Below are 72,089 nucleotides of genomic sequence, written 5' to 3'. Positions count from 1 at the left end.
AGACACTGAGAGAAACAATCAATCAATGGGACCTCTTGAAACTGAGAAGCTTTTGTAGAGCAAAGGATACAGTCAACAAGGCAAAGCGACAGCCTACAGAATGGAAAAAGGTCTTCACCAACCCCACATCTGACAGAGGACTGATATCCAGAGTACATAAGGAACTCAAGAAATTAGACATCAAAACAACCAATGGTCCAATTAAGAAATGGGCTATAGAACTAAACAGAGGATTCTCAACAGAGGAAACTCAAATGGCTGAAAGACATTTAAGGAATTGCTCAACATCCCTAATCATCAGGGAAATGCATATCAAAACAACTCTAACCTTACACCTGTTAGAATGGCTAAGATCAAAAACACTGAAGACACTTTATGCTGGAGAGGATATGCAACTAGGGGAACTCTCCTCCACTGATGGTGGGAATGCAAACTTGTACAACCACTTTGGGAATAAATATGGTGCTTTCTTAGAAAATTGGGAATCAATCTCCCCCAACACCTAGCTATACCACTCTTGGGCATATACCCAAGGAATGCTCAATCATACCACAAGGGCACTTGCTCAGCTATGTTCATATCAGCATTGTTTGTAGTAGCCAAAACCTGGAAACAACCTAGATGCCCTTCAACTGAAGAATGGATAAATAAATTGTGGCACATATACACAATGGAATACTACTCAGCAGAGAAAAACAATGACATCATGTGGTTTGCAGGCAAATGGATGGATCTAGAAAAAATCATCCTGAGTGAGGTAACCCAGACTCAGAAAGACAAATATGGTATGTACTCACTCAAAGAAGGATGCTAGATGTGGAACTAGGATGACTGGACTGCTACTCACATCACCAGTGAGGCTACCTGGAAAACAGGTCCCCAAGAAAGACACATGGATCACCCAATGATGGAGAAATAGATGGGATTTACATGAACAGCCTGGACATGAGTGGCAGCAATGAAGGGTGAGGGTCGAGGGAAAGAGAGCAGGAGATTCCAGCTGGATCAAGAACAGAGAGGGAGAATATGGAATAGGAGACCATATTAAATGAAGACCACATGAGAAAATGAAGAAACAAAGTGCTAAAGAGGCCCACAGAAATCCACAAAGATACCCCTACAAAAGACTGCTGGCAATGGCTGAGAGACAGCCAGGACTGACCTACTCTGGTGATGGGATGGCCAAACACCCTAATAGTTGTGCCAGAAACCCCATCCAAGGACTGAGGAATCTGGATGCAGATATCCACAGCTAGGCCCTGGGTGGAGTGATGGGAGTCTAATTATCGAGAAAGAGGAGGGTTTATATGAGCGAGAATTGTTGAAACCAAGGTTGGATAAAGCACAGGGACAAATAGCCAAACGAATGGAAACACATGAACTATAACCCAAAGGCTGAGGGGCCCCCAACTGGATCAGGCCCTCTGAATGGTTGAAACAGTTGATTGGCTTGATCTGTTTGGGAGGCATCAAGGCAGTATTACCAGGTCCTGGGCTCATTGCATGAGTTGGCTGTTTGAAACCTGGGACTTATGCAGGGACACTTGGCTCAATCTGGGAGGAGAGGACTGGACCTGTCTAGACTGAGTCTACCAGATCTTTCTCAGTCTTGGGGGAGGCCTGGATCTGGAGGAGGTGGGAATAGGGGGTGGGCTAGGGGGAAGGGGAGGGGGGCAGGAAGGGGGAGAACAAGGGAATCTGTGGCTGTTATGTAGAACTGTATAGTATTGTAAAGTAAAATAAAATAAAAAAATTAAAAAAAAAAAAACATCATTTCCACCGGGTCATGGTGGCATACACCTTTAATCCCAGCACTCAGGAGGCAGAGGCAGGTGGATCTCTGTGAGTTCGAGTCCAGCCTGGTCTAGAGAGTGAGATCCAGGAAAGGAGCAAAGCTACACAGAAAAACCCTGTCTCAAAAAACCAAAATAAATAAATAAATAAATAAATAAATAAATAAATAAATACAGAAGCTTAAATATATATATATCATTTCCATGATCATGTAGGCTTTATTTCAGAGATGCAGGGGTAATCCAACATATAAAAATCTGTAAATGTAATCCACCATATTAAATAAACTGAAAGAGAAAACCCTATATGATCATGTCTAAGTCACTGAAAGAACCTTTGACAAAGCAAGGGCAACAAGACATGAAAAGGAGATCAAGAATATACAAACAGGAAAGGAGAAGTCAAAGTATCAGTATTTGCTGATGAAATAATAGTATACATAACTAACCCTAAGAATTCCACCAAGGAATTTCTGTAGCTGATGAACACATTTAGCAAAGTTACTGGATACAAGATTGACTAAAAAAGAAAAAATACTAGCCCTCCGATATGCAAATGACAAATGACCTGTGAAGGAAACCATGGAAACAACACCCTTCACAATAGCCTCAAAAAATATAAAGTATCTTGGAGTAACTCTAACCAAACTAGTGAAAGACTTGCATGATAAAAACTTCAAGTCTTTGAAAAATGAAACTGAACAAGCAATCAGAAGATGCAGAGGTCTCCCATGCTCATAAATCAATGGATTAACAGTAAAAATGGACATCCTACCAAAAACAATCTACAGATTCAACACAATCACCAAATCACCATCAAAATTCCAAATCAATTCTTTTTTTTTTTTTTTTTTTTTTTTTTTTGAGACAGGGTTTCTCTGTGTAGCTTTGCGCCTTTCCTGGAACTCACTTGGTAGCCCAGGCTGGCCTTGAACTCACAGAGATCCACCTGGCTCTGCCTCCCAAGTGTTGGGATTAAAGGCATGCGCCACCACTGCCCGGCCCAAATCAATTCTTTACAGACCATGAAAGAACAATTCTCAACTTCAAATGGAAAAAAAAAAAAAAAACAAACAGAACAGCTTAAAAAATAATCCTAAACAATAAAAGAACTCCTGGAGATATCACTATCCCTGATTTCAAGTGGTAATACAGAGGCAGAGTAAAAAAACTTTATGATATTGTCAGAAAATGGAAATGTTGATCAGTGGAATAAAACCAAACACCCAGACATAAATGCACACACCTATGGACACCTGCATTTTTGAAAAAGAAGCTAGAAAAACATTGAAAAAAAAAGAATACATCGTCAGCCAATGGTGCTGGTCACACTTTATGTCTGTGTGTTAAGGAATGCAAATAGATCCGTATTTGTCACCCTGTGCAGAACTCAAGTCCAATTGGATCAAAGACTTCACCATAAAATCAGGGAAACTGAACCTGATAGAAGAGAAAGTGGGGGAATTGCCTTGAATCCATTTTCACAGGACTCAGCTTCCTAAATAGTGCAGGAACTTAGACTAACAATTAATAATTAGGACTTCATGAAACTGAAAACCAAAGACAATGGACCTGCCAATAGGACAATGTGGGAGCCTACAGAAAGGGAAAAGATTTTCACTGACTCCACATCTGACAGAGGACTAATATCCAAAATACATAAACAACCCAAGAAACTAGTTATAAAAAAAATAATAATCCATTAAAAATGGACTACAGTTCTATACAGAGAATTATCAATAAGGGAAACTCAAGTAGCTGAGAAATACTTAAGAAAAGTTCAATATTCTTAGCCATCAGGTAAATGCAAATCAAAACTACTTTGAGATTCCTTCTTATACGTATCAGAATAGAGAAGATCAATAACACAAATGACAGCTCATCCTGTCAAGGATGTGATGTGCAGCAAGGAGAACACTCCTCCATTGCTGGTGGGAGAACAAACTTGTACAGCATTATGGAAATCAATATGGCAGTTCCTCAGAAAATCATAAATATATCTACCTCAAGATCTAGCCATAATGCTCTTGCACATGTACATAAAGAAAGAACATTCTATGCTACCACAAAGACACTTGCTCACCTATGTTCATTTTGACTTCATTCATAAGAGGCAGGCACTTACCTTTTCAGAGGAGAGAATGGGAGGTGGGAGGGGGAGGCTGGAGAGTGGGCAGGAAAAGGGAAGAGAGGGGAATTTGTGTTTGGTATGTTAAATGAATAAAAAATTTCTTAATAATAGAGGTAGGCACTAGAAGCATCTTAAATGTCCCCATACTGAAAAATGGACAAAGCAAATATGGTACATTCACACAATTGTATATTACTATTCTGTTTTTTAAAAATGACATCATGAAATTTGAAGGTAAATGGATGCAACTAGAGAGAAATCATCTTGAGTGAAGTAACCCAGATACAGAAAGACCAATATAGTATGTACTCAGTTATAAGTGGATATTAGCCACTAAGCAAATGATTATCAAGCTATAATCCACACACAGAGAGAGTTTAGACAAACAGGAGGGCTCTAGGATGAAGTGTGGACTCCCTGGGAAGGGGGAATAGATTTTGTGGATGAACTGGAGGCAAATAGGGATGGCAGTGGAAGCGATCTGCTAGTGGTGGGAGGGATGGAGGGAGAAAGTATGGGGAGGAAGGCTGAAATTGTGGAGCATTTGTGGGGACAGTGTGGAAACCTAGTGCAGTGGAAACTTTCTGGAATCCATGAGGGTGACTCTAGTGAGGACTCTCAATAATGGAAGATATGGAGTCTAAACTCACCATTATTTTAGCCAGACAAGACTTCCAATGGTGGGTCAGGGTGGCATTCGATTGAGTTGTTGGCTGAGAGGGTACTATGGAAATCTCCAAACAGGCTGATGCTTGAACAGAGGGGCACTATCTGAAAACTGACAGCAGGGCCCCATTGCCTAGGAAAATATCCATGCTGATCACAGATCATAAGAGTTCAAGTGGTGCCTTCATGTAGCTTTCTACCTATGTTCTGGTTTCTTTGGTGCATGAAGGTACTCTGTATGCTTCTTAAAGGGAAATATGTACACCATTCTAACCATAGAACCTTTGACATACAATCTGTCCTTCCCACAATACGTACTGGAGCAATGCTGGCACAAGCTGGTGAGAGTCGTCAGGAATGTTTGGTTTAAGAATTAACTTGAGGTCCACGTCACTGGTGGGAGCCCATGCCATATACTGCCTGGATGTCTCAGAACCTAGGGTAGAAATGAACAAAACTGGCAAACAAAATGAAACAAGATGAAAAAAATAACAACAAAAAAAAGGATTCCTAATAATATCCTGTTATATATACTCACATAGATAAGATCTTCCTCCATCATTGATCAGAGCCTGTGCAGACATCATCACCAAGACATTATAGAGAATCTCAATTAGAGGTCAGCATCAGGGTCCTCCCTTTGGAGCTCAGCAACCCTGAAGATAAAGAAGACAAAAGATTGTAGGAATCATAGGCGATAGAGAACAGCATGGCTCACTGAATCATCTAACTGGGACTCATATGGGATCCGAGAGATTGAAGTGGCAAGTTTGTGGCCTAGTCTGCACCAGGCCCTCCACATATAGGATGTGGCCATTAGCTGGGTGTTTCTGCAGGACCCCTAACAATGGGAGCAGGTATATCTCTGACTCTTTTCCTCCTGTTGGGCTGCCTTTTCCAGCTTTGACATGAGGGCATTTGCTTTGCCTTGTACCTTGTTTTATTTTGTTTGGTTGTTGTCTCTTGGGACCTTCTCCTTTCTGAGAGGGACAGAGATGTAGCAAATATGGTAGAGGGATGGATGTGAGATGAGTGGGGCAAAGGAGGGATGGGGAGAGGGAAGGAAGATTGTGGTTTGTATTGTGTGAGAGAAGAATGCATTTTCAACCTGGTGAAATTTTCCAGGTTGAAATTTTCTTGAGAGTCAACACACAGAAGAATCTGTGTTCCAGGGGTGACCAAGGTTGTAATCTGAGCTGGCAGCTGAATTTAGTAGTGCAAGAGTCAGCAGGTAGTAATGGCTTTGAAGAAATGAAGGGTTCGTGGAGAACAGTTGAATCTTTCTTTCTTTCTTTCTTTCTTTCTTTCTTTCTTTCTTTCTTTCTTTCTTTCTTTCTTTCTTTCTTTCTTTCTTTCAATCTTTCTCTCTCTCTCTCTCTCTCTCTCTCTCTCTCTCTCTCTCTCTCTCTCCCTCCCTCCCTCCCTCCCTCCCTCCCTTCCTTCCTTCCTTCCTTTCTTCCTTCCTTCCTTTCTTTCATTATTAAGAAAATTTCTATTCATTTTACATACCAACCACAGATCTTCCTCTCCTCCCTCTTCCAGCCCCTACCTTCCCCCCACCCCACCCCACATTGCCATCTCCTCCAGGGCAAGGCATCCCATGGGGAATCAACAGAGCCTGGTACATTCAGTAGAGGCAGGTCCAAGCCCTCCCCACCTTGCACCAAAGCTGTATAAGGTGTCCCACCATAGGCACTAGGCTCCAAAAAGCCTGCTCATAAACCAGGAGTGGATCCTGATCCCACTGCTTGGGTCCCCTTAAGCAGGTCAAGCTACACAACTTTCTTACCTAGACAGAGGGCCTGGTCCAGTCCCATGGAGGCTCTAAAGCTGTTGGCCCAGGGTTCATGAGTTTCCTCTAGTTTGGTATTGGTTAAAATGTTTAGGCAACTCCATGTAGTTAAAAGGGAGGTTTATTTTGTGGGGTAACTTACAAGTGAAAGGATAGGTTACAGAGTTTGGGAAAAGTGTAGCACAGTCAGGCAGTGTTCTCTGGAGAACTCTGCTTGGTCTACCTCCAGTGTCCAGTGTCCAGGAACCAAGAGAGCACCCCCATCTGGATCCTGGATCTCCAGGGATCCTCTCTTGGCTCCACCTTGCAGGCATGACAGTTACCAAAGCCTCAAAGGGGGTGGTATTTCCAGGTCAAAGCTGGAACAGCTACCCACTACAGTTTGGTTTGGTTATCTCTGTACATTTTCCCATCATGATCTTGATGCCCCTTGCTCATAGAATCCCTCTTTCTCTCTTTGAATGGACTCTGGGAACAGTTGAGTGTAGCTGGAGTTATCTCCAATTCCACCCAGGCCAGCAGCCACTTAGGCTCAAATAAACACAGAGACGCTTATATTACTTATAAACTGTATGGCTGTGGCAGGCTTCTTGCTATCTAATCTTACATCTTAAATTAACCCATTTCTATTAATCTATAAGTTGCTTACAGGTATCTTAACATGTGCTTCTCATGGTGGCAGTGGCTGGCAGCGTCTCCTCCTCAGCTTTCCTGTTCCCAGAATTCTCCTCTCTCTTTGTCCCACCTACACTTCCTGCCTGGCTACTGGCCAATCACCATTTTATTTATCAATCAGTCAGAGCAACACATTCACAGCATTGCCAGCAGTTGAGTCTTGACATTGTGTAGCATAGTTGGAATCACTGACGAGAGCCCTGGAGAGGTTACAAGTGAAGGTGCTGTATACTTGGGGAAAGAGACAGCAGCAGTTTTGGAGATACCAACAATGTGGGATGACGGCCAGGAAAAGCAGAATAGGTGGAGTGGATACTGCCAGAGCCTAGAAGACAAAATATGTGTGCTATACAGGGCAGAGCCAGAGAAGCTATCCAAGCTACTTGGAGGAGCCCAGAAAACCAGCAATGAATCACAGATTGTTGGAAATTGAGTCATTTACACTGCTACGGTATGGCTTTACATTGTTCAGATTATAATTGTGCCCTAGTTCTTCCCTTTTGGAAAAAATATTTAATTCAATTTTGATTTTTTTTTTCAGGAGCTCATAGCAGAAAAGCTTTGAAACTTTAAAAGAGATTTTGGGCTCTTAAAGAGATTGGATACTTCAAAGAGCCTGAACTTTTAATTTGTCTGAATTTGTAAAGAATGTGGAAATTTTAAGATTATTAATATTTGAAATATGAGATCTTGGGGATGAATAAGAAAAGAAAGAGCATGATTTAACAGTGATGTGTTTGTGTATCAAGTTGACAAGGGACAATTGTGCTGGATAGTTATGTTGATTTGACACAAATTAAAATCATCTGAGAGGAGGGAACCTCAGTTAAGGAAATGTTGCCTTGGTTTCATCTGGCAGCACATGGGTATTGGAGAAATTATTTTGGCCACTCCACGTAGTTAAAAGGATATTTATTTAATGGCGTAACTCACAAATTAAGTAATGGGTAGGTCGCAGGGTCTGGGGAAGGTGTAATGCAGTCCAGCGGTGTTCTCCGGAGCTCTACACAGTCAATCTGCACTGGTCAGCGTCCCGGCACCGAGAGAGCGCCCAGAGCGAGCGCTGGCCCATCCAGCTCTCGGGTCCCCTGGCGCCTCCCCTCGCCCCGCCTCGTAGGCGTGACAGTTGCCAGAGTCTCAATGGGGGTTGGAACTTACAGATCCAAGCTGGAATGGCTACCCACTACATCTCCCCCTTTTTGTCTAAATAAGAAGGTTCTAAACTAATACAAGACTATATACAAAGGAATGGTTATCAAATATTGTCCAGAAATAATGAGAGATAATGACCTAGATAAGATGGAACTACAACCAATGCAAACAATATCGAGCAAGAAACACATACTAAAATCCAGAGAAGTATAGAGCATAGGTAAACAGCATGTTATAAAGATCATTCAAAGGTGTCCTATCCTAAAGAACCTGAATCTAATACTTAATATGTTCTATCTAAGATATTATATATACCAAGTTGTAACTATAACTGCTAGTCTTCAATCCCATCAAAGCCCTGAGAAGGAACATAATGGTACCTGAGAAATGGTAGATGGATGCAAGCAACTTTCGGGAATCTTGCAAGAGTAGACCAAGACAGCTGGCAGCCTGGACAGTCACCTAATGTTTCTCAGCATTGTTGGTGCATTCAAATTGGCTACAGGCCTAGAGTATCTGACAGACCATTTTCAGAAGCAGGATTTCTGAAAGACCATCTTACCCTGTCTTGGCAGAGTACAGTGGTCGCTTTCCTTGTGTCCCACTTGTCCAGAAAGGAGAGCATTGCATTTGTACTGTCAGCCATCAAGGCAAGGGCAGTTCTTTGCCCAGTAGGCCATTTTGTGCCAAAAGACAAACTTCCAAATGGAAATGTCTTAGAAGCCCAACATTCTCTCGGGATCAATTGGTGCAGCCAGGAGCAATTGTGTCTCACGTCAACAGAATTCTAAGTTATTTAAATGCAATATTCTCCAGGTCTATGAAGTGTTTGAAGATTACCTGCCCATCTAACCTATGTATCTGTAAATCTAGATAACCTAACTAACGTAACTATAGAGATGACAAGCATAGGCGACTATAAATCTATAAATCTTATCTATCGAAATAACCTAAGGACTAAGGCTTCACGTAAATAAGGTAAACAGTCTATAAGCAAATGTATGGTGAAGAACGATGACTTCAAAATTGTGACAATACACAAGATATTTATAACAGAGGTAGGAATATATAGTGCGATATGCAATATGACAATAATATTAAATATATATCAATATACCGAATATCCTAAACAGAAGTAGAACATATATAAAGTATGACAGATATAAATTTACATTTGTATCAATATAAAAATGTTTCAAATAAGAGTAGAAATATATGTACATTATAACAAATATAGTTCTGTATTTGTATCAATATACAAATTATCTTAAACAGGAGTATAAAAATAGTCTACATTTGTATCAACATATAAGATTCTATAACAGTACAAATTACAGTGCAAATTATCTAAGGTTGCTATTTTACTGTTTGTTTACTAGTATATACAATGATTTACCATCATATCTTATACCTATCCGTTCCATTTCTTCTTCCCCCCCCCCCCCCTTTTTTTTTTTTTTTTTACAATCCTGAGTTAATATTTTCTTCCACCCCCAACCCTATAACCATCATCCATAACCCTGAGAATTATGAAACCTAAGGGAGAAGGGGCGTCATTTTCTTAGAATTGCTTCCTGCCGTTTAGGGGGTGGTGTTATCTCTGTTGGGTACTGTGAGAAAGCTCAGATAGTTAAATCTCAGTTAGACTAACTGTAGGTTCTGCAGCAAGTTTTAGAGTAATGGGTAAGATTGTCTGAAATTCTGGCAAGAAGTGTAGTATGATGATGATTACCATGGCATCATTCTGGATTGGGTAGAGTTGTTGTTGTTGGGGCCCCATCTTCCTTCTGGTGACTTCTGAGATTGCTATTGGAAAAACTTATTTGTTATCAAAAATGGGAGGTTTGGATTTAAAGAGGACATAGCATGTAAGAAAGGATTCTGAGAAATCAAGAGTAAGCATGGAGAGAATTAGAATTTAGAAGACAATGGTCCCGTCCCTTTTTATTGGTTTCCTTCTGTCTCACACCAGAGGGCTCTTCTGATATGGGACTGAAGAATCTCTTAAACTTTTCTTTTAGCAATATGCTTGGGTTTAGAGAAGGAGTGAGCCAATTCCATCTCCAAAGCCAGCTTGGCTATAATTGAATTGGAACCACAACTTTTCTAGATTGATAGAGAGAAAGATGTTAGACAGTGAGATTTTACCATGTGTAGATTGGTACCAATAGATTCTTCCTTTCTGCTGTAAACATCTGGATATCCAAGGCCTTATGAGTTTTGAAAGATGGGTATTTCCATTATCCTGGAAAGACAAAAACAGAACCCTACCCCACCCTTTGATTGTTAAATTTTTCTTACAACTTGTAGAGATGTCACATTGGTGGATGATCTTTTACTTCTCTTCATCAAGGGGTTTTTCCTGTTCGAAACGAATTTTTATTAATTTTGTTGGTATCCATAGCTTTTCTTCTCCTGCAGAAACAAAGGCAAAACCCCTTCCCCAACGTAGAACATATCCAGGTTTCCATTCTGAGGTCAGCACATCCTTAAAATAAACTGGTTGGTTTAGCTCAGGAGTTTTGTCTGTTGTCCAATGTCTCTCCGCAGCTGTTGTTCCTTTCTCATTAGCATTGAGAAAATTCAAGGTTAATAAGGCACTATGCAGTCTATTTCTAGGGGTCATTGTTACCTGTTGCTGTTTATTTAGCATATCCTTTAAAGTTCGATTGGATCTCTCTATGACTGCTTGGCCTGTGGGATTGTGTGGTATACCTGTAACATGCTTTATATTATAATAAGCAAAGAACTGTCTCATTTTATTGGAGACATATGCTGGGGCATTGTCTGTCTTAATTTGTACAGGTATTCCCATGATGGCCATAACTTCTAATAGGTGTGTAATCACAGAATCAGCCTTTTCAGAACTCATAGGAGTTGCCCATTGAAATCCTGAATAGGTGTCAATGGTATGATGTACATACTTTAATCTTCCAAATTCTGCAAAATGAAACACATCCATCTGCCAAATTTCATTTCTTTGTATACCTTTTGGATTACTCCCTGTAGGTAATGGAGTTTGGTTATAGATGGAACAAGTAGGACATTTTTTCACAATATCCCTAGCCTGTTGCCAAGTGATGGAGAAATCCTTCTTCAAACCTTTGCTATTTATATGGTGTTTCTTATGATATTCTGAAGCTTCTAGCACATTACCTATTAGTAACTGATCAATCTCATCATTACCTTGTGCTAAAGGTCCTGGCAGACCTGTATGGGATCTGATATGTGTTATATATATAGGATGTTCCCTTTTTCTGATGATTTCCTGCAATTGTATGAATAATGAAGTTAATTCTGTATTATCAGGAATAAATTCAGCAGTTTCAATATGTAAAACAACTCTCTCTGCATATTGAGAGTCAGTGACTATATTGAGGGGTTCTGTGAAGTCCATCAGTACCATAAGAATGGCATACAGTTCTGCCTTTTGTACAGAGCTATATGGACTTTGCACCACTTTACTTAAGTCTCCTGATTTATATCCTGCTTTCCCTGATTTATTTGCATCAGTATAGAATGTGAGGACTCCAGAAATTGGCTTTTGTCGTACAATGTGAGGAAGGACCCATTCAGTCTTCTTTATGAATTCTATTCTCTTGCTTTTGGGATAGTGGTTGTTAATCTCTCCCAAAAAGTTACTGCAGGCTCTCTGCCAGTATTCATTATCTTTCCATAGTGATGAAATTTCCTCATTAGTTAATGGTACTACAATTTCTGCTGGGTCCATTCCTGTCAACTGGCGAAGTCTTAATTTACCCTTTTGAATCAAATCAGAGATCTTTTCTATATAAGTCTTTAATTTCTTATTTGGTTTACGTGGTAGGAATATCCATTCCAATATAATATCTTCCCTCTGCATCAAAATACCTGTTGGGGAATGTCTGGAGGGGAATATGACAAGAATGCATTTAAGTTCTGGATCCACACGATCCACATGTGCTTCTCGAATTGTCTTTTCTACTAGAGCCAATTCCTTCTCAGCTTCGGCTGATAATTCTCTTGGACTATTTAATTCTTTGTCCCCTTCTAGAGTATTAGCCAAATTTTGTAGTCCATCTTTGGGTATTCCCATGATACCCAGTAAGTTGGAAATGCTTCCTAATAACTTTTGAAAATCATTAAGAGTCTTCAATCTATCTCTTCTTAATTGTACCTTTTGGGGTCTAATTTTTTGTAGCTCTATCTTATATCCTAAGTAATTAATAGAATCTCCTCTTTGTATTTTTTCAGGAGCAATTTGCAGTCCCCAGCGAGGCAAAACCTTTTTTACTTCTTCAAACATGCTTTCCAATGTATCTAACTTTTTATCAGCTAATAGGATATCATCCATATAGTGATAAATTATGGATTGTGGAAACTTTACACGAATTATCTCTAATGGTTTCTGCACAAAGTATTGACACAAAGTAGGACTGTTTAACATTCCCTGTGGGAGGACCTTCCATTGATATCTCTTGACTGGCTGAGAATTATTATAATTAGGTACTGTGAAGGCAAATTTTTCTCTATCATTTTCCTGTAAGGGTATGGTAAAGAAACAGTCTTTTAAGTCAATAACTATTATAGGCCATTCTTTTGGTAGCATAGAGGGCAAGGGCATCCCAGTCTGTAGGGAGCCCATTGGCTGAATTACTTTATTAATAGCTCTCAGATCTGTCAGCATTCTCCAATTACCAGATTTTTTTTTTTATAACAAATACAGGAGAATTCCAAGGACTGGTAGATTCTTCAATGTGTTGAGCATTTAACTGCTCTTGAACCAGCTGTTCTAAAGCTTGTAGCTTCTCTTTTGTCAAAGGCCATTGTCCAACTCAGACAGGTTTATTAGTTAGCCATTTTAAAGGTAAGGCAGTTGGTACTTCTGAGAGTTCAACAACAGTCGTGCTCTGTTTGTGAACAGCCTGAATGGTTGGTGACTGATTTTTATAGCATGTTATGATATTATTCCTAGAAACATGCATTGGTCTGTATTCCTTTTCTGAAAGTGTAGGAATTTTAATCTGGGTATTCCACTGTTGTAACAGATCTCGGCCCCAAAGATTTACTGCTACATTTGCTACATAAGGCTTCAGCCTTCCTCTCTGTCCTTCTGGCCCTATGCATTCAACCCATCTTGAACTCTGTTTTATCTGAGATAGGGTGCCAATCCCTAACAGTTGGACATCTACCTCTTGAAGAGGCCAATTTGGATGCCATGATTTTGGTGTAATTATAGTCACATCTGCACCTGTGTCCACCAGGCCCTCCAGAACCAGGCCATTAATTCGAATTCTCAGCTTTGGTCTTTGTTCATTTATGGAAGTCTGCCAAAATATTTGTTTTATAGTGTTCTTTGTAAACTGTGATCCAGCTATCAAAGCTGTTTTATCATCCATTGCAGTATCAGTTTTTACATTAGGCATTGGTTTATTCAGTTGTCCTGGAGAGGAATTTCTTCCACAGTGGCAGGGAATGTTCGTACTACGTTTGGTTTGGGGGCCTGCAAGAGGCCCCCTGAGGCGTTTCCCGCCAGTAAAGGGTTGCCTTGTATATCTATTTTTGATCTGCACTCACTGGTCCAATGTCGGCCTTTGCCACATCTTCTACATAATCCAGGAGGTGGTTGGGGTCTCCTGTTTAGGCTATTCCTAGAAGGAGTATTGCTTCTAGGAGTACCCCATGTACAGTTTTTACTTATATGACCTGGTGTACCACACTTAAAACATTTGGTAACACGGGGCCTTCTTTCACCTCTGGGATTTGTCTCTCCTATCCAAGCCTCATTACTGTAGTTAAGAGACTGAACACCATTAGTATATTGAATCCATTCTTCCAAAGGAGCTGATCTGATCTTTAATGGTGTAAGTATTCTTCTGCATTCTGCATTAGCATTGTCGAATGCCAAGGACTCAGTTAATACTTTTCTTAATTCTTTGTCTGACACAGCTCTTGTTATAGCTCTGTTCAGTCTTTGTAAAAAATCAGTGAAGGGTTCCTGCGGTCCCTGAAATATCTTTGTGTATACCTCAGTTGGTTTTCCAGGTTCTGGAATTTTTTCCCAAACATTTAGAGCTGCTGTACGGCATAGGGATATTGTATGCTCATCATAAGTGGCTTGTACATTCCTGTCAGCGAAACATCCCTCACCAAGTATTTGATCTTGGGAGATCACAAAACCTCTGATTTTACCTTGTTGTTCTAAATTTTTTGCCTCTTCTCTCAACCAGCTTTTCCACTGTAACTGCTGACTATATTCTAGAACAGCTGAAATTAACTGATGCCAGTCATCTGGAATGATTCTATGTGAGGTAGACCACGAATTTAACATCTGTTTTACATATGTGGATTGTATCCCATTCGTAACTACTGCTTCCTTTATATTTTTAAAGTCCCTTGTTGAAATTGGTTGTAATGTATATGTCATATATGGCTCGGGGTGTGTGTCATCTGCTGGCTTCTCATGGACAATAACAGGATAAGCCATTGTATGAGAGCCATTTGGAGATGTTACAACCTCTATGGTCTTGACCTTCTGCTTATTAGTTCCCTTGTCATGTTTACTGAGAGTTTCTTCTAGGGCTTGCAAACGAGCACCTAGGGTCTGTTCTAGGGAGTGAACCTCCTCTCTTGCAAGGGACTCCATATTTCTCATGGAATCATAGAAGTTTTTATGTTCCTCAGAAACACATGATTCCATGGACCTTATCCTATCAATTAACGATAATCTTTCTTCCTTATATACTGTCTGAGTAGCCACAACTTCACTCTGGAGAGTTAGTGTTCTATCCATTAAATATTCATATTTATTATCAATAAAATCAATTTTGGGTACAAGCCTGTTTTGTAAATCCTGATTAGCAGATTCTAGAGAAAGAATCCTTTTCTCTAAGCCTTCATTGCTATCTTTGAAAGCAGATTCCAGAGAGAGAATCTTTTTCTCTAAGCCTTCATTGCTATCTTTGAAAGCAGATTCCAGAGAGAGAATCTTTTTCTGTAAGCCTTCATTGCTATCTTTTAAAGCCTGTATCAGTCCCAATAATGACTCATCTTTGTTCTTAAACCAGTGTTTGAACACTGTGTGAATTATTATGATGAATGCCAAAATGGTATAGCCCAGATATGCCTTAGGAATGTCGTATATTTCCAGGAAGATGTCATTCATCATACAGGCAAAAAGGTTTTTAAATTCTTGTGAGGTAATGTTGTCGGCCATATTACACGAATTACTCAAAATTTGTTAGTCAATTTTAAGGTGTAAAATTATCAAGTACCTTTACTTGAAACAATATGCTTACCTTTCGTGTAGTAGCCCTTTTCAGCCAGCAGGCGGTGTTGGTACAGCTCCGAAACAGGGCCTGCTGGCAATCTTGGCTGGAGTCAGAGGGAGATGGCGGAATGGCGGAGATGGCGGAAATCGGAGCTAGCACTCTCCTGCCTCTTTCGCTGGTCTGGGGCTAAGCTAGGGAATTGAGATAGGACTAGCTGCTCCCTTTTTCGGGAATGGAACCGTGTAGGTGTTCCCTGGTTATATGGAACTTTGCAGGCGGGTTTAGGTACCCGCCAGCTAGGGAGGAGACGGTGGGAGCCGCCCAGGCCTTTGGAGTTTGCCCCACGTGAGCGCCAGATATTGGAGAAATTATTTTGGCCACTCCACGTAGTTAAAAGGATATTTATTTAATGGCGTAACTCACAAATTAAGTAATGGGTAGGTCGCAGGGTCTGGGGAAGGTGTAATGCAGTCCAGCGGTGTTCTCCGGAGCTCTACACAGTCAATCTGCACTGGTCAGCGTCCCGGCACCGAGAGAGCGCCCAGAGCGAGCGCTGGCCCATCCAGCTCTCGGGTCCCCCGGCGCCTCCCCTCGCCCCGCCTCGTAGGCGTGACAGTTGCCAGAGTCTCAATGGGGGTTGGAACTTACAGATCCAAGCTGGAATGGCTACCCACTACACATGGGATCAGATGCAGAGAGCAACAGCAAGATATTCCACAGAGAGAGTGTCTAAATGGGAGTTCTCCATCAAATCCCTCCCCTCAGAGCTCAGGGAATCCAAGCAAAAGAGGAAACAGAAAGATTGTAAGAGACAGAGGAAATGGACAACAAGAACCTCTGAACTGACTAAGCAAGGCACATATGACCTCACAGAGGCTGAAGCAGCAAGCACAGGGTCTGCTTGGGTCTGCCCAGGTCCCCTGTGTGTATATGATAGCTATTAGCTCAGTATTTTTAATGGGAGTCCTGACTGTGTGAATGAGATGGTCTCTGGCCCTTGTGCCAGCTCTTGGGACTCTTTTCATCCTGTTGGGTTCCCGTGTCTGACTTCAATATGATAGTTTTTGCTTCATCTTATTATATTTTATTTTGTCATGTTTGGTTTCTATTTCTTAGAAGTCTGTTCTTTTCTAATGAAACAGAAAGATGTAGTAGGTCTGAAAGGGAGGGAAAGTAGAGAGGAACTAGAAGGAGTAGAGGGAAAGGAAATTACAATCAGAATATGTTGCAATTTTTAAAAAAGAAAAATAAATAATTTAGAAAAAAGGAAATAAATGCATCCATAAGATTGGGTTGTAAACAAGCCTGTATGGGATTTTTTTTTAAATTAATGATTAAAGGGGGATGTTTCAGTCAATTGTGGGTGGTACCATCATTGGGCTTGTGGTCCTGGGTTCTATAAGAAAGCAAGCCAAGCAAGTCATGAGGAACAAGATAGTAAGCAGCACACCTCCAAACAGGTTCCTGTCCTCATTTCCTTTGATGGCAAACAGTGCTATGGAAGTGTAAGCCATGTAAACATTTTCCTTCCCAAATAGCCCTTGGTCATGGTGTTGCATCAAAGCAATATTAACACTACGTAAAACAAATCTGAACAAAGTAAAAACAATGATAAAAAACCATTATGATAAATGTGGCAATGAGGAAAGCAGAGAGATCAGTTGACCAAAAAGAAAGCCAAGTATACCTAGAATTGGGCTCTTAGTAGGACAGAAATGAAATTTTCAGATCCATGCTTTCTTGCTTTCCTGGTGGTGCATGTATAGAAGCACTTTTCAATAGAGAATCCAGCCACAGGAGGCACTGAAGTTTTATGCATCACCTCAGGTATGGGCACCGGTCTTCCTCTCAAAAACAAACACAAAATAGAGCCAAGACAATTGGCAAGAGCTTCCACTGAGAACAGGATTATGAGAAACACAAGGCAGAAGTGCAATGCAAAGTCAGTATGTGCTTTAGACTGAGCCTTCAAAATACTTCCATGAAAGCATTTATGTATTGGTGGTAAAATGTATCTAGAGTCTTGAAAGAACTAGTTTGCTTAATAGAATTGAGGAGAAAGGTGAGGTTATTTGATAATGTAGCATCATTTATATCAACAGATTTTTAAGACCTGGGAAGTATTCCAAATGCAGCAGGAGTAAGTAAAATACTTCTTTAATGATGTGAGTAAACTGTATTTGGATTGAGGTGTTTTAAGGAAGTTTTACATAATCTAAAATGAAGGTTAATTAGCAATTGAGATTTTCCAGGGCAAAACATATCTATAGCTACTTTATAAATATTTATTTTAGTAAGTATCCAACACAAAGGTTAATTTGAATGTTTGCAAGTACTCAAAGGCAATCTACCTCCTAATGGACAATGAATAATAAACAGGCACTGTGCAGAGTTAGAAAGTTAAGAGAGAAATGAACATATAAAGATGCTAGTTCATATCATAGTTTTCAATGGTATACAACTGTGCTTTATATTTTGATGATTTGATACATTTAAAATCATGTTTTATGCTATAGTTTAAAGGAAAATGTACAATAAGAAATAAACAAAATTTTTAAATGTAGTCTGAAGTTTTCAAAAGTGTAAAAAATAAAACATCAGCTTAAATAAAGAAGTAAAAGCTTTTAACACATCTTATTATACTTACTTACTTATTTTTCACCTGTGAGAGTGAGTGTGTGACTATGGGTTGAATTTATGTTGTTAGGATTGGTAAATACCGTCACCTATGTTTTACCCCAAGAAATAAAATATTTCAAAAGTAGTTCATTTAACAAATCAATTTGCCAGTCATTATGTTACTTGATCAAATGAGAAAATGAGAAACGAAGCATGAATTTAGAACAACAATGATCATTTCTACATTGAAAGTTACAAGAAAAAAATACTGACTGGACTTAGACAACTATTCTTGTCTCTATAAGCATTTTTGATTGATTGTCTGATATGCATTCTAGATTTTTTATCACTGTTTTCTCGAATGCAAACTCTATGAACAAGGGATCTTTTTAGATTCACTGAGGTCAACCAAGTATAAAGGACAACATCCATTTCATAGCAAGCACTCAGCAAACACTTGCTGAATAAATGATTTTTAAAAATAAACACATTAAAGTGTGATACTATATCCAAATAAATATTAATGAACTAGCAAAAGAATTCATGTTGTGTGGATAGGGCAATCACATTTTGTGGGTCCCCTTAATTACAGAAAAGTACAAATGAGATGAAATCTATTCTAATAAAAAAAAGTATGTTTCAAAGTATGTTAAAAAGTATGTTTTAAAATCTGCCAGCTATGAACATAGATTACAATTAGTTAGTATTAATGAGTGATGACAGGCAATTCACCCAAACAGTTCCCTCTACCACTGTTCCTCAGGCAGCAGAACTTCAGGAAATGATTAACTAGTGTTATGTTCCATAATTCAATCAAAACACACACACACACACACACACACACACACACACAAACAAAAACACAAAGCTGACCCTTTTAAACTGTACAATTTAGTGTCACCTCATAACTCCTCTCTCCTCTTTTTCCTCCATTTCTCTCCTTCCTTCCTTCCTTCCTTCCTTCCTTCCTTCCTTCCTTCCTTCCTTTCTTCCTTCCTTCCTATTTTGTTTATCTCTGCTCTGGTCTTCATTATATTTTTCTTCACAAGGCTTTGAGCTCAGGTTCCATTTCTTTAATTTCTTGACACACCTAGATTATTTGATTTTTTTGTTGGTTTTAAGGAAAACATTGGCAGCTATGGATTTCTGTTTTAGCACTGCTGTTACTATGCCATTAGTTAGCATGTGCTATATTTTCAGTTTTTGTGTTATATAATAGGCTCCTTTTTGTTATTCTTCTTTGACTTATGGTGCATTTATCAGGTACATTAAGATTCCTGTTCTTAATTTCTAATTTCATGTTTTGGCTTACATGGATGCTTCACATATTTTCAATCATTTTACTCATTGCTGTTCTTCTTATACAGCTTTTTATTTACTTTGTAAGATAAGTTAAGGAAATAGTTTTTCCTGTTTCTAGATGAAGTGCAATTTTCTGATAAGGCTTAATGTGTTGAGCAAGTCTCCCATGTCTTTGTTTTTCTCTGGCTGAGATTTTCAATTTAGTGTTAAACTTAGATCTGAAACTTTTTACATATGGTTGCAGGGCCCTTGCCTTTTCTCTTAGCTTCTGTGTATCTTGTGTACCTTTTGATGGAATTCCTTGCATTGTATAACTTCTACAATACTTATATTTTATTGGTGATTTGAACCTGCTGGAGAGGTATTAATATATTTTGAATTTTCAAGTTTATGGCTATGCACATAAGCTCTGAGTTGTTTGTCTCACCTTGTGAGTTGTATGTCTGCTTATCCTGCAGGCTATTAAGCATGTACTAATTTGACCTAATCCCTTTCATTTTCTCTTCGTTTGCGATACGTTCCTACTTTTCTATACTTTATAGTTTTTCTTAATTTTGTTTTCAGTTTTTTCTTTTATCTCTTGAGATAATAATGTAATCACATAATTTCTCCCTTGCCTTTCTTCCCTCTAAACTCTCCCACACATCCCTCCATGATGTCTTTCAAATCCATGTCTTCCTTTACCCTGCTTTGTCTGTATAATGTTACTTGTATGCACGTCTTCAGAGTTACCATTAAGATTGGATAATCAATTGGTGTGCTCCTCCCTGGAGTACACTATTTATCCTTATCTTAGCATCCCTTACTTGCCTTTAGTTTGTGTGTGTGTGTGTGTGTGTGTATTTGTATGTGCCCTGTTTTGACTTCTATTCTGCAATTATCACCTCTGTTTCAGTTCTGAATGTCATGTGACCAAAAAAGCAAAATATTTGAACTCTAAATTTGAACATTTTTGAAACATAACTTTTTCTATTAAGTGTGTGTGTGTGTGTGTGTGTGTGTGTGTGTGTTATAGTGTAGTATATACAAAGAGATATATTTGAAAAATTCAGACACCTGGGGACATGCAGTTATGTACATATGCATTAACATATAGAATCATTTATGCACATATGTAAATAATCATGAATATATTCACAGAGCGTTCCTAACTAGAAAGGTATAGATATAAAGAAGGATAGACACATTGCCATTATATAAAGTTAAGTATCTTCCTTCTCACAATTTTACAACTTCCACCACTACATTTTATTTCTCTAAAATAATACAACTACTCTTAAAATTAATTTTATGTCTGCAACATGGAAAAGAGTATGTAAAGTCTTAGATTCTGTTCTGGTTATTCTGTGAGAAAATTTAGACTGTGACTCATCCTTAAGTATAGACAACAATGGATAGCCAGAACAGAAATATCGGAACGTTTATCTCAAGTGGTAAGTGCCTTTACCTCTGAAATAACATACATTTCAAATGATAAAGCTTATTCAGAATATTAAGGGTTGAATTTGAGTCCAGTTTATCTTACTTGGTCTTAAGCTTATACGCAGAAACTGAACCAACAGTCTTGTCAGGAAGTTGAGAACTGAGTAAGATATTTTTGGAATGTATAAAAATTATGTATTTCTTGGCAGATGCCAGTGTGTGGTGATAGCTGCATGTAGATGAAAAATTAATTATTATGCAACCTAACAGCAAGGCTGTGCTGACGGAACAACTTAAGTGACATGTCCACATACAGCTTTCATATGCACGAGTTCAACAGTAGACCTAAAATCAGACTTCATGACACTTTAAGTTGCAGTGTTCTACTTGTTTTGTGGTTCTGAAGGTGCCAGAAATAAAGATTTCCTTTGTTGCACTCTTCTTAATATTCAGTCTTCCTAATACAGTGAACTACCATCAGGCTCAGCTAGTCGAAATCTTGTTACACGAATCTTCAGGAGTCACACAATTTTTTTTTTTTAAGGATATGTTATGAAAGTTAAGGTTTTTTTATTGCATTTATTTATTTATTTATTTATCTACTTGTTTATTTATTTGTTTGTTCATTTATTTTGTGACAGGGTTTCTCTCTGTAGCTTTGCACTTTTCCTTTTACTCTGTAGACCATGCTGGCCTCGAACTCACAGAGATCTGCCTGCTTCTCCCTCCCGAGTGCTGGGATTAAAGGCGTGCACCAACATCACCCAGCAAAAGTTAAGATTCTTATGTGTTCATGATGTTAATGTCATCACAAAAGCCATATATAACAATCAGTATGTTGATTATCCAGTCACTGATTTCACAAAAAAAATAATCTCATGTTAATTAGAAAGGTCTCTTTTGCTCATTAGAAGCAAAGGAGTTTAAAGAATATTTGATAGCAAACATTAACGTTGGTTTCTGAAATGCTAAGTATTCTCCATACACGATGTCTTTTCATTTGAAGACTGCATCTTTCATGGGACGCTAGAAACAAAAAGAGATTCATTTTCACACTGACTAAGCTGAGGCATTTCATAGTCAACTAAAATTAACCTTTAAATGTGGGCAATATTTTAGACATTCTTGTCTAAATACTTAGTAACCTTCACCAGAGCTAATTCAACATTATTTACCTGATTGTGTTTTCCCAATTTTAGGAATTTAACATCAAAGATAGTTTGTACTGCTATAATATGTTTGTTAACACACTATATTACTTATATAATGCCACCACATTCACAGATGTGGAAAGCCTGTTCCCATAGCACTTACCAAGTGATTTTTGCTTATCATAGGCTATAACATTTTTATAATTTTCTTTGCATTCATTAGGACTTTTCATGCCTTTATGCCAGTCCTCTCTGTATCCAGAAGAGATGGACAGAAAGATGAGAATGTCATGAATGAAGAATATAATCCCAAACCTTTATAAAAAATAGTTTTCTGTTAGCTGTGCTTTTTGATCATTAAATTTCCCGAATGTAGTTCTCTCACTCATGTACTAAAACATAACTATTCTCTTTATCATTATGGAAATACTGGTTTGTGTGCTTTTGGAAGTGAAAGTGTTTATCATTTAAGATAGAATTACCATATTACCCATGGTGGCAATAAGTGTTCAATAATTCTTCCAGTACTGAGTGAAAATTTAAATAAACTTTACCTTTCTTTCCAGTTCTGTAGTTGAAAATAGTTGCTTTGCTTTTCCAAAATAATTATGTCAAAATATTTTTGAAAAGAGACTGATTCATAAGTATTGAATATGGATTAACTATCAATCATATTACACTGTGCACTACTACCACAAGATTCTAGACAGTAATAACTATTCAGATTAGCTACCCATGTTAGGGATAACTTGTACTATGATGCCATAGTGTTAGATGGATATAAGCTGTTACTGAAAAGTCAGAATATGGAAATACTTCTGTTACACCTAAAAAGATAGAAGAACCAAAATGTAGATGACACGTTCCCTATAAGCAAAGTCTAGCACTATGCTCTTACAACATCATGTGGTCTCAATGAACATTTCTCAGTGTCAGTTCTTGAAGCTGGCATTAAAAAAAAATAATCACACTGTTATCAGTTAATTACAGTTAAAACAACACAGCACTTGGTTTAATGACCCATTTTAATTAATTACAAGACTTGTGTTGAGAAAACTATTGATTTATCAGAACAAAGCCCAATTACCGATATTGGCACACACAATTTTAGTTGGCAAATCTCTTTTCTGTCTTCCTTATAATCTCAGAGGGTTTTGGCTAAGTTTCAAATTTCCTCAAAATATTTGCTCCAAATAGAATTTTGAAAATTAACTTATTTGTGTAATTCAGAGAATGATTAAACAGCTAATTAAAACTTGCAGACTTTAGCAGTCCTTGCTAAATCACTGCAGTGTAAATGAGTTCATGGAATAGTCTGAGTACATAAATTGGCACAAACGAAATGGACTTCTTAAGACAGAGTAGTCAGTGCTTCTGATATCTTTAAAACTGGGTCTTTTTATTACTATGGAAAAAAGTGAAGCACTTGTGCAAGTTATGAAATCAGTATGAGATTTAAGAATTGTTCTGCCTCAGATTTCTCTGCAAATTCTACTGTACTTTTCAGAATGGACTTTATAACTGAAAATGTCCTATACACATACAATTTACTTTGCGATTCCATTGACATTATATAAGATATTCAATAAGTTTTTAAAAACATTACATTGTCATTAAATAAAAATTGGACTCATGGTCATTCTGTATATGAGCAAATCCCTAATACAAATGTATTCAATATGCATATCTATCTCAATTTAATACCTTTTCTTTTAGGATTCACATCTTACTTTTTTGTTTTTTTTGTTTTTTGAGACAGGGTTTCTCTGTGTAGCTTTGCACCTTTCCTGGTACTCACTTGGTAGCCCAGGCTGGCCTCGAACTCACAGAGATCTGTCTGCCTCTGCCTCGCGAGTGCTGGGATTAAAGGCGTGTGCCACCACCGCCCGGCTCACATCTTACTTTTAATGGAATTATTTTCCAAAAGAGGAATTTCAAGTAAGTCATATGAAGATCTTTTTTAATAAAATTATTTTTATTAGATATACTATAAAATTTATAGTATAATAAAATTAAAATTAAAATTTTATTATAACTTTGGTTAGAGTTTTTCACTTTATTGATTTATTTTGCTATTTGATAATTCATGCATGTATGCCTAAAATACATTGTGATTACTCTTTTCCTTTGCCCCTGTCTCCCATCCTTGATAATATCTCCCTGTTATTACCAGTCTTTCTCTCACACTGATGACATTTGGTTGGATTTATTTTAAACAAAACAGTCTGTGTGACCACTGGATTGCAAGTATTCATTGGAACTTGGTAGCCTCAACAGGGTGTACACAACTAAAATCAAGGATCTCCGCCTCCCACTGAGTCTATCACTAGTACAGAGGTGAAGAATAAGGCACACCCAAGCTAATCCTGCATGATTGATTGGTGAATGGTTCATTCTTATGTAGATCTGGTTCAGGCATCCTCAGCACCTCTGAGTTGGTGACTGAGATATCTGTGTCTCCTAATCTTCTGATTGTTATTCTCTTCTCACACACCCTTCTTCCACACTGTCCACTGAACCATAAAGACAATGTTACAAATGTCTTGTTTGTGGCAAAATTGTTACCTTTCACTTATTATTAACTCCACATAGAGCAAGGAATATTATCATTCTCCACCTTTCACTGGGAAAGGAAACTTCTCTGATTTAATCTGAGAGCAGCATATGTCTATATGCACAAATATTTACAAGGTAGTTTGATGATTTACTAATCTGCTAAATAATAGTATTAAGTATTTTCTGTGGACTGTGATCTTGGTAACCATATGATTTTGAACAGGTTTATATGGATTCCCTCCCATGGAGAAGTTCTCAAAGCCAGTCAGAGGGCAGTGGTTGCAACGATAACATGAGTTCTATGCCTCATTGCATAAATAAGTCATCTCTATTTTGAAGATTCTAGGCCCAGGCAGTGGAGTCACACTTCTTTACTCCCAGCACTTGGGAGGCAGAGCCAGGTGGATCTCTATAAGTTCAAGGCCAGCCTGGTCTACAGAGCAAGGTCCAGGACAGGCACCAAAACTACACAGAGAAACCTTGTCTCAAAACAACAACAATAACAAAAATCAGAAAAACAATTGAAGATTCTAGGATTCACAGTTGGGTTCAACCATTGACAGCTTTTCTCCTTTAGAAACTTTCTTAGTATCTTCATGAACCTGGAAAGCTACCTTGCAGGGATGATGCTTCCAATCTGGAGACAGGGTGATGTCTCTGTATTATGGTTCCATGACATATGACATCTTCTGCAATAGTCAAATCATTCAATATTACTTAGTTCTAAAGAGTACTCAAAAACAGTCCTAAGAATTCATATACTTTTGGGGCTTCTGGTACATCCCTTAACAACAAATCATAAAGAGGTGTTCCGCATTCCTACAAAAGTTTTTGTTTTTAACCCATGGTTTTGCTCAGTCATGCAAAGTACAAACCTTTGTATTCTCTCTCTCTCTCTCTCTCTCTCTCTCTCTCTCTCTCTCTCTCACACACACACACACACACACACACACACACATACACACACACACACACATACACACACACACACACACACACAAACACAAACACACAAACACACATCAGTTTGCATTCCTTTTCATAGGAAGTTGAACTCAGTGGCTTATTTTAGGTTTATATTTCTCACTTGTTAAGAAACTCGGAAGGAAGCAATCTATTCCTCAATCTCTCCAATCTCCATTTTTTCTGCCATGTTTAACTTGCTTATGACTTGCCTCTCCATCTGACTTGGTGACTGCATTATTTAACTGTCTCACTGAGATAGAAGTAAGAAAACAGACACCCAATAGTTTTTTTAGATGTATATTTTGTTTTCAGTCAACAATGATGCAAAAATGGATATTATGTCAAAACACGACCAAAATTAAAGGAAATATTTGAACTTTATTTACATGTTAAGAAAACCAAGCAATTGCTACAAATTAATATTTTGAAAATATTGATTAACATTCACTTTTGGAGATCTTTATGGAATGGTGTCCATTGAAGAGAAAGACAAAAATCTGAATGTGAAGCAAGTTGATTTATGTTTAATCAGATGCCAGTCTAGAAAAAAAATTTAATATGATTTTCAGTTACATTTGCAGCCATTGAGTAAGCAATGAAATAATACTTTTGACAAAGTCTGAGAAATTAACACAACTATATCAATCACCTTGTGAAATACGTGCTTCATATTGTGTCCCCACTGTTGCACAAGTTACATGAAGGTTTGGGCTTGTGAAGAAATTAGAAGCTAGGTTTAACAAATGCCAACTGTAGTGATTTGGAAATATATTAGGCTGTAGCTAATAAAAATAAAGAAGTATTCTAAAATAACTCTGTTTGTTTCAAAACATGTGACTAGTAATTAAGGGGTTTGAGGGAAAAAAGAAATTATAATATATAATTATATCATAATACAAAAATTGAAATAAATAATTTTAAATTTGTATCACTTGTCCAGCAAATATAATGAAGAGATAATACTAAATACCTAGAATTCTGACTATGCTTACTAGAATCACAATGATATGATCATGTAGAAAATTTCACATTGGTATATATAGTTGAGCATTTATTGGGAACATAAATACAATTATATATTATAATTTAATCTGTCTCCATTAACATTATTATCAAGTAAATGAAACTACATTACTATTTTTCATGCTATGTATGCAATTGTCTTTGTAAATAAAATACACAAATTCATTTGTTTTGAATTAAAGTCTCAATTATAACTAGGAGTCTGAGTTTTAAAAACATTTTTAACTAGCTGAGGATAGAACACTTTTTTATTTATATGAAGAACTTTGAAAATATAAATCAATGGTATCATATATTTGAAGCTAAATATAATTTAATGAATATAGAAAAAGGTCACATGACAAGCCAAAAGTTCAAGTAAAAGGAACCAAAAAATCAGAGAAAAACTATGAATTTCAATTCTTCAGCCACACTGTATTTTAGTCAGCCTTATTTGATGAGATTTAGTTATGTGTCACCTGTGTATCAAGAATAATTTCACCATTCATCATCATATATTTTCGTTCCAGCCTCTGGGTTACTATGCTCCATACATCCACAGAATTTGCATTCTGTGTAAGACATATATAGTGGAATAAGCTTTCAATGCTAGCACTCAGGAAGAAGGGGGAGGTAGATTTCTCTGAATTCAAAACCACCTTAGTCTGAATGGGTAGTTTCCAGTTAGAAAGGCCTACATATTTAGGTCCTGCTAAAAATAAAAAATAAAAAAAAATCTAAAACATAGCTTATTTTTAAATATTCATTTAGAAAGCTAGGAATGGATAAGGCAGAAAAATTCAATGCAACAAATTAATCAAGACTCTCCCTACTCGTGGACTGACATATTTTCCTGATTTTATGTCTGTAGCTAGAGTTTTCCTGCTTTGCCCACAGTCAGGAAAATCTTTGTCACCCGCCAGTCCCACAGCCGCTCAGATCCAACCAAGTAAACACAGAGACTTATATTGCTTACAAACTGTATGGCCGTGGCAGGCTTCTTGCTAACTGTTCTTATAGCTTAAATTAATCCATTTCTATAAATCTATACCTTGCCACGTGGCTGGTGGCTTACCGGCATCTTCACATGCTGCTGGTCATGGCGGCGGCTGGCAGTGTCTCTCTGCCTCAGCCTTCCACTTCCCAGAATTCTCCTCTCTCCCTGTCCCACCTACTTCCTGCCTGGCCACTGGCCAATAAGTATTTTATTTATTGACCAATCAGAGCAATTTGACATACAGACCATCCCACAGTACTTCCCCTTTTCTTTTTTTTTTTTTTAAAGGAAGGTTTTAACTTTTAATTTAATTATAAGCCAAGCTGGCTTTGGAGATGGAATTGGCTCACTCCTCTAAACCCAAGCATATTGCTAAAAGAAAAGTTTGAGAGATTCTTCAGTCCCATATCAGAAGAGCCCTCTGTTGTGAGACAGAAGGAAACCAATAAAAAGGGACCATTGTCTTCTAAGTTCTAATTCTCTCCATGCTTACTCTTGATTTCTCAGAATCCTTTCTTACATGCTATGTCCTCTTTAAATCCAAACCTCCCATTTTTGATAACAAATAAGTTTTTCCAATAGCAATCTCAGAAGTCTCCAGAAGGAAGATGGGGCCCCAACAACAACAACTCTACCCAATCCAGAATGATGCTATGGTAATCATCATCATACTACACTTCTTGCCAGAATTTCAGACAATCTTACCCATTACTCTAAAACTTGCTGCAGAACCTACAGTTAGTTAGTCTAACTGAGATTTAACTATCTGAGCTTTCTCACAGTACCCAACAGAGATAACATCACCCCCTAAATGGCAGGAAGCAATTCTAAGAAAACGACACCCCTTCTCCCTTAGGTTTCATAATTCTCAGGGTTATGGATGATGGTTATAGGGTTGGGGGTGGAAGAAAATATTAGACTCAGTATTGTAAAAAAAAGGGGGGGGGAGAAGAAATGGAACGGATAGGTATAAGATATGATGGTAAATCATTGTATATACTAGTAAGCAAATTTAGTAAAATAGCAACCTTAGATAATTTGCACTGTACTTTGTACTTTTATAGATTCTTATATGTTGATACAAATGTAAACTATTTTTATACTCCTGTTTAAGATAATTTGTATATTGATACAAATACAGAACTATATTTGTTATAATGTACATATGTTTCTACTCTTATTTTAAACATTTTTATATTGATACAAATGTAAATTTATATCTGTCATACTTTATGTATGTTCTACTTCTGTTTAGGATATTCAGTATATTGATATATATTTAAGATTACTGTCATATTGCATATCACACTATATATTCCTACCTCTGTTATAAATATCTTGTGTATTGTCACAATTTTGAAGTCATTGTTCTTCACCATACATTTGCTTATAGACTGTTTACCTTGTTTACATGAAGCCTTAGTCCTTAGGTTATTTCAGTAGATAAGACTTATAGATTTATAGTCGCCTATGCCTGTCATCTCTATAGTTAACGTTAGTTAGGTTATCCAGATTTACAGATACATAGGTCAGATGGACAGGTAATCTTCAAACACTTCATAGACCTAGAGAATATGGCATTTAAATAACTTAGAATTCTGTTGACATGAGACACAATTGCTCCTGGCTGCACCAATTGATCCCGAGAGAATGTTGGGCTTCTAAGACATTTCCATTTGGAAGTTTGTCTTTTTGGCACAAAATGGCCTACTGGGCAAAGAATTGCCCTTGCCTTGATGGCTGACAGTACAAATGCAATGCTGTCCTTTCTGGACAAGCGGGACACAAAGAAAGTGACCACTGTACTCTGCCAAGACAGGGTAAGATTGTCTTTCAGAAATCCTGCTTCTGAAAATGGTCTGTCAGATACTCTAGGCCTGTAGCCAATTTGAATGCACCAACAATGCTGAGAAACATTAGATGACTGTCCAGGCTGCCAGTTGTCTTGGTCTACTCTTGCAAGATTCCCGAAAGTTGCTTGCTTCCATCTACCATTTCTCAGGTACCATTATGTTCCTTCTCAGGTCTTTGATGGGATTGAAGACTAGCAGTTATAGTTACAACTTAGTATATATAATATCTTAGATAGAACATATTAAGTATTAGATTCAGGTTCTTTAGGGTAGGACACCTTTGAATGATCTTTATAACATGCCATTTACCTATGCTCTATACTTCTCTGTATTTTAGTATGTGTTTCTTGCTTGATATTGTTTGCATTGGTTGTAGTTATATCTTATCTAGGTCATTATCCCTCATTATTTCTGGACAATATTTGATAACCATTCCTTTGTATATAGTCTTGTATTAGTTTAGAACCTTCTTATTTAGACAAAAAGGGGGAGATGTAGTGGGTAGCCATTCCAGCTTGGATCTGGAAGTTCCAACCCCCATTGAGACTCTGGCAACTGTCACGCCTACGAGGCGGAGCTAGGGGAGGCGCCTGGAGACCTGAGACCTGGATGGGCCAGCACTCTCTCTGTGCGCTCTCTCTGTGCTGGGACGCTGAACGGTGAAGGTGGACTATGCAGAGCTCCGGAGAACACTGCTGGATTGTGATACACCTTCCCCAGACCCTATGACCTACCTATTACTTAATTTGTGAGTTACGCCATTAAATAAATATCCTTTTAACTACGTAGAGTGGCCAAAATAATTTCTCCAATATATGTCTTGTATTTCTTTCCTCTACTAAAAGATGCACCTGAGAGAAACAAAAATCTTTGTGGACACAATTTCCTCATTTCCCATGTCATCTCGTCTAACTGGTGTCTGTTTCTTCTTGATCCAAATAACTCTGTTGAGTATAAAATCTAATTTAATATTTCTTAGATCTTTCCATATATTTCTATTTTAATTCAGTTTTTCTTTCTGAAGCACTCCCACAATACTTAATATTTACATTGCTGAATTTTTGTAAACTCGGGTATTTTCTAGCTATCTATGTGTTCTGTCCACAATTAGGTGAAAACTTCATCTCTTTCCATTCAGCATTGTTTGTTGATTCTTCTCTCACACAGTAAGTATATCCCATAGTTTTCCCTCCCTCCATGCATCTAAGTTCCCCCCACCTCCATAGAACCTACATCCAGTAGCTAATGGAAGTAGATGCAGTAATTTGCAATCAAGCACTGGTTGGGCTTCTAGACATCAGTTTAAGAGAGGGAGGAGGGATCACAGGAGCAAGTAAGGTCAGGATCATGATCAAGAAAACCACAGAGACAGCTGACCCAAGCTGGTGGAAGCTCATGGACTCTGGCCTGTGAGCTAGGAAACATGGATGGGACTGAACTAGTCCCTCTAAATATGGGCAACAGTTATGTGGCTAAATCTGTTGGGGATCCCCTGGCAGTGAGACCACAACTTATCCCAGGTACATGAAAAAGCTTTTTGGAACACTTTCCCTAGGATGGGATACCTTGCTCAGATTTGACATGGGGGCAGGGCAGGCATTGGTCCTGCCTCAATTTAGTATGCCAGACTTTGATAACTCCCCAAAGAAGGCCTCTCTGAGAAGTGAATGGGGATTGGGATTGAGAAAGTTGGGGTTGGGAGAAGGGGAGGGAGGAGGAACTGGGATTGGTATATAAAATGAAAAAAAATTAATAAATTAATTAAAAAAACAAGAACAGCCTCCCAGGATTTTCCACAGAACATGGCATAGCATGGAGCATTAAGACTAGGCACACACCCTCATATCAAGGCTGGGGAAAGCAACCCAGTAGGAGAGAAGGAGTACCAAAGAGCAGGCAAAAGAGTCAGAGACACCCCAACTCCCACTGCTAGAAATCCCACAAAAAAACCCCAGCTAATGACTATAAAATGCTCGCAGAGGACCTAGTGCAGACCCATACAGACGCCATGGTTGCCACTTCAATCTCAGTGAGCTGCTATGAGTCCTGCTTAGTTGATTCTGTGGGCTGTGTTCTCATGGGGTCCTCAACAATAGTGGCTCCTATAATTCTTCCTCCTCTCTTCCTAGGGGTTCCTCGAGGTCAAAGTGGAGGGAACTAGTAGAGATTGTGCTACTAATTGTGCTCTCTTTCCTGCTTAATATTTGCTTCTCATCTGCTCCCATCAGTTACCAGAGAAAACAGACCTCTCTGATGATGATTGGGTTAGTCGCTTAACTATGAGTGTAGCAGAATATCATTAGGTATCTTTTTAAAATTTTTTTTCTATAACAGGTCTCTGGGCTATCTGGCCTCAGCTTCCTGGTCATCCATGCAATGTTAGGCATAGGCTACCTCTTGTGGTGTGGGCCTCAAATTAGACCAGTAATTGGTTGGGCACTCCCACAGGTTCTGTGCCTCTATTGCCCCAGCGCATCTTAGGTGTAAGATTTTATGGCTGGGTTAGTTTCTAGTTCCACCCCTGGAAACCTTGCCTGGTTACAGAGGGTGGCTGATTCAGCCTGTTTTCTCCATTACTAGAAGTCCTTGCTAGAGTTACCCTTCTGTAATTGTGGGAGTTTCTATATTGCCCCCAAAATGTCCTCCAACCTCGGCAATCTCTCCCCATATTCTCTCAGCACCCCACCAATCTTATCCCTCCTCTTCCCATTCGTACCTGCCCTGAGTCCACCTACAAAATGTATTCTATTTCCCCTTCCCAGGGAGAACCATAGAGCCCTCTTTGTTATTTACTCTTTCTGGGTCTGTGGATCATAGCATGGTTATAATTTACTTAACAGCTGATATGCACATATAAGTGAGTACATACAATTTGTTTGTCTTTATGGGTCTAGGTTACCATACTCAGAATGTTTTTTTTCTAGTTCCATCCATTTGCCTGCAAATTTTATGATGTCATTTTTAACTTCTGGGTAATAATCCATTATATAACTGTACCATATTTTCTTTACCCATTCTTCAGTTGAGGGAACTCTAGGTTGTTTCTACTTTCTGGTTATTATGAATAAAGCCAAAAGGAATGTATCTGGGCAACTGTCATTGTGGTAGGATAGCATGCTCTTTAGGCATATGCCCACGAGCTTGATCCTGAGGTACATCAACTCCTAATTTTCTGAGGAAGCATCATATTGATTTTCATAGTGGCTGTACAAGTTTGCACTCCTACCAGCAATGAATGAGTGTTCCCCTTATTCCACTCCCTCTCCACCATGAACGGTCACTTGTATTATTTAATTTAACCATTCTGACAGGTGTAAGATAAAAATCTCAAAGTGGGTTCTATTTGCATTCCCATGTAGGCTAAGGACATTTCTTTAAGTGTTTCTCAGCCATTTGAATTTCTTCTAATGAGAATTTTCTCTTTATATCTGTACCCCATTTTAAAATTGGATTATTTGGTTTTTGTTGGTGTTACTTTCTTGAGTTCTTTATATATTTTGGATATTATCCCTCTGTTAGATAAGAATTGTAAAACCTTTTTCTCATTCTACGGGGGGCGGAAAATTTCCACTCTTTTCCTACTATGTCACTCAACACTTAGTTTGAGGATATATAAAGAACTCCAAAAATGATTGGATTAAAATACCATCTATAAACCCATGCCATCCAGACACTTAGCAACTTAAAGATTTCTTTTAATACATGCTGTTCTACAAAGCCTACATTTGCATTTGTGGCATATTGGAATGAACACACTGATTACATAATTCCCTCTAAGTTTACCTTGCTAAATATTCTAAACTATCACATGAAGCCTTCTATTTGCATTATCTATGTTTTGATGATATCAATTACAGAATCCAGTATTATATGTAGAACATTTCACAGGATTTTTGATATTTTCCTTGTGTGCCTACTAAAAACTAGTAGGCCCTTTTAGCCTTAATTACTTTCTGTGCATGTGTTGAGGCATTTCTTTATTGACCTCCTGTTACTTTGTCTTTTTGTCTCTTACATCCACCCAGAGTAGAGGTGAAGTTGCTCATTTTATCACTCATTCTTTGTAAATGACTTTTTCATATGTGAATATTTCACAGAGAATAAAAGAATCCATAGTTAAAATTAGGCATTATTGATTCTCACAATTTTCATTATGGTTGCATTTTTCTTGGGAGAAGCCAATTATATTCAGAAGCTCATGTGATTAGCCTGAGGACTTAATATTACTAATGAGGAAACTTGAGAAGATATTTCAATGATTTGCACTTTATTTTGTCTATATATAAAGTATGACAAATGTGTTAGATAAGGTCTAAGGCCCTTTATAAAATCCCTTATTTACATATATATATAAATGATATGTATACATATATATAAATAGATATACATATATATTACATATATATCAATTTGATAAAAGACATTTTATATCCCTGAACATGAATTATATCATTATATAATATTATTGATGATTATATAATTAATATATATTTCCATTTATACTGTTTTCAGGTTTTTTAATACTAAAAGCCATAAGCATATATGTTTAATAAATTGTAATGCAAATCCTTCTTAAAGTTATCAAAATGTGGTCCTCATCCTTTGAAGACAGACCACTTAGTACATGCTTCATCTTGATGGTAGATACTTTAAAATAATGTACATTTTAGAAGGTCATTTTCTATTAATTACATTAATTTATGATCATCATTTTATAACAAAAATCAGACTGTGCTATTAGGCGGATAGATTTTCAAAAATGTTGCCTTTTGAATTTTAATGTCTGATACAACTATAGTTTAAAATGTCTGAAGACTCAGACAAATATGCCCCTAGAATTATGAAATAAAGGACATGGTCATCATTTTGATTAAATTAGATTTCAATGGATAGCATCTTTCAATTGGCAATGATGGTATTTAGTGGGTAGAGAAATAAAAATCATGCAAGCTGAGTAGGTTCGCACACCTTAGTTTTCAGTGTTGGTAATACAGGTTATATTACACTGCAAGTGCAGTGGGGCAGGCCTAGAAACCAATGCCCTGCAAACTACACAGAACTCTGACCCAGCAAGCACAATGATTGCTTCCCTGACATACCCTATGTAAAGAACTAGGCATCTCATGACAGACTGCTGATGAAAAGAAAGAAAAGAAAAGAAAAACATGCCCTCAAATGCTATTTAGGCTGCTAAATATGGGACAATTTCTTTGTAACAAGACAATAACACATCATGTAAATACTTGACACAGAGTTTACTTGTAAATAAGTTGTTAGTAGGAATAAATTGTTATTATAATCTCTTTTTTTTTTTCTGTTAATACTCCCTAGAAAATAGTCAATGGGACAACACACACACACACACACACACACACACACACACACACACACACCATCAGAATTTATGAAGGAGCTATAAAATAGTAAGATGCGCTAGATCCCAAATGAGAAGCTGAGAACCTGATTGTTCCTAGTTCCTTAAGGCTGAATGCCTCAAGAGTAGAACTGATTCTACAATAATTCTCTGTCATGAGGTGAGGCAACTGAAGGACTCAGTGTACAAGGTGATGTGCCTTAGTAGTCCCAATCTGGAGCTAGAGTGAAAAGTTTCCTGGAAGCCACTGGTCCCTAAACCATAACAAGAGTTTGGAAACACCGAAACTTCTGTCAAAGGAGGAACCATCAATAGTAAACAAAAGGGGAAATAAATTGAGAGACAAGAGAAAGGCCACAAGAGTAAAAGCTTAGATGTTATTCCACCTTACATACATTTTTTTTTCTTTATGGGCTACTACTAGAAGATGCTGCCTACAATTAACTTTAGACTTCCCAATAAATCAAGGCAACCAAGAAGACTCTTCAAGGGAGCTTTCCTATTCATTAGATTTTAAATAGTGGCAATTTGACTTTCAAACTATGATAATACTCATAAGACCTCCACACATATTTCCTCAAAAGAAAGTGTTTTCAGTTAAGTTGCAATCATTGAAGTGATGTTATGTTTTCCATAAAGACTGATAATTAATGTGGAAAAATCAACAGAATTATACAAATAAATGCATTTACTCTAATAGCATATGTTTTATTTAATTCTCAGAAACTTTCTGGCCAAAAATCATTACACAAAGTATTCTGTTTATGAAAGAAATGTGTTGTACATAAAATGAATTGCATCCATAGACAATTTATCCAGAAAAAAGTATTGCTAACATCATTTACCTATTTCAAAGAAATATTGTAATCTACTTACATGTTATTACACAAACATAGTGTAAGGGTGTCGCTATTATATTATTGTTATTTTACAAATAATTAAAATATTTTGTTAAAGATACAGACTTAGTGATTACTAATCTGGCAGATAAGCTAGCTCTAAATTGTGTACTCCCTCACTATTCAAGTATACATGCAGGCTTATGATTTTAAGTAGTACCTATCCATACTTTTCCAAGAAACTGAAACATAGAGGTGACTATCATTTAAATTATGCTAAATTATAAATTTTAATAAACAAAGCTGTAATTTTTATTAGTATTCTGCTTCTTAACATAATGATATCCTTATTTACCTCATGTATGACTTGACTTTTCCTGTGTCCATTCCTATGGCCAGCAAACCACAGTAGAATTTCTTTCCTTAAACATTTTATAAAAAAACACAATCTAGATACAGAAAATAAAGATCTTTCTCTCTCTCTCTCTCTCTCTCTCTCTCTCTCTCTCTCTCTCACACACACACACACACACACACACACACACACACTACTAGTAGTCAGAAAACACTGAGAAACTCTGTAAACTCTGTATTTCTTTTTTTTAAATGCTCCAACATGAAATTGAGATTTCTTATTTGATCTAAAAATTAATTACAACTGTACCACTTAATATCCAAACCTAAGCTTTGTATTTAACATTTTCATTATCTTATAGCCTAATTGATTGTCAGTCAAAGGTTATAAGCATAATTCAATCATTCCTATTTGTTTAAGATTTTTTATAAGGTATAATATATAGTGCATTAATAAATCAATGTTCTGCAGATGCACTGAAAGGATTCCCATTCTGAAGTTCAGAATGTGCAACTACTTCATCTTTCAGGCAAGTGCCCTGACAAAGATTGCAGAATCTTCTTATGTTATTAAAGTTGTGTGTTTGTTCTGTTGATGCTTAGAGGGGTGAGATAAACTATCTCACTCCAAATATGGGATAGTTTATTCATTCATGTTTTTTATGTTGGCTTTGTTGTATAATAATAAAACTTTAAAATTTCTTGATTAAGTAAATGTTTTTCTATAGTAAACATTTATCCAGCTTTCTTAATACTTTTTGTGTTGCAATAAAATTTAATGAAATATTTTCATAATAGTATTGGTGCTTGGATGGTTTATATTTACACATAATTAATCTTTTTTCTCTTCTTCTAATCCTACTTATTTCCACTGTAAATAAAATTTAATTGATTCACTTCTTACAGTATTGTAATATTTGTCTTTAATTTAACAATGTAGCATTTTTTACTATTTGTACACAGTAAACATATTGTTTGTACAACCTGTCTTATTCTTTTTAACCTACTTTGGCATAGATTTGTATTTAATATTCCAATAGACTTGAGTAGTTTTATTCTCCTCTCTATTCCATTAAAAGAAGTCTTCATTTGGAGAAATGTCTTAATGTATCAAGCTACTTGATGCCCAAGTAGCTTGTGCTGAGAAACCTGAGTTCAAATTTTATATCCTAACACAGAAGAAGGGAACCAATACTGAGGCCTTCTCTTTGAAATCTTCAAAAATACAAAAATAAAAAAAGTGAAAAGGAATATTTATTAAGATACATTGATTAATGTTGTAATTTATCTCAATTTTAGAAATAACTGGAATTGTTCTTTTATTTAAAAACATATATATGATAACAACATTGCCATGCATTGATATACATGCCATAATTATTTTTACTTCGTCTGAAAGACTTAACATGGTTTACTTTTTGCCTCCTTTTGAAATTTCTTTGTGAACTTTGAGCATTGATTTTGAGTTATGGTTTTTCACCAAAATGTCTTATTCATCTGTAGTGTGAATTTTAATTGGTCTTAATAACAAAAACCCAGAGTTAAAAATCAGGGTGAAAGCTGAAAGATCAGAGAAGTAGAGCAGCCAGCCATTAGACAGACTTCTTATCTCTACTGAATCATCAGACTGAAGGGACCCAGCTCCTGTCTCCAACCCACCTTATTATTTCTTCTCTCAGCCCAGCCATGTCACTTCCTGTTCCTTTCTCCAAAGTACTGGGATTAAAAGTGTATACCACCACTGCCTGGCCTCTAGTGACTACCTATGGTGATATTTTATTTGTGCTGAAATGTGATTTTATTTGTATGTTAATAAAGTTGCCTGGGGATCAGAGCTAAGAGCAAGAAATTAAGCAGAAGTCTGGTAGTGGTAGCACACACCCTTAATCTGATCACATGGCAGGCAAAGTCTCTGTGTGTTCAAGGACACAGCCAGCATGGTGACACACGCCTTTCAATCCCAGTACCAACCGTAAAGATCTGGAGGTCTGTATAGACAAGCAGTGATGAGGAAGTCATGTGGTTGGGTTTAGAACCAATGAGAAGGCAGAACAGAAAGGCAATAAAAAGACAGGACACAGGGAGAAGGTCTCTCTCTCAGAGGAAGGATGGTAGGGAGTGGTAAGATGAGGTGGTCTTAGCTCTTGGCTCCTGCTTGATCTCTGGGCTTTTAACTCTTTATTTAGCTCTGTGTTTCTTATTTAGTAAGACTGTTTAGAATTACACCTAAAGCTACTTCTACATTCTGAGCTCCAGACAAGCTTTATTTGTTAGAGCACACACACACACACACACACACACACACCACCATCATTATCATCATCACATTTCTCTTTTTTTGCCTAAAATAAAAAAAACCAAAACATTATGACTAATATTAGAAAAACTATATAAAATAAGTACAATAAGTACATACAATATATACAGGTAATAAATATATCAACAATATCTAGTACATTAGTAATTGTAAATTCAGAGAAAATACTCTATATCTATCCTATCTTGATGAGTCCAAAAGATTGTATCTAATCCACTTTCTATTATTACTTATATTATGAAAATTATCTTAATGTCTCTCAACTTTATACACACTACAATTCTTTAATGAATTTTTTTTCTGAATCTGGTAACAAAGAAAAATATAACAACATAGTTATAAAGTTATAGCAATAGGCCAAACAGTTTGCAATTAATATTAAGCCTCTTAGTGATTATTTGGAAATGGCTTTGAGACAGAGGTCAGAATAGACTCTGTTTACATCTAGTGTCCAACCTTTGGTGTGCAAACTCATGAAAGAGTGACTTGCTTCTGGCTGTGCAGTCACTGGCACACACTAGAGCTGCATGCAGGAGCTCCTGCCAGAGTCAGTGCATCACCCCCTATGTTCTCCCTTGTTTTTCCTCTAAGCTTCTGAGCACGTCTGGCATTTTTCTTTTGCAACCTCTCTGCAGTGACCTCCCCATATATTTGGGTTCCAAATGCCATAAGAGTTACCCAGTTTCACACATTCTCCCATGCAGATGGCTGGTTCGGTGGTTTCTTTTCTATTGGAGGATTGTGGGCTTTTCCTGGACCTCCTCCTCAGGCTGCTGCAAAACTAAGCAGCTGCCTTGAAAACCCGAGTCAGGCTTCTAATATTCCATGCAGAAGCAATTAGCTTCACGTTTCCATTATCATCATTGGCAGATTTGGTGACAACTGGGAATTTATAAAGGAAGAACTAGTTTTAAAAAGAGAGTTTTTTCCACACATTGAAAAATGGGAAACACTATTACAATAGAGGGAGTTAGGTCTCTGTAACATAATACGCTGGATGGTTTGAAATTGGAGCAATTAAAAGATAGGATAATTAATTTTGATGGGATTTGGGTAATGTCAGTTATATAAGTATTATCTATTAGATCATTTGTTTGTCATTAAAAATTTAGTTAATATGGGTGCCAAGATATAAGTTTTAGAAAAAACTAATTAAAACAGATCATAGAGATATTCAAACCCACACAGAGGAATTTAAAGGAGCATTAATCTCAGCATTGCATTATAAGGTTAGAAAAAAAAGCCAAATGTTTTCAAATAGTCAAACAATTTATTCAGCAACTTTACAGGAACTGCCAAATGACAGATATCACCAAGACTGTGTAAGAGCTGACTAGTCTCCTGGGCAAATGTTAGACTTGAGGAGATTCAAAGAAACTATAGTCACCTTTTGTTAAGCAGATGTTAAACTCATGGTCAACTGCTAATATAATTATCCCTCAAGACTGGAGAGATTTACTTGAAGCACTCTTGGAGCCTGGTCCTCAGTGAAAATGGAGGACCTGGTGGAAAAATGAGGCTAAGACCATTGAACAACAAAGCAGGGTTAGAGGTATGGAAATCTGCCAAGACTAACCTTTTGGAGAGGATGATTATGCCAATTTAGAAAGGCAATCTCTATTTCATGACCACACCCTGGCTTTTTACCACCCAGGAGCTTTGAATGCTTGGGACAAAATTGAAGAAGTAGGAAAGTGTAGATGTAACCAATCGTCTTATTAAAATAAGAAACACAGAGCCAATGTAAAAGAGAAAGCCGAGAGGTCAGAGCTATTAGAGCCATAGCAAAAGCGTGGTGGTTAGAAGAGCTAGGTAGATTTCTGTGTGTTCAGGGATACAGCCAGTATTGGAGACATATGCCTTTAAGACCTGGAGGGCGGTACTTACAGGCAGTGACAAGGCAGTCATGTCTTTGGGTTTACCACCAATGAGAAGGCAGAACAGAAAGACTATTTAAAGACAGACAAACAGGAAGAAGCTCTCTCTCGGGGAAGCTAGGAGTACTGCAGGAGGTAAGATTTTATCTCTGAGCTCTGACCTCTCGGCTTTCTCTTTTACATTGGCTCTGTGTTTCTTATTTTAATAAGACGATTGGTTACATCTACATCTGGCGCCCAACGTGACAAGAATCCATTAAAAACTGCTTGGAGCCAGCTCCTTAGCCTGAGCAGCCGGCTCCCTAGGCCCGGCCCAGCTCTGCTTGGCCTCAGGCCAGACTAACTGTGAGCTGCTTGTTTAAAGCCAGTGCTACAAACAACTCAGGCCTGCCCTGCCAAACAGGGCCCCTGCCTGTAAAGCCAAGTCTTGACTCGGCTCAAGAGGGAACAAGTGGCTGGATTTAAGCTTTAGCCAGCTACGCCTTGGCTTTCACTTTCACTTTCGCTTTTGCTTTCTCTCTGTCTCTCTGTCTCTCTCTCTCTCCCTGGATTCACACCTAGGACACTAAGTGGCTGTTTTGAAATTCACTCGGATTTCTACTGTTCTATGCAGATTTGGTAAGTCATAAAGGAAACTATTTAAAAGACAAATTTTTTCCACATTTAAAAAAAATGGGTTTTCTGTGTACATTGGAAGAAAACTGGGTTTTGTTTGAAATTTTAGGCAGTCTGACAATGGAACAACTATATGAGAAGATTAGTATTATTGGAATTATGCATTTTATCACTATGCTTATCCTCATTTTACTATTTAAAAAGATAGTCAATTTAAGTGCCAGGATGACAGCTTTAGAAAAACTTGTTAAACCTGTAAAAATTCAGACAGAAGAAATTGACAGTGAAGTTGGTTCAAGTTTGGATCATAAGGTTATAGAAAGAAAGCCTGTTTTCACACAGTCACCCTTAATTTATCCTGTAACCTTACAGCAGATGCCTGATCAAATGGCTACACAAAATATTTGGGCTCCAATTGAACTGTTGGATTTTAAAAGTTTTAAGGAGGCAATAGTATCTTATGGCATGCATTCCCCATATGTAAAGCAAATGTTAAACTCTTGGTCAACATATAATAGGATTGTACCACAGGACTGGCGGGACCTTGCACAAGCTGTTCTGGAACCCAGCCAGAGACTTCAGTTTCTAACGTGGTTTAAGGAGGAAGCTAGAAATGTAGAAAAACAATGGAGGGATAAAGGAATACAAGTTTGCCAGGATCAGCTTATTGGAGAAGGCCAATATGCTTCAGTACAAACACAATGTTTATATGATGTTCAAACCCTAATTTTATGTCCAATGGCAGCCTTGAATGCATGGGACAGAGTTGAGGAACCAGGAAAAAAACCTGAGTCATTTACAAAGGTTATGCAAGGCCCAAAAGAATCTTTCACAGATTTTTTACAAAGACTGGCTTCAGCAGTAAACAGAATGGTCTCAGAATCAGAAGCTAGTAAGGCAATAATTGAAGCTTTGGCATTTGAGAATTCGAATGCAGCATGCAAAAGAATAATCAGGCCGTTAAAGGCAAGATCTGCACATTTGGAAGATTGGAATAGAGAAACAATTAATGTTGAGGCTGATGAGCATGATGATACATGGGTAGGAGAAGTAATTTCAAAAGGTTTGAGGAGTGTTAGATGTTTTGGGTGTGGAAAGCAAGGACATTTGAAAAGGGACTGTAAAAAGGTCATTCCTAGAAGCAATATTTCTTCAAGGAACAATGGCAACAGAATGGCCCTTCCTTCTGGAGTATGCAGAAGGTGTGGTAAGGGAAAACACTGGACCAATGAATGTAGATCAACAAAGGACAGACAGGGAAATCCTTTGCCCCAGTTTTCGGGAAACTCCCAGATGGGCCTCATGCAGGCCCCCATAGCAAAACCAGTTCAAACCTTTCCTGCAGCTGTAGAGGAAATCCCTGCTCTGAGCGATTAAATAACCAAATGACTATTGGAATAAATCATGCTGGTAAGGAGGATGAAACAGAGAGAATAGAAAATTCAGGAGAAAACATAAGGAAAATTTTTTGGCAAACTTTTATTAATGAACAAAGACCAAAATTAATGATAAAAATAAATGGTGTTTTGTTGTCTGGTCTGGTAGACACAGGTGCGGACGTTACCATTATTGCACCAGAATTTTGGCATCCAACTTGGCCTCTTCAGGAGGTAAACATTCAACTGTTAGGAATTGGGACATTATCTCAGGTGAAACAGAGTGCAAAATGGCTCGAATGTATAGGTCCAGAAGGACAGAGAGGAAAATTAAAACCATATGTGGCTAACATAGCTATGAACCTGTGGGGTCGAGACTTGTTGCAACAATGGAATACTCAGATTAACATCCCTCCAATCTCAGAAACAAATCATAAACTAGCACATGTTACTGAGAGAAATAGTAGAAGGCATTATTTTGAGTGGTCACCAGCCATCCATATTATACAAGAACAGGGCACAATAACTGATGATCTTCCAAAGACACCAACAGCTCTACCTTTAAAATGGTTAACAGATAAGCCTGTATGGGTTCAGCAATGGCCTTTAACAACAGAGAAACTCCAGGCTTTAGAAGAGCTGGTAGAAGAACAGTTAAATGCTCAGCATATTGAACAGTCAACCAGCCCTTGGAATTCTCCTGTATTTGTTATTAAAAAGAAATCTGGTAAATGGAAAATGGTAGCAGAGCAAAGAGCAATTAACAAAGTAGTTCAGCCAATGGGCTCTCTACAATCTGGAATGCCTTTGCCTACTCTGTTACCAAAAGGATGGCCTCTCATAGTTATTGATTTAAAAGACTGTTTCTTTTCAATACCCTTACAAGAAAAAGACATAGAAAGATTTGCTATCACAGTGCCTACTTATAATAATTCTCAACTAGTTAAAAGATTTCAATGGAGGGTCCTCCCACAGGGAATGTTAAATAGCCCAACTCTGTGCCAATATTTTGTACAACAGCCATTGGAAGTGATACGAAAAGAATTTCCTAAATCTATAATTTATCATTATATGGATGATATTTTACTAGCTGACTCAAATGCAGATACTTTAGAAAGAATGTTTGAAGAAATAAAGAAAATTTTGCCTTGCTGGGGATTACGAATTGCTCCTGAAAAGATACAAAGAGGAGATTCTATTAATTATTTAGGATATAAAATAGAGCTACAAAAAATTAGACCCCAAAAGGTGCAAATTAGGAGAGATAGACTACAGACTCTTAATGACTTTCAAAGATTATTTGGAGATATTTCTCATCTATGAACTATTGTTGGGGTAAAAAATGATGAACTGACTAATTTGTTCAAAACCTTAGAAGGTGACAAGGACTTAAATAGTCCAAGAGAATTATCACCTGAAGCTGAGAAAGAATTGGCCTTGGTAGAAAAGAAAGTGCATGAAGGGCACGTGGATCGTATTAATCCAAAGCTGGATTGCATTTTGGTTATTTTACCTTCTAGGCATTCTCCTACTGGAATATTAATGCAGAGGGAAGATATTATATTGGAATGGATATTTTTACCAAATAAACCAAATAAAAAATTAAAAACTTATGTGGAAAAAATCTCTGACTTGATTTGTAAAGGAAAATTGAGACTTCGTCAATTAGCAGAAATAGACCCAGCAGAAATTGTTTTACCTTTAACTAAGGAAGACATTGAAAAATTATGGACAGAAAGTGAACCTTGGCAAAGAGCTTGCAGTAATTTTGGGAGAAATTAACAGCAAATATCCCAAAAGCAACAGAATTGATTTTATAAAGAGAGCTGATTCGATATTGCCTCGAATTGTATGGCAAAAACCCATATCTGGAGTTCATACATTTTATACAGATGTAAACAAACAAGGAAAGGCAGGTTACAAATCAGAAAATTTAAGTAAAGTGGTTCAAAGTCCTTATAATTCAGTGCAAAAATCAGAATTGTATGCTATTCTGTTGGTATCAATGGATTTTTCAGAGCCTCTCAACATAGTAACTGACTCCCAGTATGCTGAAAGAGTGGTATTACATATTGAGACTGCAGAATTTATCCCTGATGCTTCAGAATTAACTTCACTATTGATTCAATTACAAGATACAATCAGAAAAAGGAGTCATCCTTTATATATAACTCACATCCGATCTCATACTGGTCTGCCAGGCCCTTTAGCACAAGGCAATGATGAGATTGATAAATTATAGATAGGAAATGTGCTGGAGGCCTCAGAATTTCATAAAAAAACATCATGTCAATAATAAAGGTTTAAAAAAGGATTTTTCCATAACCTGGCAACAAGCCAAAGAAATAGTAAAGAAATGTCCTACTTGTTCCTTCTACAATCAAACGCCATTACCAGCAGGATGTAACCCAAAGGGTACTCAGAGGAATGAAATCTGGCAGATGGACATGTTTCACTTTGCAGAATTTGGAAAATTGAAATATGTACACCACACCATTGATACTTATTCAGGATTTCAATGGGCAACTGCTTTGAGTTCTGAAAAAGCTGATTCTGTAATCACTCATTTGCTAGAAGTTATGGCCATCATGGGTATACCTGCACAAATCAAAACTGACAATGCTCCATCATATGTCTCTGTTAAAATGAAACAGTTTTTTGCTTATTACAAAATAAAGCATAATACAGGTATACCACATAATCCTACAGGTCAAGCAGTTATAGAAAGATCAAACAGAACTATAAAGGATATGCTAAATAAACAGAAAGGAGTAACAAAAACCCCCAGAAATAGACTGCATAATGCTCTATTAACTTTGAATTTTCTGAATGCCAATGAGAAAGGAACAACAGCTGCAGAGAGACATTGGGTAATAGAAAAAACTACAGAATTAAATCAGCCTATATACTTTAAGGATGTGCTGACCTCAGAATGGAAACCAGGGTATATATTACGTTGGGGACAAGGTTTTGCTTTTGTTTCTACAGAAAGCCAGAGGCTATGGATTTGTTCCAGATTAAGATACGTCAGGCTTGACCAGCCAAGACCCCCTGAAAGGTCTCCGATGACACCATGGCCCAGATGATCCAACATCCAGAATCGTTTCAAGGCAACTGGCTCAGACGATACAGACTCACGGACTACTCCATGATCCTTAAATTTTCTTTGTGTCCCCATAAGATACAGCGCCCCCCCCTCCATCAGGAAGTAGTAAGAGAAGCTACGCCCAAATTCCCAAATATACCAAGCTGGCTTTGGAGATGTGTAAAAGTTAAAACCTTCCTTTTTAAAAAAAGAAAAGGGGAAGTGCTGTGGGATGGTCTGTATGTCAGATTGCTATGATTGGTCAATAAATAAAACACTGATTGGCCAGTGGCCAGGCAGGAAATAGGTGGGACAAGGAGAGAGGAGGATTCTGGGAAGCAGAATGCTGAGGCAGAGAGACACTGCCAGCCGCCGCCGCCATGACCAGCAGCATGTGAAGACACTGGTAAGCCACCAGCCACGTGGCAAGGTATAGATTTATGGAAATGGATTAATTTAAGCTATAAGAACAGTTAGCAAGAAGCCTGCCACGGCCATACAGTTTATAAGCAATATAAGTCTCTGTGTTTACTTGGTTGGGTCTGAGCGGCTGTGGGACTGGCAGGTGACAAAGATTTGTCCTGACTGTGGGCAAGGCAGGAAAACTCTAGTTACAGGAAAGAAAACTGAGTCATTTACTAAAGATATACAGGACCCAAAATAGATTTCATTGTGCTGTGGGATGTTCTGTATGGCAAATGTGTTGCTCTGATTGGTCAATAAATAAAACACTGATTGGCCAGTGGCTAGGCAGGAAGTATAGGTGAGACTAACAGAGAGGAGAAAAGAGAGAACAGGAAGGCAGAAGGAGTCACTGCCAGCCATTGCCAGGACAAGCAGCATGTGAAGATGCTGGTAGGCCACGAGCCACCTGGCAAGGTATAGATTTATGGAAATGGATTAATTTAAGCTATAAGAACAGTTAGCAAGAGCCTGCCATGGCCATACAGTTTGTAAGCAATATAAGTCTCTGTGTTTACTTGACTGGGTCTGAGTGGCTAGGGGACTGGGTGACTGGCGGGTGACAAAGATTTGTCCTGACTGTGGGCAAGGCAGGAAAACTCTAGCTACATCACTGATTTCTTACAAAGATTGACTTCAGAAGTAAGCAGAATGATAACAATTTCAGAAGCTAGACAAATAATAATTGAAGCTCTGGCTTTTCAAAATGCTAAAGCACAACACAAAAGGGTAATTAGGCCATTAAAAGCAAGATCAGCACCGATAAGAGGAATGGATCTGAGATACAGTGAATATTGAATGTCATAATCATGGTGATGCTTGAATAGGAGAGGTGATTTCCAGAGGTTTGAAGAAAAATTGAAATATTAGGTGTTTCGGTAGCAGTAAATAGGGTCACCTAAAAAGGGAATGTAAACAGGGCATTCCTAGAAACAAAGTTTTTTTCTAACAATAAAACCATCAGAATGCCCCTCTCTTCTGGAGTTTACAGAAAGTGTGACAATGGCAGACATTGGACTAATAAATGTAGATCAATAAGCGACAGTCAAGGTAATCCTTTGACATTGGGGAACACCTTGAGGATCCTCTAATAGGCCCCCATGTCAAAAGCAGTTCAATCATTACCTCTTACCATAGAGAAAACTCCATCACAGCGCAATTAAAGAACCTAATGCCTATTCTAAAAAATCATACTGCTCTGGATGATAGAACAGCTATGGAAGAGAAAACAAAAAATTCAGGAGAAATTGTAAAACAAATATTTTTGGCAAACTTCTATAAATGAACAAAAACAAAATTAAAAATATGAATATATGATGTTGTCACTGAACATCTTGCAGAAACAGGTGTGTGTGTAACAATAATTGCACCAGAATCTTGGCATCCAAATTTGCCTCTTCAGGAGGTAAATGTTCAGCTTTGAGGGATTAGAACTTTATTTCAAGTAAAACAGAGAATGAGATGGTTCAAGTATATAGGGGCAGAATGACAGAGAAGAAAATTAAAGCTGTATGTGGCTAACATAGCAATGAATTTATGGGGACATGATTAGTTACAGCATTGAAATACTCAGATTAACATTGCTCTGATTGCAGAAACAAACCATAATCTGATGTCTGTTTCTGGGAAATATATTAGAAGTATTATAAAGAACAGTCACTGACCATTCAGTTGTATAAGAATAAGGCACAACAGCTGCTGATCTTTCAAATGGACCAACTGCCCTATATTAAAATAGCAATGGGCAAATCTGTATGGCATGAGCAATGGTCTTCAACATCAAAGACACTGCAGACTTTAGAACAGCTGGTATGGGAGCAGCTAAATGCCTAGTATATTGAAGAATCAATGAGTACTTGGGATTCACCTGTATTTGTTTTTGAAGAAAATCTAGAAAATGGAGAATGATAACTGATATAAGAACTATTAATAGGGTGCTTCAGCAAATAACCTTTCTATGGTCTGGAATTCATTTACCTTCTCTATTACCTAAAGGATGTACTCTTACAATTATTGACATAAAAGATTTTTTCTTCATTATACCTTCACAAGAAGAACATAGAGAAAAATTTGCCTTCACGGTGCCTACTTATAATATTTTTCAGTCTGTTTGGAGATATCAATGGAAACTTCTCCAACAGGAAATGTTGAGTAGCCCTACCCCATACCAATATTTTGTAAGCCAGCCTTTATAAATGACATGTAAGCATTTTCCACAATTGATAGTTTGTAGGTGTAACCAACAGTCTTATTAAATAAGAAACACAGAACCAATGTAAAAGAGAAAGCCGAGAGGTCAGAGCTCAGAGCTAAAATCTCACCCTTCCTCCTGCGGTGTCCCAGCTTCCCGAAAGAGAGCTATATCCTGTCTGTCCGTCTTTTTATAGTATTTTTTCTGCCTTCTCATTGGTTGTAAACCCAAACACGTGACTGCCTCGTCACTGTCTGTATGTACAGCCCCCCAGGTCTTAAAGGCATATGTCTGCAATGCTGGCTGTATCCCTGAACACACAGATCTATGGGATTAAAGGCATGTGCCACCACCGCCACACTCTTGCTATGGCTCTAATAGCTCTGACCCCCTGGTAACTTTATTTATTAACATACAATCAAAATCACATTTCAGTACAATTAGAATACCACCACATTTCCCCTTTTCTATTTTAATAAAAAGAAAAAGGCAAAAGGTTATAACTAACAAAAGAAAAACTATATACAAAAGTACAATAACTATATACAATATATACAAGTAATAAATACCTAAACAGGTATTTGACAAATCAGAGAAAATAATTCCATTATCTATCCTATTTTGGTAAATCCAAGATGTAGCTAATGCACTTTCTATCCTAATTAATTTTCAACTATAACTAATCTTCAACTCCCTCAGAGACTCAAGAAGGAAATAATAATAGCTAACAAAAATAAAAACAGGAAGTGCATGCAAGCAACTTCCAAAAATTTTGTGAGTTGACAGAAACAGTCAGCTGCCTGGACAGTCACCTGAGTTTTCTCCACAGTGTTGGGGCATGATCTTCAGCCTATAGGCTTAGCGTATCTGACAGACTCATTTGTGAAGTAGGATGTACACAATGTCAACACTTCAACCTCACATTGGGTGAGAGCAGTCCATATATCAGAAAATTGCATTACATTGTTAAATGAATGGTATAAATACAATTAGAAATATACATATAGCATTTTCTAACAATATCAGTTTCAAATTTGTATATAATATAAAACAATCCAATCCAATGTAAAGTATTTAAAACTAGTAATTGTCTTTTTCTTTTCTTTTTTTTTTAAACAAGAACCTTAAATCTAATCTCCTTTGCTTAGCCTTTTTCCTAACCCTTGACAATAACTTGTAACCAACCCCCCTAAATACTGAAAATTATCCCAGACCCAAAACCCATTAAAAAGTCCATAAAACCACCCACCCCACACCACCTCTTTGGGAATGTGGGTGTCGTATTCTTAAAATTGCTTCCTGCTGGGTATGGGCGAAGTTATCTTTATCCTGAAAGAAAAATTTTAGGTTAATTGTCAAATTCTAGGAGAGGTAACTATATCCTTCATTATCCAGTCTGTGTATAATGCCAAAGTTCAGGGTTTATCTTAAGTCCTTATTCAAGTAGTCTTTGAGACTTGATCATCTCAGCTAGTCATCTCAAAATTGCTCTGAGCACCTTGTAGTTCAAAGCTGATCTGTGGATGATGTTTGTCAGCTTAATGATATTATTATTGTCCATGTGGAATTGACTTTGACCATGTGAATGAAACTGGGACAATAATGCCCACTATTGGCTGCAGCTGGGTTTTCTTCCAGACCCAGATAGGCAATCTGGAAAATGTAGTTTGAAAAGTAGCTTGGGAAATGTAGTGATGATAAAAAGAAGGGTAGCATGGGGACTGTAGTACATAACATAACAGTGTGATGCTATAAAAAAAAAAGGCAGGTTGGGAAATGTAGTCCATAATAGAGTAACCAGTACTGCACTGCCCCCAAATCTGTTTCTTCAGTTTTTTTTTTTTTTTTCTTCAGCTCAAAATACTATTTTTTTCCACAAGCTTTGTTAGCTTCTCTCCTGGGGAATTAGAAAGAGGTGAACAGCTTGCTTGTCAGCTAGGAATTATTTTCCATGAAAAAGCAAGATGGTAATTTGAACACATAACACAGGCATTATTTATAATCCTCAAGGATAAGGCATAGTGGAAAGAACTCATGGCAGTCTTAAGAAACAGCTTTAAAAATTAAGAATGGGTAAATTGTACTCTCAGAAGCTTGATAGCTGGCTGAGTTTAGTGAGGAGTATGGAACAGAACAATGCCAGCTCTGGTGACACCACTCCAGAGGCCTAATAGCTGCATGGGAAGCTTTTTCTATGAAATTTACAGGCGCTCAGTATGGTAATTACTCATGATTCTCACACTCTGTATCTTGTTGAAAGAAAAGTTCTGTTAGGAGATTCTTTTTAGATGTTTGTTAATATAGTCTCTTCTTGAATATAAGTTTAGTAAATCACTTTTAGATATGTCTGAAGTTTGTAAAATAGTGCTATAAAGTTTCCTTTTGAAAATAAGTTTGAAAAAAGTGTAAATGTTGAATGTAAGTTTGTAAAAAGTATAAATGTTGAATGAAAGTGTAAATGTTAAATTCAAGTTCATATTGGAATTGTTTTTATTACTCCATCAATATTTGTCTAGTCCAGACAAATTAGACATTAATTTTTATAGAATAAACCAAATCAATCACATTAAAAGCATTTTGAAGTATTACTCTTTTATCTTCAGATGTATTTTAATATTTTTATGATAGCTTAAAATAAAATTTAATGATCTCAGTGCCCTCTGGAAAACTAAAGTGAAGGTGTAATAATTAGGGGAGCTTTTCTGTCTTCTTCCTAGATGTTTCCACTCTTCCTGTCTCTGTTTAAAAAGGGGCAGGCCTCCCACAATTGAGTGAGTTTGTAACACATATATAGATGAGCTACTTACACAGCTAAAATATTTTTTATAATTAGCATGAGTTTTTGTTTACTTTGAAGTGTTTTGAAATGACTGTTTTCTCCTTGGAATCAAAATAGCCTCTTGAAAATTTTATTGAACATCTGTTATGAGAGAGTTTTTAAAAGGCCTTAGTGCAGCTAAGACTGCTGTAGTCACCTTAGATCCATTCCAAAAAGGATAGTCTATGGTTGTTATCCTCTACTCCTTTACTGGGAGGTGAGGCAGCTATGAAAACCACTGTGCATGTTTGCAAGTTCTTATTAGGGACCTAGGTCAGAGCTCTGTCAGTGGCACTTTCTTCTAGATAACTCCCTGTATGTATGAATAAAAAATCAATCAAGAAGGATGATCTAAGATAGGCACAGTCTATCTGAGGAGCCTAGGGCACTCTATTATATCAAGAATGGCGACCTCTGGAGGCCCACAGAGTTTTTCTAGTGAGATCTGAGCTTGCTTCACCCAGAAAAGCTGCATTAGAGGATTGCTTGACCAAGTGCATGGTTACTATGTGATTGGAAGGGTATACACTTGGCTGAGCTAGGCGGAGGTCCTTGCTCCACTCCTTGGCCTTTCTATAAATAGCCTTTTAGTAGAGACAGAAGGGGCCAATGGATAAGAATCAAGGCCTTCCCAACGCTATCCTGTGTTTCTATCTGTTTCTCTCTCTTCTAAATCTCTTATGCCTCACTCCTCAAGAGAACTCTGTGGTAAAATGTGGGAGCCAGTCTTCCAGCTGGCCTCCCAGAGTAACTCAAAGCCCTTCTGCTACTGTCTAAAAATCATAATTATATTCTATTCTCATGGTATTAATGGATTTTACAGAACCTCTCAACATAGTTACTGACTCTTAGTAAGGAGAAAGAATTATTTTACATATTGCAACTGCTGAATTTATTTCTGAGTCAGAATTAACCTCCTTATTTATACAATTACAAGAAATAATCAGGAATAGGAATTATCCTTTATATATAACACACATCAGATCCCATATGGGTCTGCCAGACCCAGTAGTATAAGGAAATAAAGAAATTGGTCAACTACTGACAGGAAATGTGCTGGATGCCTCAGAGTTTCATAAAAAACATCATGTCAGTAGCCAGGATTTGAACAATGATTTTTCCAACAGTTGGCAACAAAGTCAGGTAAATTATAAGGAAATATCCTTCTTGTTTTTCATACAGCCAAACTCCACTATATGCAGGAAGCAGACAAAAAGTAATCAAAGGAATGAAATCTGGCAGAGGGATGTGTTTCATATTATAGAATTTGAAAAATTAAAATAGGTACACCACACCATTGATACCTATTCAGAATCTCAATGGGCTACTGCTTTGAGTTCTGAAAAGGCTGATTCTATAACCACACATTTTCTACAGGTCATGGCCATCATGGCTATGTCTGTACAACTTAAGACTGACAATGTTACAGCATATGTCTATGGTAATTTTGCTTATTACAGTATCAAGCATATCACAGGTATATACACAAATCCCACAGGAGAGCAGTTATAGAGAGATCAAATTGAACTTTCAAGGATATGGTAAATAAATTGAAAGGGGTAATAAAGACCCCTAGAAAGAAATTGCATAATGCTTTATTAACTTCGAATTTTCTAAATTTTCTATGAGAAAGGAATGACAGCTGTGGAGAGACATTGAATAATAGAAAAGGTACAGAATTAAATCAGCCTGTATACTTTAAAGATATGCAGACCTCAGAATGGAAACCGGGATATGTGTCATGTTGGGGAAGAGGTTTTGTTTTTGTTTCCTTGGGAGAATAAAAGCTATGGATACCATCAAAATTGATAAAGGTTTGATTTGAACAAGAGAGACCTCTTAGTTAAAAGAGGTGATAGTTCATTAACCAATATGACCACTCAATTTAAACTAACTCATAGGACAAACAAATGCTTTTCTTTTGATGAGCTATAACTTGACAAAAGGGAACTTCCCCAAAGATAGGATTGGGGAAGGCTTTTGTTTTTGTCTTCCAGGAAAATAAAAACAACCATCTTAAGGAATTTAATGACCTTTGGAAAAATAAGCACCCAAAGAGGAAGGGAGAACTACCCCCCAAAAAATGCCAAGAAAAGAAATAATCTGACTTTATACAATCCCCGAAGGCTCCAATACTATGATTGGATCCCACAACTATGATTCCACCTGGACTATGATAATACCACTAAGCTTACAGATACTACATACAAATTGGCTATGTAATACAAATTGCTCAGGACAATTCCAAAGTAGCTGGTTAAGAAGATCCTGCCTAACAGATCACTTTTGCCAAGACTTAAGACAAGCCCTGCACTCTCCTATTACATAGAGACTGGACAACAAATGACAACAAAAGTGAGTTCTCCCAGAACTTGACAATTATTCTAATTTCTTTTCAGGGCCCCCTAAAGATGCCATCATCCCCAGACAGCAGGAAGTAATTTTAAGAATGATGATGGCCACATTCCCAAGAGGTGGGGTGGACGGTTTTTGGTCATTCAATACTTTACTTATATTTGTCATTGTTTGGGGTGAGTGGGTAGTTAGTTTGTTATTAATAGTTGTTAGGAGAAAAAGCTTAACAAAGGAGTTTATATTTAGGATTCTCATTTTGAAAAGAAAAAAAGGATATATAAAAATGATAGGATAAAATTGTAGATTATTTAATCTACTTTAATCCAAAAAACAGCTCTTAATCTTACATGTTTTACATTTATATGGATTTTGGTTTATTAATACAAATATAAAGTTGATTTTGTTGTACTGTATGTACATTTCTACTCTTGTTTAAGATATTATGTTTATGCATATTAATCTATAATTAAGAAATACAGATTAATAGGTAGTCATCTATAATAGTCAAACATAGTCAGGTTAGTCAGGTTTTGTATGTATACAGAGATATATTTCAGATAGACAGGTAATCTTCAATCACTTCAAAGACCTATAGAATATGGCATTTAAAATATATTAATAATTTGGACTTTTCATACAAATGAGACAAGTCTGCTGCTGGCAGCAACAATCTACTTTGGAAAAGATGGGCATCAAAGAAACTCCATTTTTTTTTATTGCAAAATTTAGTTACTGGGAAAGAAACTGCCCTTACCTCACCAACTGACAATATGCCTTTCAAACTGGACATGCAGAACCCACAGGAAAGTGACTGCTGAGCTTGGCAAAACAAGGCAAGATATCATTCAGGCTTCTGCTTCACAGAAGAAACTGCCAGACATAGCAGAAAGTGACTGATGAACTTTGCTAATATATAAAACATTCCTTCAAATGTCCTGCTTCACTAAAAAGTCTGCTAGATACTCTAGGCCTACATGTTGAAGATGGATACCCCAATGCTGCAGAAGAACTTTAGGTGACTGTTGAGTCAGACAGATGACTCTGTCATTTGTAAAAATTTCAGTGTTTGTTACAACACACTTCCTGTTCACTTAGATAATAGTATATCCTTCTGAGGTCTTTAATGGAGTTGAAGAATAGATAGTTATAGTTGTTCTTAGTTATGATAAAAGATAAAATAGATATGAAACTTTAGAATTACAAAGGTAGGATAGATGATAGAGTATTTTTTTAAATTTTGCCAAATACAAATAGACTAAATATTGTAACTATAATTCTTTTTTGGTAACTGTTTTTTTTATATGTAATTTTACTATGTAAAAGTTACAACATTCCTTTTTGATTAGACAGAAGAGGGGAAATGACGTGGGATATCTTTCTGTATGTTGTGAATATGTGTTACTACCATTGGTTAATAAATAAAGTTGCTTCAGCCTGTGGCAAGACAGGATAGAGCTAGGCAGGAAACATAAGCAGAGACCTGGGGAGGAGGGCAGAGTCAGGGCAGACACCATCCAGCCACCCAAGGAGCAAGATGCTAGGAGACCAGCAATGCCATGGCCACGTGGCAATACATAGATTAACAGAAAAGGTTTGATTTAAATTGTAAGAGTTGATAGTAATAAGCTGAGCAATTGGACAAATAGTTTGTAATTAATATTAAGCCTGAGTAATTATTTGGAAATGACTGCAGAACTTTCAGGACAAAAAAGCCTTTGTTTATACATCCTTCTATTTTTCACTCATTTATATACACTGACATAAATATAATATTCTTATTTTTCCTGCAGTCTTAATTTGATCTACATTTTCACATTTTAAAAAACCAAATTAAACCATTGCTATAGCATATGATAATTTTTTTTTTTTTTTTTTTTTTTGGTTTTTCGAGACAGGGTTTCTCTGCGTAGTTTTGCGCCTTTCCTGGAACTCAGATAATTTTTTATTAAATCTGATTTTGCAAATGTTATTGTATTTGTTTTCCTTACACGCTTGTGTGAGCGTGTGTGTGTGTGTGTGTGTGTGTGTGTGTGTGTGTGTGTGTATGTATATGTATACATGCATGTATCGACCAGTCATTTTCATATTTTGGTGCATTTCAAAGTAAATTGATTTCAGAGAAATGACTCAAATTTCTTCCAAAATACCTTGGACTACACATCTTTCTCCAACATACCTAACCTCTTTGGAACAATATTTCAGGATAACACCTAACTTAATAGAATTTATCAGAGCATTTGTCTCTGTCTGACCTCTGTATCTCTAGCCTTCCTAAGCTGTCATACCTCAGTGCACAACCTTTGGCCATGATCATCATTTAATACACACCCCCGCTCTGTGTGTGTGTGTGTGTGTGTGTGTCTTACACATTTCTCCTGTATTTTTTTCTGACATTTAAAATATGTCTTATGCTATATATTGCTTCTCTATCTCCTTTCCGCTCATAGATTAATTCAAATATTGGTCTAACCAGTCTCAAATACCTCCTTGTCACCTTTAAATTTGAATGTGTGTCATATGTCACTTGGTCCTTACTTAGTACTAAAATTTTATTTTCCTTGGTACAATTTGTCAGTTTGAAGACATCATGAAAAGCTACCTTTTAGTAAGGCAAGCTTTACTTTGTTTCTTTAAAAATTTATACCGCTCCTTTGGAATCGCCTCGCGATTGATTTTCTGATAAATAAGGGGACAGTAGAGTTTCGGTTTTCCTCTTGCCTGAGCTAATGATACTGTGGTTAGCAACTATGTCACAGTTGCTCCTTCATTAAAAACTGCTTTGTATCATCAAAACTTTTTTATTTTTTGAGACCTTTAAGTTCTTATAACTCTGAATTTGTAACCCCTTTTCACCTTCTCTAAGCTTTCACTTTCTTCCACTATAAAGAAAATTATGTACAGATAGAAATATTTACTCAGAATATGTGTTATGTGTGTTGTGCAAAGATGTAAAAGTAAAAAAAAGATTAAATACCTGGGTAATTGATTGACATATAGTATATAACTACTGGGATGAAAAGGGCCTTGAACACACAAGCAGTATACAGTCAGCAGAATTTTTATAGGAATACCTATTGATACACATATATGTACACATATGTGACAACAATGAATGAAAATGGAGACCAGCCAAGAGTTTGAAAGGGAGAAAGGAAACATATTGGAGGGAGTGGATATAGAAAAGAAAGAAAATAATTATATAATTATACCATAAACTCACAAATTAAAAACTAAGAACATTTTTTGGCATTTTTCAAGTAAGGGTTTTTCTGTGTTGTTTTTGTGCCTGTCCTGGATCTCACACTGTAGACCAGGCTGGCCTCGAACCCACAGAGATCTGCCTTAAAGACTATGTCATTTGTTTCATAGTCTCAAAAGCATACAACAATACAAGGATCAAATTTAACACCAGTGATAATATCCATTATTTTGTGTCACTAGTGGGATATCCAAGGACTTTTCTATGCAAGTCTGGTGTGCTTTGACACAGGATATTTAATGCAACATCTTGTTAAGCAATAAAACCACTATTGGGAGATCCTGCTGGTCAGAGGTTGCTGTCAATCATAGCCTGGCAGCTTCCTCTTGCATGGCAACATGAAGGACTCCCTCTCCAGGCAACCTTCCTGCTCTCCACGTGCCCTGATTTTGAGGATGTCTCTAGGCCTAGATGGCTTGCTTATCTCAAGGGTGGTTCTGGGCATCATTCCCTGCAGATGCTTTTCCCTGAGGCCCCATGGTGATTAGGTTAATGCTCTGTTTTGATCGGGCGCTGCCTCCACAAATCTTAGCTATAGAATAGGATCCCGCCGCTTAATGCAAATTAGGTTTTGTCCCCAGATTTCCCAATCCTACATATGCCCTATACTCTGGGAAAAAATTGAGTTGTCCACTGAAGTCATCTCAAGGGGGCTATCTCAGTCATATCAGCAGCCATCCAAACCCTGTTCCTGGCTTATGCTACCTATACCATTTGGAATGGTGACCAATGATCTCAAGGAAGAAGGAGAAACACAAATCACTCACTTGCAAAAATGAGTCATCTTTTTTTGTGTGTGTGAACTATCTTTTTACATGGTTGATAATATATTCTCCAGTGAGTAAAACTCTGTAAGACAGAGATTAAGAAATCACACTGTAAATTGTCTTAACAACCCAGGCATGCTTTATCAACAATGACATTGTACCTAACAGAATCCGGTATGTTTGTTAGGAAGTTATGCCATGTATATTATTTTTTGTTTGTTCGTTTGTTTTGTTTTGTTTATTTGAATGTGTTTAAGTAAGGGCTTAGAGTTGACCACAAGCATGCTATTCAAATCCTACAGAGAAATTGGGTCATATGAAAGGTTAACAATATGAAATTTTCACTAGGGACATAATTTAAGTATAACTTGGACTTTCTTACATTTTGGGTACCTACACATATACTCATGTCCAACACACATATACACTCATTGTATCCCACACATATAGTTATGTCCAAACACACACACACACACACACACACACACACACACACACACACACACGTGGTGGTATTCTAATTGTACTGAAATGTGATCTTGATTGTATGTTAATAAATAAAGTTGCCCGGGGGTCAGAGCTATTAGAGCCATAGCAAGAGTGTGGCGGTGGTGGCACATGCCTTTAATCCCATAGATCTGTGTGTTCAGGGATACAGTCAGCATTGGAGACATATGCCTTTAAGACCTGGGGGCTGTACATACAGACAGTGACGAGGCAGTCACGTGTTTGGGTTTACAACCAATGAGAAGGCAGAACAAAATACTTAAAAAGACGAACAGACAGGATATAGCTCTCTTTCGGGAAGCTGGGACACGGCAGGAGGAAGGGTGAAATTTTAGCGCTGAGCTCTGACCTCTCGGCTTTCTCTTTTACATTGTTTCTGTATTTCTTATTTAATAAGATTGTTGGTTACATCTACATTTGGCACCCAACGTGACAAGAATCCATTAAAAACTGCTTGGCTTGGCGGCAGGTCCGCTTTCCCGCAAGGGCGGCAGGCCGAGGGGCCGGTTTCCTAGTCCTAGTAGTTGGCTTCCTAGTCCTAGCAGTTGGCTTCCTAGTCCGAGCGGCGGCTTCCTAGCCTGGGTCTAGGTCTGCTTGACCTCAGGCTAGACTATCTGTGAGCTGCTTGCTTAAAGCCTGCTTGCTTAAAGCCGGTGTTACAAACAACTCAGACCTGCCCTGCTGAACAGGGCCCTGCCTGTAAAGCCAATTCGCGTGGTCGGAGCTTAAGGAAGCCAGACCCAAGCCTTGACTCGGCACAAGAGGGAACACGTGACTGGATTTAAGCTTTAGCCGGCTACGCTTTCTTGTGCATTCTCTCTCTCTCTCTGTCTCTCTGTCTCTCTCTCTCTCTCTCTCTCTCTCTCTCTGTGTGTCTCTCTCTCTCTCTCTCTCTCTCTCTCTCTCTCTCTTTGGATTTACACCTTGGACACTAGGTGGCTGTTTTGAAAATCCCCTCAGATTTCTACTGTTCTAAGCAGATTTGGTAAGTCACAACATATCAGATATTTTAAAGGAAACTATTTAAAAGAGAATTTTTTTCCACATAAAAAAAATGGGTTTTATGTGTACATAGGAAGAAAATTGGGTTTTGTTTGAAATTTTAGGCAGTCTAACAATGGAACAACTATATGAGAAGATGAGCATTGGTGGAATTATTCAGTTTATCACTATGCTAATCCTCATTTTAATATTTAAAAAGATAGTCAATTTAAGTGTCAGGATAACAGCTTTAGAAAACCTTGTTAAACCTGTAAAAATTCAGACAGAAGAAATTAACAGCGAAGATGTTTCAAGTTTGGATCATAAGGTTATAGAAAGAAAGCCTGTTTTCAGACAGTCACCCTTAATTTATTCTGTAACCATACAGCAGATGCCTGATCAAATGGCTACACAAAATATTTGGGCTCCAATTGAAATGTTGGATTTAAAAAGGTTTAAGGAGGCAATAGTATCTTATGGCATGCATTCCCCATATGTAAAGCAAATGTTAAACTCTTGGTCAACACATAATAGGATTGTACCACAGGACTGGCGGGACCTTGCACAAGGTGTTCTGGAACCAAGCCAGAAACTTCAATTTCTGACCTGGTTTAAGGATGAGGCTAAAAACATAGAAAGACAATGGAGGGATAAAGGAATACAAGTTTGCCAGGATCAGTTTATTGGAGAAGGCCAATATGCTTCAGTACAAACACAATGTTAATATGATGTCCAAAGCCTAATTTTATGTCGAACAGCAGCCTTGAATGCATGGGACAGAATTGAGGAACCAGGAAAAACATCTGAGTCATTTACAAAGGTGATGCAAGGCCCAAAAGAGACTTTTACAGTTTTTTTTACAAAGACTGGCTTCAGCAGTAAAGAGATTGGTCTCGGATTCAGAAGCTAGTAAGGCAATAATTGAAGCTTTGGCATTTGAGAATGCAAATGCAGCATGCAAAAGAATAATCAGGCCATTAAGGGCAAGATCTGCACCTTTGGAAGATTGGATTAGAGATACAATTAAGGTTGAGGCGGATGAGCATGATGATACATGGGTAGGAGAAGTAATTTCAAAAGGTTTGAGGAGTGTTAGAGGTTTTGGATGTGGAAAGCAAGGACATTTGTAAAGGGACTGTAGACAGATCATTCCTAGAAACAAAGTTTCTTCAAGAAACAATGGCAACAGAATGCCCCTTCCTTCTGGAGTATGCAGAAGGTGTGGTAAGGGAAAACACTGGACCAACGAATGTAGATCAACAAAGGACAGACAGGGTAATCCTTTGCCTCAGTCTTCGGGAAACTCCCAGAGGGGCCTCGCACAGGCACCCATTGCAAATCCAGTTCAAACCTTTCCTGCAGCCATAGAGGAAATCCCTGCTCTGAGCGCTTAAATAACCAAATGACTATTGGAATAAATCATGCTGGTAAGGAGGATGAAACAGAGAGAATAGAAAATTCAGGAGAAAACATAAAGAAAATTTTTGGCAAACTTTTATTAATGAACAAAGACCAAAATTAATGATAAAAATAAATGGTGTTTTGTTATCTGGTCTGGTAGACACAGGTGCGGACATTACCATAATTGCACCAGAATTTTGGCATCCAACTTGGCCTCTTCAGGAGGTAAACATTCAACTGTTAGGAATTGGGACATTATCTCAGGTGAAACAGAGTGCAAAATGGCTCGAATGTATAGGTCCAGAAGGACAGAGAGCAAAATTAAAACCATATGTGGCTAACATAACTATGAACCTGTGGGGTCGAGACTTGTTGCAGCAATGGAATACTCAGATTAACATCCCTTCAATCTCAGAAACAAATCATAAACTAGCACATGTTACTGAGAGAAATATTAGAAGATATTGTTCCAATGAGTGGTCAACAGCCATCCATATTATACAAGAACAGTGCACAATAACTGATGATCTTCCAAAGACACCAACAGCTCTACCTTTAAAATGGTTAACAGACAAGCCTGTATGGGTCCAGCAATGGCCTTTAACAACAGAGAAACTCCAGGCTTTAGAAGAGCTGGTAGAAGAACAGTTAAATGCTCAGCATATTGAAGAATCAACCAGCCCTTGGAATTCTCCTGTATTTGTTATTAAAAAGAAATCTGGTAAATGGAGAATGGTAACAGACCTTAGAGCAATTAACAAAGTAATTCAGCCAATGGGCTGTCTACAATCTGGAATTTCTTTGCCTACTCTGTTACCAAAAGGATGGCCTCTCATAGTTATTCATTTAAAAGACTGTTTCTTTTCAATACCCTTACAAGAAAAAGACATAGAAAGATTTGCTTTTACTATACCTACTTATAATAATTCTCAACCGGTTAAAAGATTTCAATGGAGGGTCCTCCCACAGGGAATGTTGAATAGCCCAACTCTGTGCCAATATTTTGTACAACAGCCATTGGAAGTGATATGAAAAAAATTTCCTAAATCTATAATTTATCATTATATGGATATTTTACTAGCTGACTCAAATGCAGATACTTTAGAAAGAATGTTTGAAGAAATAAAGAAAATTTTGCCTTGCTGGGGATTACAAATTGCTCCTGAAAAAATACAAAGAGGAGATTCTATTAATTATTTAGGATATAAAATAGAGCTACAAAAAATTAGACCCCAAAAGGTGCAAATTAGGAGAGATAGACTACAGACTCTTAATGACTTTCAAAGATTATTTAGAGATATTTCTCATCTATGAACTATTGTTGGGGTAAAAAATGATGATCTGACTAATTTGTTCAAAACCTTAGAAGGTGACAAGGACTTAAATAGTCCCAGAGAATTATCACCTGAAGCTGAGAAAGAATTGGCCTTGGTAGAAAAGAAAGTACATGAAGGACAGGTGGATCGTATTGATCCAAACCTGGATTGTATTTTGTTTATTTTACCTTCTAGGCGTTCTCCTACTGGAATATTAATGCAGAGGGAAGATATTATATTGGAATGGATATTTTTACCAAAAAAAAACAAATAAAAAATTAAAAACTTTTGTGGAAAAAATCTCTGACTTGATTTGCAAAGGAAAATTGGCACTTCGTCAATTAGCAGGAATCAACCCAGCAGAAATTGTCCTACCATTAACTAAGGAGGACATTGAAAAATTAGGGACAGAAAGTGAACCTTGGCAAAGAGCTTGCAGTAATTTTTTGGGAGAAATTAACAGCAAATATCCCAAAAGCAATGGAATTGATCCTATAAAGAGAGCTGATTGGATCTTGCCTCGAATTGTACGGCAAAAACCCATATCTGGAGTTCGTACATTTTATACAGATGCCAACAAAGAAGGAAAGGCAGGTTACAAACCAGAAAATTTAAGTAAAGTGGTTCAAAGTCCGTATAATTCAGTTCAAAAATCAGAATTGTATGCTATTCTGTTGGTATTAATGGATTTTTCAGAACCTCTCAACATAGTAACTGACTCTTAGTATGCTGAAAGAGTGGTATTACATATTGAGACTGCAGAATTTATCCCTGATGCTTCAGAATTAACTTCACTATTGATTCAATTGCAAGATACAATCAGGAAAAGGAATCATCCTTTATATATAACTCACATTCGATCCCATACTGGTCTGCCAGGCCCTCTAGCACAAGGCAATGATGAGATTGATAAATTATAGATAGGAAATGTGCTGGAGGCCTCAGAATTTCATAAAAAAACATCATGTCAATAGTAAAGGTTTAAAAAAGGATTTTTCCATAACCTGGCAACAAGCCAAAGAAATAGTAAAGAAATGTCCTACTTGTTCCTTCTACAATCAAACGCCATTACCAGCAGGATGTAACCCAAAGGGTACTCAGAGAAATGAAATCTTGCACATGGACGTGTTTCACTTTGCAGAATTTGGAAAATTGAAATATGTACACCACACCATTGATACTTATTCAGGATTTCAATGGGCAACTGCTTTGAGTTCTGAAAAACTGATTCTGTAATCACTCATTTGATAGAAGTTATGGCCATCATGGGTATACCTGCACAAATCAAAACTGACAATGCTCCATCATATGTCTCTGTTAAAATGAAACAGTTTTTTGCTTATTACAATATAAAGCATATTACAGGCATACCACATAATCCTACAGGTCAAGCAGTTATAGAACTCTAAAGGATATGTTAAATAAACAGAAATGGGTAACAAAAACCCCCAGAAACAGACTGCATAATGCTCTATTAACTTTGGATTTTCTGAATGCTGATGAGAAGGGAACAACAGCTGCAGAGAGACGTTGGATAATAGAAAAAACTACAGAATTAAATCAGCCTATATACTTTAAGGAATGGAAACCAGGGTATGTATTACATTGGGGACGAGGTTTTGCTTTTGTTTCTACAGGAGAAGATAAGCTGTGGGTACCATCAAAATTGAGAAACTTTCGATTTGAACAAGAGAGACCTCTTAATTAGAGGTGGTGATAGTTCATCAACCAGCATGAACATCCAATATAAGCTAACTTGTACCAGTAACACATGCCTTTTCATTTAATCAGATAATAACTTGCCAAAAGGAAACATCCCCAAAATTAGTCTTGGGGAAAGGTTTTTGTTTTTGTCTTTTAGGAGAATGAAGGTTAAGGAATCTGAAGAACACTGGACAAATGAGAAAACTGAAGAAAAGGGACAAATCATCTATCCCAAGAAACAGAGTGAAATGGTGTATGGGTATATATTATCTAAAAAATTTTATGTCTTCCTAAATGTTTGTTTCTGCTTTTCTCTAAAGATTTAATATTATTGGTCTTCTAATAGTCCCAGTTCAATTAAAATTTAAAGCTGACTTTGGAGTTGGAGAATGGCTCTCTGCTTCTTTAAACTCAAGCATGTTGTTAAAAGGAAAATGCAAACTCCCTGTATCATGCCAGAATAAGAGCCATCTTCTGCTATGGTACAGGACAAAAGCAAAATTAATTAAGGGACTATTCTATTACTAATCTCAACTCTTTGATTCTATTCTGATTCTTTAAACTTTTCTTAAAGTATAAATTTTATATCAAAATTTACAAGATATATATATATATATATATATATATTTTAAACTTTGTTAAGATATGAATGGTCATATAGAGTACTAACTAATTCTAGAAAAAAAGGCTAGCTGCATATATATGTCTTTGTGTTCGAGTCTCTTATCAGTTTTCTGCAGGAAATCACGGCCAGGCCTAACATCAACTGATGTCTCCAGGAAGAAGATGGGGCCCCACAACAATAATTCCACGTGGACAATAATAATATCATTAAGCTGACAAACATCATCCACAGATCAGCTTTGAACTACAAGGTGCTCAGAGCAATTTTGAGATGACTAGCTGAGATGATCAAGTCTCAAAGACTACTTGAATAAGGACTTGAGATAAACCCTGAACTTTGGCATTATACACAGACTGGATAATGAAGGATATAGTTACCTTTCCTAGAATTTGACAATTAACCTAAAATTTTTCTTTCAGGATAAAAAAAACTTCGCCCATACCCAGCAGAAAGCAATTTTAAGAATATGACGCCCACATTCCCAAAGAGGTGGTGAGGGGCAGTTTTTTGGTCTTTTTAATGGGTTTTGGGTCTGGGATAATTTTCAGTGTTTAGGGGGGTTGGTTACAAGTTGTTGTCAAGGGTTAGGAAAAGGGCTAAGCAAAGGAGATTAGATTTAAGGTTCTTGTTTAAAAAAAAAAGAAAAGAAAAAAAGAAAAGAAAAAGACAATTACTAGTTTTAAATACTTTACATTGGATTGGATTGTTTTATATTGTATACAAATTTGAAATTGATATTGTTAGAAAATGCTATATGTATATTTCTAATTGTATTCATACCATTCATTTAACAATGTAATGCAAATTTCTGATCCTTGAATGTTATTATTACCAACTATTAGGATATAAAGAAATGAAAGTTAGTAGTTAGACATTACAATAGAACTTGTCATATTAGATATGTTTTAAAAATTGAGCAGAGATGTTTTAGACAGGTCATCTTCAAACCCTTCAGAGATCTATAGAATATGGCATTTAAAATGTTTTAATAACTTAGAAAATTTTTCTTTTTTGAGACATGTCGGCTCCTGGCAGTACCAATCTACTTCAGAGAAAATACGGGCATTGAAGGAACTGCATATGGAGTCAACTTTCATTGTGGCAAAAGTTTGCCACTGGACAACAAAGTATCCTCGAATCAACAGGACAAAATGGACAGACAGAACACAAAACAAGGGACTACTGATTCTTTCCTAAACAAGTGTGGTTATGGCTTTATCAAAAGACATCTTCTGAGGCCAGGACAATATGGCCCCATCCCTGAAGTGGCCTTCACAATCCGGAAAAGGTACAGTGCCCTTTTCTTCGAAGGCAGCTTAACAGGCAGAGGGCCAATGGATTCTGTTGTACAATGGAACAGCAGCTGAAAGCTCATACCTCTCGATAGTAGACTGGCATTTAATAGAGGGATGTGGAGAAGAAGGGGATTCTGAGATGAAGCCATATATACAAAGCCAAGAAGAACAGACAGCTGAGTTCAAAAACTGTCAAAAATTTCCAGAATTTAAAATCCTGAATCATGACAGGACACTAGTGGGATTCAGGTGTTTCTGGTACGTGGACTGCTCTCACCAAATGTGAGGTTGAACTGTTGACCTTGTGTACATCCTACTTCACAAATGAGTCTGTCAGATACACTAAGCCTATAGGCTGAAGATGATGCCCCAACACTGCGGAGAAACCTCAGGTGACTGTCCAGGCAGCTGACTGTTTCTGTCAACTCACAAATTTTTTGGAAGTTGCTTGCATGCACTTCCTGTTTTTATTTTTATTAGCTAATATTATTCTCTTCTTGGGTCTCTGAGGGAGTTGAAGATTAGTTAGTTATGGTTGAAGATCAGTTAGTTATAGTTGAAAATTAATTAGGATAGAAAGTGCTTTAGATACCTCTTGGATTTACCAAAATAGGATAGATAATGGAATTATTTTCTCTGATTTGTCAAATACCTGTTTAGGTATTTATTACTTGTATATATTGTATATAGTTATTGTAATTTTATATATAGTTTTTCTTTTATTAGTTATAACCTTTTGCTTTTTTCTTTTTATTAAAATAGAAGAGGGGAAATGTGGTGGTATTCTCATTGTACTGAAATGTGATTTTGATTGTATGTTAATAAATAAGGTTGCCCGGGGGTCAGAGCTATTAGAGCCATAGCAAGAGTGTGGCGGTGGTGGCACACACCTTTAATCCCATAGATCTCTGTGTGTTCAGGGATACAGCCAGCATTGGAGACATATGCCTTTAAGACCTGGGGGCTGTACATACAGACAGTGACGAGGCAGTCACGTGTTTGGGTTTACAACCAATGAGAAGGCAGAACAAAATACTTAAAAAGACGAACAGACAGGATATAGCTCTCTTTCGGGAAGCTGGGACACAGCAGGAGGAAGGGTGAGATTTTAGCTCTGAGCTCTGACCTCTCAGCTTTCTCTTTTACATTGTTTCTGTATTTCTTATTTAATAGGATTGTTGGTTACATCTACACACACACACACACACACACACACACACAGAGAGAGAGAGAGAGAGAGAGAGAGAGAGAGAGAGAGAGAGAGAGAGAGAGATAGATTCACAACTTAATGTCCCATCTATAAAAGATGGCTTTAACTATTATTCACACAAAGATAACAGGCAGTCCCCCTGAGTTGACAAGAGGGTGAGAGACCTTGCCCCAGGCTGGATCACAACCCCTTGTGCCCACTGGACTGTGTCCCTCGAAGGCTCACTCTGCCGCCCAACCTCGCACACCTGAACATCCTCCTATGGCCAGGCTTCCCTGCAGCCTCAGCAGACTACATAGGCGTAGGCACAAAGCACATCAGTTGGAAAAGCTGGTGAGGGACTGGCCTCCCAGCTGGACTGCCCTAAACTCCAGAACCTAAACATGATAACACATCTCATGCTCCTCCCCCTTCCATCCCAGCATCAGCACAGCATCTGTGCCTGTCCGCAGTTCTAGTGGAAGTCCCCCGCTCTGGTGCAGTCTCCATCAGCCAGCAAGCAGGTGAGAAATCTGCCTTCAAGCTGCACCTCCACCCCTGTCTTCTACAGGATTCTGTCCCTCTAAGACCCACTCCACTCTCAAACTCCACACACCTAAACATCCTCAATTTTTAACATTTATGCCCCCAAAATGAGGGCACCCTCATATATAGAAGAAACATTACTAAAGCTTAGATCTCACAACAAACCCCACACACTAATAGTGGGAGACTTCAACACCCAGTCTCACCAATGGACAGTCCTGTCAGACAGAAATTTAACAGAGAAATACAGAAAGTGTCAGATATTATGACTCTTAATGGACTTAAGAGTCATCTACATAACATCCCACACAAATGCAAAAGAATATGCCTTCTCAGCGCCCCATGGAACATTCTCTAAAACTGACCACATACTCAGTCACAAAGCAAATCTCAACAGATACAAACAATTTAGAATAACTTCCTGTATTTTCTCAGACTACCATGGCTTAAAGTTAGAATTCAACAACAACATAAATTACAGAAAGCCTACAAACTCATGGAAACTGAACAAGTCTCAGCTAAATCACTACTGGGTCCAGGAAGAATAGAAAAGAAATTAAAGACTTCCTAGAACTCAATGAAAATGAATGCACAACATATCCAAACTGATGGGACACTATGAAAATAGTGCTATGAGGAAAGTTCATGGAATTAAGTGCCTACATAAAGAATTTGAAGAAATACTACACTAGTGAATTAATAGCATACCTGAAAGTACTAGAACAAAAGGAAGAAAATTCACCCAAGAAGAGTAGATAGCAGGAAATAATCAAACTCAGGGAAATTAATAAATTATAAACAAAGAGAACAACACAAAGAATTAATGAAACAGAGTTTATTTCAGCATGGGAGACAACCTCCAAGGCTGCAGACAGGGCTCAAAGACTAATTCACAGTATAGCAAAACTTAGGACTATTTATCTGAGGTTATTTTTAGGAATGTAATGAACTCACACACATTCCAAATGGTTTCTGTCATCAATTTCTCATGTTGAATCTTCTTTGTGCTCTCATTTTGCCTCTTTCTACATCTCTCATATTGGCTTCCCCTCCCTTTCTTCTTCACAGCTATATATACCCAACAGACTCTTTTATGTTGAATATAGGAGTTACATTTGAAGCTCACTATTATGAGAAATCCATGGGGTCTGCTTAAAGGGTAAAAGGAATGTATTAGGGAAGAAGACACTCTACAGTAGGGAGATTTATCATAGGGTCCTTGAAGTCCAAGTAACAGTCCAATGTTATTCTTCCATCTGGGTCTGTCTCAGCATCCAAGCCCACCAGGGAGAGAAGAGAGCTGTGTAGGTACATCTCAGGTCTTAAGGGTAGCATCAAGCCACACCTCAGGGCAGGTATTTCAAGGTTATAAGAAGGTAGGACAGTTACCTTCTATACCTTTAGAGGTGGTACTTCAAGGTCATAGATAGAACTGACATCTATTACATCTCATCCTTTTGTGTAATTAAGAAAGTTCTAACCTAATATAATAATAGGAACAATTATTACATATTGACTAGGAGAGGGTAAAGGTAAACCAAAAGAGAAATACAGCTTCCAAGAAAAATATCAAACAAGAGAGATATTAAAATCCAGAAATGTTCAGAACATAGGTAAATGGCATGTTACAGAGATTATTCCAGTAGTTGTTTTATCCTAGAGAATATAATTTTATTGTTTGAAATGTTCTTAGCAAAGGTATGAGAGGATTATAACTATAACTATCTAGTTTTCAACCCCATCAAAGAACTGAGAGGGAAAGTAATACTACCTGATAAAACAGGCAGTGCAGGCAAGCCATGTCTAAAAAATTGTGAGGATAGACAGAGACAGCTGACACCCTGGACATTCATCTAAAGATTCTCAGCATCATTTGGGCATCCATTTTCCCTACAGGACATTTTTATAAGGAAGAATTTTGAAAAACCATCTTACCTCTCTTGGCAAGGTTCAGTAGTCTCTTTTTCTTGTGTCTTGCTCATGCAGAAAGAACAGCATTCTTGCCTGTTAGGCAAAGAACTATCCTTGCCTGTCAGCAGTTGAGGCAAGGGTAGTTCTTTGTCCAGGGCAGTCCATTTTGTGTCAAGAAGAAGACAAACTTCCAGAGTGTCTTAGAAGCCCAGCATTCCTTTGTGAGTAGATCAGTGTTGCCATGAGCAATCATGTCTTATGTCAATATAATTCTAAATTATCAAAACAAAACATTTAAATGCCATATTCTCTAGGTGTATGAAGTGTTTGAAGATTACTGATCCATCTGACATATGTTTCTGTAAATCTAGAGAACCTACCTAGCATAACTATAGAAATGATAAGCATGGGTGAATATAGTTCTGTAAGTCTTATCTATCTAAATAATCTAAGGATTAAGGCTACACATTAACAAAGTAAACAATCTGTAAACAGATATACTGTGTGAAAACGGTGATCTTAAAATTGGGACAATATACAAAATATCTTAAACAGAGGTAGAAATGTATAGTACAATAGGCAATATGACAGCAATATCCTTAATATGTACCAATATACAAAATATCCTAAACAGAGGTAGAACATACACATAGTATAATGAATGTAATTTTACATTTGTAAAGAGTATTTCAAATAGGAGTAAGAAAATGTGTATAATATGACAATTATAGTTTTGAGTTTGTATCACTATACAAATTATCTTAAATAAGAATAGAAAAATAGTTTACATTTGTAATAATATACAAGAATCCATATCAGTGCAATTTATCTAAGGATGACAGTTTGCTAAATTAGTTTACTAGTAGATACAATAATCTACATTAATATCTTACATCTATCTATTTCCATTTTTTTCTAAAAGAGAATTTTGAGTCTATTTTGTTCCATTCCCAACCCTATAACAATTTATCCATTAACCCTGAGAAAATAAAAATTTTGAGGAGAAGGGGTGTCATTTTTTTTTAATGGAATCCTGTAAGAAAGCTAAATGGTTAAGTCTCAATAAGACTAGCTGTAGAGTCTGCACCCAGTCTCAGAGTAATGAATAAGGCTATCCAAGATTCTGGCTAAAAGTTTAATATGATGGATCATCTAATTTTATAACTGTCCCAAAGAGTTTCTAGTTGAAACCTGATCATTGAGAGTGCTTTGGGGTTCAATGGCAACATTGTGGACTGGGGTAAAGTTGTTGTTGTGGGGCCTCATCTGCCTTCTGGAGACTTCAGAGATTGCTGTTGGAAAGAATTGCTTTTCATTGTGGAAAACTTGAACATTATTAATATCAAAATGGAAAGTTTGAATTTTAGGATGACGTGACACATGAGGAAGGATTTCTAGAAATCAAGAAAAAGATTAGAGAGAAATAGAATCTTGACAATGGTCCCTAGATTGAGAAATCAACAGAGTCTGTTTAAAAGATAAAAGAATTTTTTAGTGAGGAATATTCACTATAGCATGGAGGTTTATTGTAGGGCCCTGGAAGTCCTTGGTACAGTCCAGTGCTTTTTTCTTTGGCCTGAGTCCATCTCAACATCCAAGGCCACAAGGGAGTGAAGATAATGACCTATGTGCATCTCTGATCTTAAGCATAGCCCCAAGCCATAACCCAGAGGCAGGTACATCAAGGTCATAGGAAGGTAGGACAGTTATCTGCTACATCTCAAGGGGCAGTGCCTCAAGGTCATAGAAAAGGTATGAAATATGGTCACATTCCATTTCTTAAGTAAATAATAAAAAAACAGAGTAATCTCTACGACACATATGTAATAAATCTCAACTCTCTAATTGGCATGGCTCTAATTTCAGCTGAAGCTGCAAAGAAAGATCCAGTTATTTTGTTATCTACATAAAGAGATATCTTATAAAGAATTTAAAGGAGTTATGAAAGGAAACTACTTAGAAATGTAAAAAAAAGGAAATTGTGTATTATATCCTGTATTTCTGAGTGTAAAAACATTTTAAACTAACATTTTGTAATAAGTTGTAAATGCAGTGCTCTCTGGGACTGGGAGTGTTTACAGAGAGAGCTGTATCATAAATGATTTGGTTGTAACTCAGGTTTACTTAATTTTCATAATATAAGCTCACTTCAGGACTCTCCAAGGCATAGAGATGTGAAAAGTGTTTTAAATTTTAAAGTATATTTTTTTCTGTCCTATGTGTTTCTTTATACCATAAAAAATGAAACATACAATTTTTTCTCAGGGCAATGAAGTACTGAGGTTAGGAATTTGTGTAGAAAATTAATCACTGTCTTATGTTATCAGCGAAAACTAGCAAGAGAAACTAGAATAGTAATTAGGATGTTTTGTTCATATAAAGCCTTGGTTCAACAAATCAGACAGCTGGCTATATGTCCTTGTGATCTGAAGTGTTTTTCTTGGCAACAGTTTTTCTTAAAAACAATTAATGAAGAGCCAGATGCATTTCAGCAGGCAAGACTCGTGTAGGCAGGCTTTTCCAACCACCCCCAATGGACCTCGTAATCTACAAGCCCCATTCCATCCCTCAAACCCATCCATTCCCAGAGACCCCCAACAGTTCTCTAAGACACAAACTTCACCATTGCCTATTGGACCAAGAGTGACTCCCAGAGAAACAGACACCAACAATGCTTGCATTGATTGGAGGAAGAGATGGGTAGACATAAGTGCAAGAATACACTCAAAAACATAAATAACAGCATAGTACCATGAGAACCTAGTGGTACTACAACAGTGAGACCTGAACATTCCAACGTAGAAGAAATCAACCTTAAAATGACCTTATGAAGATGATAGGGTCCTATAAAGAAAAAATGAAAAGTTGCATTTAAGAAACTGAGGAAAACACTAACAAAAATGGAAGAAATCAATAAATCCCTTAAAGAAAGTCAAGAAAACCAAGAAAAATCAATAAAACAGGTAAAGAAAACAGTTCATGACTTGAAAGTTGAAATAGAGGCAATAAAGAAGACACAAACCAAGGGAATGCTGGAAATGGAAAATATTAGTAAATGAACAGGAACTGTAGATGCAAGCATAACCAAAAGATAGCAAGTAATGGAAAAGAGAACCTCTGGCATTGAAGATATGATAAAGGAAATCATAACACAAACCATTTAGGAAATCTGGGACACAATGAAAAGACCAAATCTAAGAATAATAGGGATAGAAGAAGGAGAATACCAGATCAAAGGCATAGAGAATATATTCAATAAAATCATAGAAGAAAACATTCCCAACCTAAACAAGAAAATACCTATGGAGATACAAGAAGTTTACAGAACAGCAAATAAACAAGACCCCAAAATAAAATCCCCCTGCCACATAATAATCAAACCACTAAACATACAGAATGAAGAAAGAAAATTAAAAGCTGAAAGGGAAAAAACACAAGTAGCATATTATGGCCGACCAATAAAAAAAACACTCGACTTCTCAATGGAGATTCTGAAAGCCAGAAGGTCCTGGACAGATGTCATGCAGACACTAAGAGACCACCGATACCAACCCAGACTATTATACCCAGTAAAATGATGTATCTCCATATACTGAGT

The sequence above is a fragment of the Peromyscus leucopus genome, chromosome 15 (genome assembly GCF_004664715.2).
Source record: "Peromyscus leucopus breed LL Stock chromosome 15, UCI_PerLeu_2.1, whole genome shotgun sequence".
Taxonomy (NCBI): domain Eukaryota; kingdom Metazoa; phylum Chordata; class Mammalia; order Rodentia; family Cricetidae; genus Peromyscus; species Peromyscus leucopus.
Note: the sequence above shows the minus strand (reverse complement) of the source record.